Raw genomic sequence first — 72,089 nt, 5'->3', positions numbered from 1 at the left:
GTGGGAACCATATCAAAATGCACACACCTTCTAAGAAAGTTTTAGCTACATGTAATTTTATTAAATTATTAATTCTTGCTGTAAACATATTCAAATTAGGTCAAGCAGAATTAGGTTATTTTATTTTAATCATTTGACTGTCAAATTTCTTCTAATCCAAATTTCAGTGTTTACCCAATTTGCTAAATTTTAAGAATTTTTTTTCATAATTTTATACATACAATTACTGACATTGCTTCTAAAAGCACAAAATGGAAGCTTATGTCATAGCGATGTCATTCTGTATGCCAATCTGATTAAAATAAGATCCCAGTTTCTTTATATTTTATTTTATTTTGATCTAGTATTTATTTTTTGGAGTTTTGGTAATTGCGATAGGCATTGGGTCAGATCCTAGTTGGCTATGTAAATCCCGTTCAAATCTCGCGTAAATAACATCCAATCACAGCCCCCTTTTCTACAGGCTGTCGGTTGCTTACTTTTCAGTGTAGCGATACTCTACGGGCAATCTCTCTGTACATTATATTTTGCACAGTTGAATAAACATTAATATAATTTGTTTTATTTACAAAAGATTCCACAACATTTGTTTCACTTCCAACAAATGTGTACACTTCAAGATGCATCTTTGCCACCCAAGTTTATTCAGTCATCACTTCAATCAAAGACTGAGCATAATTATCTAGAATGGAAGCAAAAAATGGATTAGAACATTGTAAATAGCTATAGTAAACAATGCAAACTGATTTCAAATTGTATAACGGTAACCGGCCCACGGCATCGATACAGAATATTGGAGCAAACAAATATTTCCTGATCAATTGCATGTGTTCCAAATAAAAACTATTTTATTCCAGTCCAATCAGCTCAATTACTTTAATGAAGAATCATTGTATAATGTAGAAAATATTGATACATTTTGATGAATATTTACAGCTACTGCTTCAATACCGTAGACGATTTTGGCTCGGTCGTCAACAAAACATCACCCGTCTCAGTGATGTAGATATAAGCCAGTAGCCGGTCAAAATGCCTACTCAGGTGAAAATACCGGCTATTTTTTTCATTATAAAACAACAAATTTAGATAATAAAAAAAATTCTAAAAATATATTCTGTATACACGGAATCGTAGCGTATTTAATACTTTTAACAGTTTAAAAAAACGAATTCACGTATTCAAAGCTACGCCAGTTTTTTTGCAAAGCGACACGGGTAAATCTGTAGACGTTTGCTGAAAATGTAACGTACTTCCGGGTTTGACGTTGTTCGGGTACGCACGAAGGCTTTCGGCGTTGTTCGGATATGTTAATTACAATCACATGTGCACGACGTCATTTTTACCTCCATTCTGACCTCTGGTTTTCTATGGCTTTATTCCCTCTCTTTTTATGTTCATTCAACATGCTGTCAAACAAATCGTCTACACGGAAGGGAGCATCGTCGAACCAGCATGAACAGTCAACGATCAAGAAATTGTTAAAGTCGTTTGAATTGTGCAACTCGTGCTAACTCGTCGCCGATGACTCCAGAAATGACCAGCGATCGGCAACGTGACGATGTCGCCGTGGAAGCAAATCCACTGAGCTCAACTTCATGAATTTAATGTCGGTCCCAAGTTGAAATCCTCACAGAATGATGCCGATGGATCGAAACAAATAAATATGCGGTCAGTACAAGAAGGGAAAGACATTTTAGTGTCAGCATTCCCTGCATTGTTTGAAGACGTCGATAAGTATAACACGCACATGCATAATTTTTACTTTTGTCATGGTTCGTGCAATCAAATTTCCAAGGGCGATTCTATCACGGTAAAACGCGGGAATTCAACTACAAAATGTTCACACGAGTGGATTAATGATAAAGAACTAGTTACGATGTAACTACTGATTTATGGTGGTTATAATAATTTTCTTGTAATTACACAAAATTATAATAAAAAAAATACATCACAATGATGAATATACACAGAAAAACACACACCAAATTTCTTGTAGAATTAACATTTTATTAGCTTGAAATTGCATGAATAATGACCACGTTATTAAAAAAGTTCCAAATCATGGGAGGTGGACACACCTCACAGACCCCCCCCCCCCCAGGCTATTAGCCAGGAATTTGCAATTGCCAGTCCAAAATAATTTAACTTCATGAAAAATGTAGATGGTTTTGAATATATTTTGGTAAAGCTATCAAAGAACAATAGGAAAAAACAGAAAAATGTGAAAAAGTTGCCAGTCCGTTTGGTGGGTGGACTGGTGACTGGCTAACAGCCTGCCAACCCCACACCCCCAGTGCCACCTGCCGCGGTGTGTGCCTACGGCGCTCGCTATTTCAGCTTCAATATAAATACTTTTCTTATTAGACCTTCCACTCAAAAACAAATCTACATCACTGCCGTCTCCAGGGCGAGCTTGTGGAAAAAGATACCGGTGAAAAAAAAATCGTCACTCCTGGAATAACTACGCAAAATAATGAGCTAAACTGGAACCATTCAAGCCACAATATAAACATAAAAATAAACGATGTTGATAAACTTACCGAAAAGCCGTGTTTTTCCCGATTGAGTATCCAGTAACAACTTTGGAGTTTCATCTCCCAAGAGCTTTTTCCCCCACAATATATTCTCCTCTCTAATAGTTATCACCCGAACATGGCGTCTACGAATACCAATACCGACACTAGCACGTTTTTTTTCTTGACTTCTCTGCAAGTCCTTAAATAGGGGGTCGTTCAAAAATTGCACAGATCTAACATACTCGCATATATACATTTGAATGTACATTACAATTTCTACTTCAATTTCTTATCTACCCACTGAAAAATAAGACCCATCCCTTTTTTTAACTTCCTGCACGAAACGAGTCAAACAGAAGTTAAGTTCATCATTAGTCATAATGTCCAATTCTGGTTCGATGACACTCATATTCGCCACCAGACCAGCCCCTACTCGTCTGTTTCTTTCTTTTTTTCAAGTACTGAACAGTTCAACTGACCACTTTATTTTTTCATTGTATTTTTTGGTATTCTTTAATTTTCTCTATATTAGAGTCAACCAACAATTTGCCTACTCGGAAACTTTCATCGCCGCTAATATTTGATGTTGAAGGCCCTTTTTCTGCAACCCCATGCACTTCCGAATCTTCATCGATCAGGTGATTGCAAAGTATTAAAGTCGGACAAAAAGCTTTCGGGGGGAAAAACCATACACGTCTATGGAGGAGTCAGAATTGAATTCCATTTCTTGAAAAGTGTTTTGCGTAATAAATATCTCACCGTCAGTCTCGTCTGACATCTTGCCTGCGCCACGTTCAAAACAGAAATCAGGTGGTTTTAAATGGCACTATTCAAATTTTCGGCAGATTCCATTTCATAAGAAGGGAATTCACATGTAATTACTATCACAATATCCATACAAAAAATAAACATTTCCAACTCCCCAATAAACATATTTCATACAAAACCATTGTAATTTGCAGTACATTAGTAGTTTGATTTTTGTCCGAGAACGTGGTTTAAGATAGAGAACCACCTCCCCTCGAAGTTTCTGACTTTAGAATCACCTCGAGCCTGTGACCTTTGGTGATTCTGAGCCAGAAACTTCGAGGGGAAGGTGGTTCTCTATTACGGAAATGCTTCATCAGTACTCTTTACTGTGAAAAATGTGAAGCTTTTACTTCGAATGTTATCAGTTGAACATGTACCAATTGTTTCATTGAAATTGTAATGCAAGGTTTTGACAGATGGAAACCACCAGTCAAAACACCTTTTTCGGAACTCTGTGTCACAAGAAAAAACATTAAAATTTTAAAGCCTGGAAAAATAAATAGATTTGTATTTCTTTTGATGTAAATAATATTATAGTAATGCACTTGGCTTGAAGGAAATCAGTTCAGATTTATTATATCAATACTTAATTGTAACAATGTTCATTTTCCAACAGACAAACAAAATCTGAGGGAATGATGTGTAATGGTATCAACAAGGATTTGCAACTCTGTTCCTTGTGGTGCACGCTGTGATTTTTTTATATCTGATACCTTAGTGATCTTAGAGTTAGTATCAACAAATTCCTTTATTACATTTGTGTAAGGAATATTGCCATACAAGTTTTGGCAGATGTCTCTAAGTTTCTGTGAATAATAAAAGAAAATGTTATACTTAGTATTGTCTATAAAATTATGAGAACTTTAAAGGGTTACATATGGTATTCTATGGTGTGAACTGAAGTCACATGTCCACGATGTGTTTGTATGTTATATTACAACTGTAAATTCTTTTAGTCGCATGTAGTGTGATATTATGATAGTTCCTATGCATTTACCACAAATAATTGGTGTTATTTAGTTAATTAACTTACATCTCTTAATACTAGAGTCAGTTTACTGAACATTGAACTTGTTATTGCCAAACTGTTATGGCCTCCTAACGATGTATAGATAGAAATCATGAAGTCTGCCCCTCCCAGTCGTGAGAATTTATTTATTTATTTCATCAGAATGACCATATTTACAGAACTTAAAAAAAATATGATGATTATAGTTCTGGTGTGGAAATAGTTCAGTTCATGGCTCAGACTGCCAGGTAGAAATTGACAAAGTACTGGTAAAGGAAAGGAAAATTACTATTTACATAACGAAAAGTGATCTATAAGATTTAGATATAAACATGAAGAAAATATTATGTATAATAATAATATAATCGAACTACTGGTACTACGAATTTATATGCAGAAGAAGAAAAAATGCAGAGAAGTGGGAAGTAATCAAATAATTTAACAAAGCAAATAATGTTTCATTTCGTATTTAAATTCGTTTCTGTTGTTGATATTTTTGAGGGAGTCTGAAAGTAAATTCCAGTGTTTTACTTCAGCAAATTTAAAATTATGTTGTGAAACTAAGTTGAGCAACAGGAATTGACAAATTACCGCTAGATACTGACCTTGTGGGAAAGCAATGTGGGTAATCATTTACATACTTATTGCGGCTATGTGCATATATGTAGTGTTTAAGGTCAAAGATAAATAGCCAGGTTTGTAATTTACAATGTTTGTGAATATCAAGTATGTGTATGTGAATAAAAAGAGGAGCAGAATGTGCTTTAAAGTGCGAGAAGGTGATAAGGCGCACAACTTTTTTGTAAGAATAGAAATCAATGAAGAAAATAAATACATACATGATTACTACCTTATAAGACAGCAGGTGTTCTTTGAGTGCTTCAGACATTGACTGATCTTTTTCAGAACAGAACACCACTAGTAGGTAGGCATCCCTCCGTCTCGGGAGACGATGGGTTTGCGCCCAGTGAGTCGCTCACTCAGTCTTGTTGAGAGCAGTGGCGGGCATGACTCAGCAGCCCGATCTTGCGTGACAGACTCTGCCGCAGTTAACGCACACATAATTTGAAGGTGGATGTGTTGCTTGGTTCTGCTGCCTGTCTTTCCTTCTTGCACTTCACTCCTCCAACTGTTGCTTTCTCTTTTCCTCGCCTGACTCCCTCTCTCACTGCCTGTCTCCACCCACTGCGGTCATCCGCAAGCCATTCCCAGGAATTTGGATCGATGCCTGTCAGTTTCAAGTTACGCTTGCAGACATCCTTAAAACATAGAACTGGATGTCCTGTTGGTCGACGGCCAGAAGCCAGCTCGCCGTACATGGTATGTGGCCGTCATCCATCCTGTGTACATGACCAAGCCATCGCAAACGGCGCTGACAGAGCTTAAGATGCATACTGAGAGAGCCAGCTTTCTCCAGCACTGCGACATCCTGCCACGTGATGCCGAGAATATGTCGGAAACAACGACTGTGGAAGTTTTCCAGGCGGTTCTCTTGTCTGGCGTATGTCGTTCAGGATTTGCTGCCGTACAGTAGGCTGCTGAGCACACACGCCTGGTAGACTTTGAGTTTGGTGTTCAGAGTTAGCTGGTGGATTCCCCACACTTTCTTACTCTGTTGTGCCATCACGGCGGCAGCTTTGGCGATGCGTTTGTCAATTTCAGTGACAAGTTGCTGGTGATGGTGGAGCCCAGGGTTGGTGAAGTGGTCGGCGAGGACCTAACTGTCGATGCTGATTGTTGGTGGTAAGAAGGGGACGTCCTGGCTCATAACATATGTTTTCTTGATGCTGATTGTCAGCCCGAACTCCTTGCAGGCATAGGAGAACCTGTTAATCAGTCGCTGAAGGTCTTCCTCAGTGTGTGAACTCAGAGCTGCATCGTCTGCAAACAGCATCTCCCTGATGAGGACTGTGCGGACCTTAGTTTTTGCCTTTAGGTGAGCCAAATTGAACAGCTTGCCATCACTTCTGGTGTGCAAGTGTACTCCTTCTGTAGACTGTCCGAATGCAAAGTTTAACTGTAGAGAGAAAAATACACCGAATAAAGTTGGTGCAAGGACACAGCCTTGTTTCACGCCACCCTGTATCGGGAAGGGTTCTGAGGCTTTGCCGTCAAAGCTTACGATGCCCTTCATATTATTGTGGAAAGCGGCAGTGATACTGAGCAATTGGGGTGGACAGCCAATTTTCTTCAGCAGCTGGAACAGACCTTTCCTGCTAATGAGGTCAAATGAATGCGATGTAAAGAGGCATCTCCTGTTCACGGCATTTTTTCCTGGAGCTGACGCACCGAGAAAATCATGTCCACTGTCGACCTGTTGGCCCTAAAGCCACACTGCGACTCTGGATATATCCTTTCAGCGAAGATTTTCAGACGAGCCAGGACGACACGTGCGAAGACTTTACCCACAATACTCAGTAGAAAGATGCTCTTGTAGTTGTTAGTCACTGCGATCGCCCTTGTTTTTGTAGAGGGTGATGATCTTGGCATCGCGCAGAGTAGCGCATGAAGTGGTTCCAACAGGGCAGGCTTTCCACACTTGATAATCTCGGGTGGAATGCTGTCTTCACCTGGTGCTTTGCCACAGACCAGAGCATTGATTGCCTTGCTGAGCTCCTCCATAGTTGGTTCAGAGTACAACTCCCCCAGAACAGGCAGCCCTTCAATTGTGCCCAGCGCTTCCTGGGTGACGGAGTTTTGTCTGGAGTAAAGTTCCAGGTAATGATCTTCCCATCTGCTTGTCCCTGTCTGTGATGACTTCTCCTGTCTTTAATTTCACACCCCATGTTGGAAAAGTAAAATGATGTCCAATGACCACATTTCATAACTTCATGAAGCTATATACCTGCTTTCAATCATTCAAAGAGATATGGACAACTTCAGGATTGCAACATTGGGTTCATTGTGATTAATGTTGCATTGTTGGGGCTTATGAGCAGAGAAGTACGATACATGTATATTATGCTCACCTGTGTAATTATCAGTAATACTATAGCTAAGCCTTTGTGTACACGAAGTGGTGCTTTCACAATCGGCTTTGACAGCAGACTGGTCAACCATAGATACACAATATGTGGCCTGCATATTATCTTCAACAATATGTCCATGGAATGGAAGCACCACATCAGGAGACTTCCAATATTTTCATTAATTAACTTATCCATATTTCCAAGATGTTCTTCAATACCACAAGACAAATCACTTTTCTTCGTGAAAAAATGATAATGCATCTTGACAACGATCTGTATGAAAAAATAGGTAGATCATTTGAAAGTATATCAAGAAAAATAATTAAATGTAGCTCGAAAAAACTGCATTTTCAAAAACAAAACGTCCAGCTTTCAGTCAGCTATTCAAATCAACAGTAGAATAAAATGAACATGCACCAAAGACTGCATCAACACTTAATTTCTTTATACAATCTGATACCAATCACAATTTATTTAATTCCTCTACCAAATTTTTCCTAAAATCATTCCCAATAGATCTTTTGATGGAATATTTTAAAATTTTGCCCATATAAAAAATTATCATTAAGAGAAAGTGAATTATACAATAGAAATGAAAGAGGCGAGTAAACAGTTACACTAAGATGCATAATTGTAATTTTCAAACCCATAAGTCTGACACAAGGCAATGAAATAGGATCATCTCTAGTGACTGCACACAAATACTGCCAGCCATAATAAATGCTATTTTTTCCCACCAAATCCATACACTACAAGTGTGGTGTATATTCTTTTTGGCTAATAATTAATTCTAAATACAGCATATCCCAAGTCAAGGAGCATCACATCTTGTTTAGTTTGCACCAACGGCACCTATAAGTACCTCTAGAACTACAGAATTGCCACTGACCAAACACCGGTACCTAGGAAATCAAAACCCTTTTTTTTACAAAAAGATGACTAAAATATCCATTAAAAATAGAAATTAAACTTATTGTCACAAAACGAACAGTCTGCCTTCAAAGCAGATATAAATTTAATCTGCCCTAGAGGCAGAAGTGAAATTATAACTAGTTTGACTAATATTAAAACATGTCTGCCTTCAGAAAAAATGGTAAACTAGTATGTACACTCACTGAATGGACAATACCGAAATTCTCTATTTGAACACTTACCAGCCCACTACAATCTTGTTATACACCAGTGGTTCGGGTTTAGCTCGTAAAGTCCTATATTGATTAAACAGTCATTTCTATGACAGCAGAGCTAAAAAGTAGTCCCTGAAAAACGGTGCAACTTATTTTTTCGTTCTGTCCTTTGTCTCAATGTTCACTGTGACTAGCATCCAATGATCTCTGTAAAAGAAAATACAGTGAAACTATCGCAGCATTGTCTCATGGAATAATAAATATTTTCTACCATTTGTGTTGGGATACAATTTTTGATTGCACTGTCAATTGAAAACCTAGTAATGAATGTTCTACACATACCATAACAAACTTTGTACAACAAATAAGTCATCAGGTTACAGGTGAAAATTATCACTACCACTGATAATGTCAAGAACTCTCATTTGAAACTTATCAATTCTAAACTACTTACAATGTCACACTAATTATAACAATACAACCATCTGCACATGCGTACTTTTCTGGTGGACCCCCCTCCCATTTCAGAAAAATGTAAACAAAAAAGTCATCAGAGATGGCAGTTCTGCTGGCAGCGCTGAAGGGTGTGGGAGAATACAGAGGTGCCTTTAACAGTGTTAGAATGAAGAGAGTGTGGTGTACAGGCCTTTTTAAAGGTATCAATTGATGTTTTTTATAGAGTGAATAGCAAAGCTGTGGAGATGTATTTTATTCAACTGAATATTGTTTTTTTTAGAATGTACATGAATGGAAGCTGGCAAAGTAAGCATTTCAGTCACAGTCACCATAAGTATAGTGACCACCAAGTTATGTATGCTGCATCTAAACTTTGCAACAGTTAATGTGTACTAATGTAAACAACATGTAGTTTCTTTTCTCGTTAGACTGGCCCAGCTGTGGTGATTTTCTTTTCAGTTAACAAAATTGGAAAAATAGTTTTGCAAAAGGTGGGGTGAACGCAAAACCACCACAGACTGGTCTTATTTACAGCGAATCTGTTGCTATTATTTATTCATGATATGCAGTGACATCACTACACGGATACAGAAAAGGAGTGGGGCGTGCATGGTGCACAATGAGGTAACATTGTAGGTCTTCTGTGCAGATCGCGCTTCACTGTAACCCAGGCGAGATAAAGCTACACGCAGGCTACTTCTCTTCATTAGAATAATTTGTATGGAACATTATAAATAGTAATTTGTTTGTTATGATTGACGATCGAGAAACTTGAAGAAAAGTGAAGCCTTAAGGTACAAAGGTTAACTAGATAGATATAGTTTAAAGGTCAAATTACTCTGATTGGATAACGTTCTTGCCTGTCATTCTGCTCATTAACATAAAAACTAGTATGAAAACACACTAGTTCCTGCTTTCACCACAGAGGGCGCGGCAAAAACGTCCAGTCTTGGTGATTTCGCGGTTACAGGTGATTTAGCGTTAACACCTCCATTTCGCTATTTTTTTATTATTTAATTTTAAATTTAAAAAGAAATAAATTGCCCAGACTGTGCCAGTCTATTTCTAGTATATATTGTGTGAAGTATGACTCAAGTTTGGAGAGGTTCAATACACAAGACCTTTTATAACTCACTACTTAATTATTCATATATGCAAATCAGAACTAAATTCACATTTTGTCTTAACCAGGACTGTAAGTTCATCATGCACACAAAGTTTGCAGAGGATCAGTAGACAAGTCATTGAGTTGTCACTCACTACAAGCTTGGAACGAATCAGTGCACAAGTCTTGGAGCTCTGTCGGGAATACCAATTAACTAATAATATATGTAAATTAGAACTCAATTCACATGTCCTTTTACTAATATATTGCTTACCAAAGCACATTAAAATAATCATGAACTAGCAATTTATTATATACATACCTATTTACAATATGAATAGTTATGCATAAGTGGGACTTCTCAAATATATCAACCTTTTTAATTCATTTCTGGATATGTTTCGATTTTCTGTCGAATACATAGTCAAAAAATTACATCAACAGCTTATAATTTCATCCTAAAACTTGAAGTTGTATTATTATACCAGTGAAATAACACTGATGCCCCATAGGGCTCTGTCTACAAAAACACATTAATACATTAGATAAAGGATAATCATCTTGTGGAGAATCGCTTCTCTTTTCAATAATGAAGACTGGTTCTTTATGTGCACTGGTAACCGATGTCTTATTACATCCCATCCGAAGGAGGCCATTCTCTCTACCTTAATGCTGCGAGTCTGGCAAGTAGGCAGAATGTACTCATTTTCAACTCCTGAGTGAGCAGCTGGCCATTGAGTTGAACCCACAACCTCTCTGGTACAAGGCAGGACCGCCAACCATTAAGCCAAGCACATTCTGCCCAGATACGTACATACTGACTGTCAAACCATTCTGAATGTAGTGCCGTTTTGCCTACATCAGATTCTTTTTGCTGAAAAAGTACATGTTCACTGAACTTTTCATGCAGTATTATATTTTCAAAAAAACAATATTTAAAAGACCACCCCCTCAAATTTGTGGGGATGTAAATTTCTTAGGGATATCCCAGTTATAAGCCCAGAACCCCTAAATATTTGCAAACTTTTAACACATTCTAGAAAAGCTGGCAATGTAAATAGGATATTGGGTACAAGTTTTTGAAAAAAGGGTAACAATGTTTGTCATCAAAAATTTATAATAAAAAAATTCACCACAAATAGAAAATGTTATATGTTACCTACTACCTCAAGTATCTGTATGACAAATATCAAAGTATTCTGACCATAGTTCTGAAGAAATTGTTAAAAATGATGCTTTTGACCCATATTGCATAATTATAGGTAGATCGTCTTCTCATGAACACATTTCCAACTACAATCCCTAAGCCACCTACACACCAAAAATCAAGGTAAACGATTAAGCAATTTTAAGAAGAAGTTATCCACGCCCGTCGGACAGACAGATGCCGGAAAATTCATCATCCCATTATCTCAGGAATTCATTAAGCTAAAAATGATAATACCTTCATAATGTCAGAATACTTCAAATTCAACATTTGTACCTTAGACATGCGTTTATGACTGTCATTCAACTTGGAAGTTTTCTTCAATACACTGACATCAGCATGTTTAATTGATATACCTTTGATATAGCATAAAGTTCTTTCTAATAATGCAAAAATAAAAATAATTAATATTGGTCCACCTGATAATAAAAAATAATCATTTAATTCCTCATCTGCATGGATTTATATTTTAGAGTGTCAACCCCCTCTCCAATAAGAATGCATAAATATATTATAACAAGTTCCAAAACTAGGTCAGTGTCAAATACCCCCCCCCCCAAAAAAAAAGCAGGATGGCCCGATGTACGAGTGAATTCGATTTATGACAACAGAATCGAAGCACAGACAGTACGTGGTTTCAAAACCATTACAATTTAATTGATAAAAAATTGTTTTCAAATGACAGAACAGATGAAATTTTTCAATTTTTAGTATAAGTTGTATGTATAGATTATTAGAATCGGCAGAATTAATGCACAGGTATTTACTGCTGCTAACTTACAGTATAATTCAGTCAATTGCTTTTTTTCTCTATGAAGTTAATCTGTATACAGTATAGCACAATTAATGACTGCGCAGATGATTTTCTAATGTCCTTGAAGCCAAGTACTATATAAACTTATTATACATGTACCTTGGTAATGTTAACTAAAGCATACCTTCAAAACAAGTATGACAATAGTATGTCCTACTTTTTTCCACCTCTCTTTTGGTGTTATTAACGCAGGGTGTGAAACCATTCATTGCAGATGTTGCATTTTACACAGAATTCACTCCTGTACACTTTTCTGCAAATACATACTCTTTCATTGTCCATTATCTATGTAAATAGATATTTTGAAAATAGATGAAATATTGACTTCAATCAAATTTTAAAGGGGAAGTTTAAATCCTGAGAATTGTATTTAATGTTTATTTGAATAAGAGTGGTAGTCTTTGTTTTCTATCACATCAAGATAAATCCAATTAAAAACATTCCCATTTAAATGTTATTATTAACTATATGTTTCACTATCTTAGTTCTAGTCTGCCTGCAGAGCAGAAATAAATTGGATCTGCCCTGGAGGCAGATTAGATTATAGCCTTTCATCAACTAGACTAATATTAATATCTGTCTGCCTTCAATGCAAATATAAATTGAATCTGCCATAGAGGCAGAAATGAAATTATAGCATACACTAACTAGTTTGACTAATATTAATACCTGTCTGCCTTTAATATCAAGATTTGTTGTGCGATACAGTGCAAGCGTGGTCAGGCAATGGTCTATATCGGTTCACTGATCATAAGTGGGGATTATACGAATGGTAGAATGGCAGCAACCAAACAACATATTTACATGCATGTTGAAAATAAGTACCTACATTTCACCACTTGCTATTATAGTTATCTTCTTTTGTTCCTGTTTGTGTACAACTTCATCAGATAATATCTGTTTAGAAGTGAAAACAAATTATTGACATGAGAGGGGACATGAAGATAATGGGTGCAAGATACTGAACATGATGTATTTATGCTATATACCGTTATTGAACATTTGTGTGATTTGAGAATTTGTTTGTATATTGTAGTTTTTCTAACTTTAGCAGTTATCATTTTGTTTGTACCTGTGCCAGGTTGTTATTATAGAATTCAGTGATATTTTGTTTTGCCAGACATCAACTTCTACTTTCTGGACTTTAATTTGGACATCTGTTGTCAATACAGTGAAATTCAATCTTCTTCGATAATTATCTGTGAATTTCATTCAACTTGCTATTATTATGCGGAAAAAAAAACAGGTCGAAAACTATCATAGAAAGTTACAAAAGATTTAACAGGTCAAGGATGGCAACTTTACGTCAAAACAGATCAGATCCGAGCATAGAAAGAGACAAAATGTGACAACGAGATATAACATACGCCAGATGAGTAAGAGTATAGGTAGTGAAACTGACAGAGTCTTGAGTGTTTTGGAGAAATTCTTGAAAGAAAATGATCAGAATGTAGTTAATTTATCATCAAATGACAGAGATGAGTTGGAGGTGATATATTTACAAGACTACAGAAAGACAGAAATCTTTGCAAAATTCCCTGAAGTTTTGTTTGTTGACACAAATAGAAGCTGAATGCCTATGATTTCCATTTTAGCACTTGACTGTAATTGCAATGGCCAGGTCATTGGTCAAGCTCTGATAGCAAGAGAAACCAAGGATGTTTTGGGTAAAGTTTTTGATGTTTTCAAGAAAAACAACTCTCAACCACGACTGCTAAGATGGTTCTCATTGATAAGGACTTTATTTCTATAAAGGAGATATGGCCCATGGCATCAATATTCTATTGTTTCATGTTTTGAAGTCTTTCAAGAAAGCCATTCATATGCTAAAAGGTGTTGGACAAGAGAAGAAAGAAAGAAAACAAATGTCAACGGTTGGCTTATGCTCAGTGTCCTGAAATGTATAAAGCAATGCATGAAGAATTCATGAAAAAGTCACGTGATGAACTTATTACAACAAAAACTGGCATAGCTGCATATGCATATGGGTTCAGTATGAGCGCAAGAAATGTGCTAACCTTAGTCAACGCACAACAAACGTTGTTGAAAGCAATCACCAAACGGTTAAGAATGACCTACATGCAAATTTACCTCTGTCAGAATGCATATAGCACATTATTAATTGGAGTCAGTGTAAAACATAATCGGTTGGATCATGATGTTTTTATAATGAAGATGACGCAATCTTATGTGCAGGGTGATACAAGTGAATTATCAAAGCAAATCCATGCTATGTGTACCCCCTACGCAGCAGACAGAGTACAACAACAGCTCCAGAATTGCATTATTGTGTTACTAAAAAAGAATGATGATTACACAGTCATGGTAGCATTAACAGATTGCTAAAGAATATTCGGTGTGTATCAATGACAGTGGAGCAATATGTACTTGTACATTTAATTCACAAATGCAGCTTCCATGCCAGCATATTTTAGCTGTACATTTGTCCATTCATGGGATCTTTCTGAAATCTGGGTTGCACCTAGATGGCAAACAGAACAATGCAATGTCATTAATTCTAGAAAAACTGCTTTTGCAGTTGGCAGAATTGTCGAGAAGAAAACAGTGACCCGTTCTGAAAAGTTTACAGAAGTGCACAGAATATGTAGGGACATTGCAGCCTTGTCTGCTGATCTGCTCCACAGAGAATTTTGTGCCAGATATGAGTTGATAAGCAAATTACACAAGGCTATTAAAGAGGGAGTGAAACTCAATTGGAATACACCACAGGAAGATGACTGTAATGCGAGTGAAGATTCCTTTGATGACTTTGCTACAATGTGTGCAAATGCAACGTTGCAACCATTATTAGACAAAGAGTACTCGTTTATGAAACCACATCAAGACATCATAAAGCAAGGTTGTGGAAGAGCACATTGAACAACCTCCAGAATAACCAAAAAGCACATTGAACAACATGTTACCTCCAGAAACACCAAACATCATGTCACTTCCAGAATCACCAAAGAGCACATCGAACAACATGTCAGCTCCAGGTTCAGAAAAGAGGAAGTCCAACAATGCGTCACTTACAGTATCATCAAAGAGTGAACCCAACAACCTGTCACCTTTATTACAGAAAGATCACATCCAGCACTACAACAATCATACAGAGCTGTTATATCACATTCTACACTAAACCTGTCACAGCAAGCAGCTAGATTAGGGAGTATGACAAAAGAAAAACTGTTGAGACTGAGAAGTACACTGCATTTACCAATATCATAGAAACAACTAAGAGGTCGTCCTCGTCAAAAGAAACGAACTGCCTCCACCATGAACAATAGTAGCATTTCAGCAAACAAGGTAAAAATGTCTCCAGTGAGTGTTAGTTGAAGCAGTACCAACCAATAGACGTGCACCTGCAAAGAAATATTTAATCAAGAAAGGGTGAATAATTACGTGACGAGTATGCCTAAAAAATACATTAACAATAATATCCAACAATTCTTAGGTAAAAACAAAAGAGCATCGCTGTCGCGTTTGAACACTTTGTCACCGTTTAAGTATCTCAGATTTGAAAGTTAATTTTAAGACAAACTAATATGCAGAAAGAATAATTCATATTATATATTAATTAGAAATACTTTATTGTATTTGTAATATTTTTATTAGTTTAAAGCTAAGTAGGCTTGAGAAGTGTAAGTTGGCAAAGTGTCATTACCTCAAATAAAAGTGTTTACATATTTTTTCCAAAATTGGTCGTTGTGCCACTAATTAATTGACAACATTCTGCATCAAACTGCAGGCGCAAATTATTGACTCACTAATACAATGTATAATTAACTGCTAATTAATTCATTCATGATCATTCATTCCAATGATTAGACCAACCAGCTGATAGCATTGTTGCATTTTATTCATAATTATATGTCTTTATGTCTTGGCACATATCAGTTACTCTTCTAGAAGACTAAAATCCAAACTAGAAACTTATTTAGTTATTTGCATTGCAGATTAACATTTAAATCATGATAGCGCCAATAGGATTAAAAATAAAACAATAGCCTACTGATTTAGCAAGGATTATCTGTGAGTATTTCACATCTCTTAAATCTTTTATAGTTTAAAAATTAGAATGAAATGATTCTAAAGTGTTCCAATTCTGATTTTCCAGCAAGACAGTCTTATTGTGATGTCCTATTAGCTTCACCCCTCTGTCCCTTAAAGAAAAAATAATCGAGAATGACAACACTGTCATTAATATACATGTTTGTTGGAAATGTCATCCTAAAAAAGATTGGTGTGTACCCCTTAATTCGCTAAACATGGTATTTTGACATTGGAATTTTATTTTAACTATTTTCTCTGAAGACATTTTCTGTTTTCCTTATACTTTATATTGAGTATTATAAAACACAGTGAAAATTAGATCTATACAAAATGCCTGAAAACTGTTTCCGGCAAAAATGAATTCCAGTGTAAATAAACTGGAGTGTAGTACAATATAGTACACCACACCAAAAACATCTTGGTCCAACAATTTTATTCTAGTAACGTTTCGGGGATGATGAAATTACCCCTTTGTCAAACTGGAAAGTGTAAATAAAGTGTTTTACAGTATGATACAAAGTTCCACAAATTTGTTTTTTGGAGGGGGGAGCAGTATATATATACTTTTGGTATAAAGTAGTTGATAGTTCAATCATGTAAATAGTACAATGTATAGTGAGATAGTAGAAATTAAAATACCCACAAAGGTTGCAGATGTTAGAACTTTTAAAGCCCCGTGTGCTGGTCAAAGGGATTTTAACTTTTAATAATTGCACATTTTAGTAAGTCTTGCAGTGAGCTGGACATATGCCAACAGTAAAATTCAGCATGTATTTAGATTAAAGGGACAGTAGAAAGCATTTCTAACAGTAACTGGACCAGATGCCATGTTACTATTCTCACTGGCGGTGCACATTTTCATTATAATACATTCTGGTGCAAATACTAATATCTCTGTATTTTGATATAACACAGTATAATTTAGATTCACATAGAAAATGTTTCCAGTGAAAAAATTATAATTAAAGTATTTTATACAATACAACTGGCTATACATGTGAGAGTCATGACAACAAATTGCAAACAAAAATGATCACAAATTCTTGACCACTAATTTTATATTTCAGGGCTGATACATTACACCAAGTCTACAAATAATCCACACTTCTTACCTATTGTATGATTATGTTATGTCATCAAGATCAAATAAGTATTGTATTGGCCTCAATATTTTCATGAAGTTTCTGCTTACCTAAATAGTGACTAAACCCAGATTTGGGTAAGGCTGTGTCACGGTTTCAACTAAGAGCCAAATTCCCCTATGTTTCCCAGGTTGAACTATTACCAAATAATGTATGGGATAACATATTTTACTTTCATTTATAGTACTTGTAAATAAATCAATAATATGGCAATAAACATATAAATGAATTTACACAACTCAAATATATAAATAAATAAAGTTACATTACAAGGGTATGCTCTAAGTACAGGAATAATAGGGTCTACTTAACAAATAAATTACTTGCTGCCGGTTCGCAACACAGTTGCATATGTGGCGCCCTCTAGTGGCTCTTTCGTTTTTGGTCGAAGTTGACCTTTTACCTTTTTGAAAATCACAAGTTTTCACGCTACCGCGGCATTTGATTTGACTCGTCACTAAAGCTAAATTCATCATTCAATTCACGCTATTCCATGGTCAAGACACAAACGTAAGTGTGATCTTATTTCCCGTTACTGTAATAACGACATCCTTCAGAATTATAAATTTTTTGATGAGTGAATTCAGCGAGGTTTCTAAATGCAATTTTACATGAGACGTTGTAGGTCAGCATGATGTGGAAAATTCCGTGAAACTTTATGTATTTGTTTTTTATCGATGATTGTGCAACCAATGCCTTAATTAGCGATTTATTTGTGAATAGTTTATCTGATTTATTGTTATGTCTCAATATTCGCAACCTTAGTTTGATTATGTGCAATTCTGTTTCACTGCTTATCACGTGACCGCTATCTCAATGTGTGATGTAATTGACTTGTATCGCAACAACTACTTCTGTATTTTTATTGTTCGCTATTATTGGTCTCTAAGCCGCGAATATTACAGATGTGTGAATCGTATTTTATTGTCTAGTGCATCTCTGAGTTATATATTTACATTATAATTGTACATTATTTATACCTTTGTAATTTCTTTATTTTTATTTTATTTTTACAGTTGAAACTATTGTCATTGTCACTGCCATTATTTTATTGTAAGTCGACCTCGTATATCTACTGGATGTGATTAAAGTGATCAATCCGTTGATAGTTGTGTTTTATCCAATTAAATGTGTCGTGTTAATATTCACCCTCAACCGAACAGCAGGAGCTGTTACAATGACAAGTATATTCCAGCTGGTCCGAATGCAGAGCGACGTTCCTTCGTCTTGATATTGCGTACAGGTACGGACTTCGGGCGGCACTGACGAATTTCGCGGATCACTGGAACGACCTAAAACAGAAGACACCTAAAAACAAGCTTTAAATTCAAAAAGGAAACAAGAGGAAAATAAACGAAACTACCCACGTCGACGTCAAACCAAAAGTGAGCCAAATCCTCAGCTTTCTTATGCAAAGCATTGTGGATTCAAAAACGCCACCAACGGCCAAAACCACATTTAACCAGACACCGTATAGGGCGCTATTGAATTGAATTCAAATCAAAATACATTTCAATCTTTTTGTAATATTTTATATTTAATTCATGCCTTACATAACATCTCCGCCCATAAAAGGAAAGGTGGAAATCTAACATTTTCAGCTTTTCATATTCAACATCTCGCAATACACTAAATAAGTAATTTATTTACAATATTCGTTTTGTTTTCCAAGTACAATACTTATATATCTCTGGATAAAGCATCGGCATTTCAAACAAGAGAAAAATAAACGAAACTACCTACGTCGACGTCAAACCAAAAGTGAGCAAAATCTTCAGCTTTCTTATGCAAAGCATTGTGGATTCAAAAACGCCACCAACGGCCAAAACCACATTTAACCAGACACCGCGGAGGGCGCTATTGAATTGAATTTCTATATTTAAATTTTTTTGTAATATTTTATATTTAATTTATGCCTTACATAACAGGCTGTATGTGTGAAGCCGTGCGAGATGAATGTAGGCAATATCAACCTTCACAAACTCGTTCACTATTCTCTCATTGTCTTTATTACCTAACCATGCATGAAACATTTCAATCAATCTTTTCCCCTGCACAATAGTATCACTACATTACACAAAGCAGCATACACTGCACCACATTGGGCAATGGACCTGTGGAGAAAAAATAATTATTACACAATTATATAGACATATAAACACAAAATATTTATTTTGTTATTTAGTTATATTTACCTGACATAAATTATTGTTTTGTCAGCCTTGACTCTATATCTTTTAGTTGTTTATGCAATAGTCCATTTCAGTTTCTATTCCTTTTCCACCATTAATATACTCCAAAAATATGTTTGGTCTACAATAGTAATAATAATGATACTACAACTATATGTACTAATATGATGATGAAAATGATAATTGGACTTGTTTCTAAATTATTACCTATCAGGCACAACCGCAACAACCTCCATGGCTGTTCTTTTAAAGTGCAAATGCATTAGGATCCTATTTACAATATCATTTGTTGCTGTGGCAGTCAGTGTTAGAAATGGTCTGCCACCATACATACTTCGAATATCCACCAATTTCTTATAATGTGGTCTAAATGTTTGGCTCCTGTGAAATAAAGCAATAAAACATAATCAAATATTGATTTTAATTTGTATAAATAATTCTTGGTGATCACTATGCATATGACCTTTTCATAAGGATACAAATAACTACTCGCCATGTATCAAGAATATGTGCCTCATCTATAGCTACAAGGCAGACATTATTTCTGTATATTGGAGATCTTAATATTCCATTCCGTGAATCAATGCCCTCAGGGCAGAGAAAAACCACACTAAAAACTCCATTTTTCATATCTTAAATTTAATAATAATAATCTGTCATTTCTAACTCTGTCATCAAACTTATAGATCGCTCACCATTAAGCTCTTCAGAAATATGTGTCTTAGGTGACTCCTTATCCCAAATCAATGGAGGGATCACAAAACATGAACTTTTACCATATCCTGTAAAATGTTAATTCACACTATGTGATTTCCCCCTCTTTTTATTAGAGTAAATTATGTACATTTATATTTGATGAACGTGGCCGTTGCCATACATAATCTAAAAAGATCCGCTCAAAACGAGCCACCAGTGACTAGGTAAAATATGTCACAGTCAACTGGCATGTGTATCACGGTAAACAAACAATTAATTACCGGCAGTAAAAACTCGCGTTTGATTGCCACTGATGTACTCAATAGGAACTATTTTGATAAATGCTTTAAATAAAATCATCAAAACTCGATAGGTAGTTTTTCGGGCTTTCGTCCATAAACGGTGATTTGCCGATTCAATTTTTCATTCAGTCAATGAGCGCACCACGGTGCATATATTAGATATTAAAACATGCGATGTCATTTTTCTCGATGTAAACATAGAAAAACATATTTAAAAATATTGCTGCAAGCAGCAATGCGTCTCGTTTCTGGTTCAAATCATCTAAGTTAAATATCCCAAATGAAAACACACCAACCAAACATTGCACAGTATGTGTTGGACCAGCTAGTACATTGAAGAATATATTATGAAAAATTGTTGATGGGGAAGATTCCCAACAAAAAAAGGAAAACATTTTTAAGTTGTGTTTTCAAGTGCTGGCATACCTTTACATACTGAAAACTGCTGTAGTTATACCCCAGTCAACATTGCAATTGCTGAGATCACCCATCCAACAAAAAAATATGCAATATGGGTTTTGCAAAGTTCATGCTGTTAGGGTTTTGTTATTCTCGCGTCTTAGGGTCTTGCTATTCTCATTCAGAATGTCACTATAGTTTGAAGCTGAGCAAAATCCTAAGTTTAGTCTTTCAGTATATCTGCGCTGGGGTGATCAAAAAGCTGCTGGAAAGTAGTATGAAATTTGGGAAAGTAGCTCGACAAGACTACAAAGCCATAACAAAACTGCAGAAAAGTTGTATGAAAGTTCGAACAGGGATTTGAAAAGACTACCAACTTGTCTGCGAAGTTAGAAGAGTTGCTTTGTTAGTAAGGCAGGAAGTTGAATACAACATTTTTGAAAGCAGTTATAGAAGACTACAAAGTTGAACGATTGGGTCCAGAAGCGTGAACAACTGTATGTAAATTGTGAAAAGTTGTTGGGAGGTTGTATAAAACGTTCACAAAGTCGAATACATAAGTTAGAAAGGAAAACTGAACCAAAAATGTCAACATTGAGGATGCTTTTCAGTATAAAAATTTAGCAGAAATCGTAAATTCGGTGATCTGCGGCACATACCTGTATACTTCAGTATCCCTGGGAAAGTTAAAAAGTAAGGAATAGTGTATGTTGAAAGGTTGCATCAAAATTTGCAAAGTGATTTGAAAAGACTAAAAAATTAGTGAAACTGATTCGGAAGACAGGAAATTTGTATTGACACTTTGTTCGGGAGCAAGATGGATTGAGAAGACTGGGAGTTGTATGTAAAGTTTGAAACGTTGCTGGTATATTACAACAAATCTGTATAGAAATGCTAAAAAATTATCAGGGTGAGAGTAAGCATTGAGACAATGAGTTTATTTACGAGTTAAATAATTATTGTGTTTGAAACCTTTTACGAAGTTAGTTCCAGGTTTGAGTATATGTGGAGGTCAACAGTGTATCATTTGATTCATCTAATTAGATGGTTCTTGCAAAATAAATGAACTAGGCTAACAACTAATTTGGCATGCCTTTGTAGGCAGTGGCGATTGGTCACTGCGTACAATGATAGTAATTTGGTACATACATCTAGACAATATTGGCAGCGTTGGGATATGATCCTTTGGTAGAAATAAAAAAAAATCCTGTGGGTCATCAAATATATTACTGATCTTGTGTTACTATCACATCTCTATCACGAGATATTGTAATAATGCGAGATCCGACAAACCATTTTTAGCATATACCTCGTATTGACTGTCCCCCTTAGCGCTATAAGAAAACAGATGAGTGCAATAATGTTCTATATCACGCCAGGCTCTGTTTGACCAAATTTAAGGAAAAAAATCTTATTTTACATATACAGCAATGCGTACTCTTGATTAGATTCAATCAGTTATCGGTACATCGCATTACCAGAGTTAACATTCATATCTTGTCTGTAAAAAGATTGCCGTAAAACAAGTGTATTTCACTACAGACTGTAGCTATTACACTGATGAAAGGTACGCTATGTACGCTGAATTCACCAAATAATTCCCGCTTTCCCAGTCTGAAAACATTAAGATCATAATTTTAATTTTAACCCTCATAATTACGGTGTACTAAAATTTTATTTTTAAAACGGGGGAGTCAACACCTGCGCATGCGTCAACTGGCCATAGCGTGTCACTGTTTACGAACAAGCGTCTGCCCATGAACCTTTTAGTGTGTGTTATTATCTTCGCTTGAGACTCAATTGCCGCGCGTGCGCAGGTGACGACCCCCCGCTTTAATATAGGAGGGGATCCCATTAACTATAACAAGCTGTCGAACACGAGATGATATTTTTGGCGAAATTCTAACCACGATCAAGAGATTAATTTGAATGAGACCAAAAGTCATGTTGAAGTTATGATCAGAACACATTTCAATGGAGTTCATAGAAGGGAGCAGTTTCACTGGGGTTGTGAAACGCCATTATCGGAGCAATGTCTGTGACTACTATAGTTTCCAAGAAGTACCACACCACTATAATTTATAATGGACATCACCGACCAATCTTCTTGAAGATAAGAGTTGTCACACATACAGCGCACTGGTAAAAAAGTACAAGTGTAAAGTCATATATATGATAAATTAATCATCTATCAAATGATCTTATTCAGAGTAGCAGTACATTCCAATCTACAAGTCATACGTTGTGAATTTTACACAATTCACAAACAAGACGTTAAGAACTTTGAATAATACAACATTTATATAATATTTTAAAGCGAGGTAGCCGTCGCGCTGCGCATCTGTGTTGATAAACATTGATTTTCCCACAATCCAATGCGCACTTCAAATTGAAATCACAAGCATGAGGTTTGACCTATACTCGACTTACATAGTATACCGTCATGACTACTTCGGTACCGTCCAAACACCTACAAATTACCTAAGTAAAGCTTGGAAACATCTCAGTTTGTACTGGTTGATCTGCGCAACAGTCAAAGTCGCCATCTTCGTCTATATCAGACCCATATATCTCGCGCATGCGTGGCGCGACGCCTACCGCCCTTTAACTTTAAATATGACAATGCTATATGAAGAAAGGACTATATTCTCTTTCTGAATGTGTTATTTGTAAAAAGTGTGTGCTATGTTTTAAAATGTAACTTATAATCATGCTACACACTAAATGAATGAATGTGTATGTTTCTTTTTTGTCGCAATTAAACTGAATTATATGATTGAATAAATATGTACTCGTAGTCTCACCAGAGACAATATGTTTCAAACATACTTTTTGTTACTTAGACATTGCGTGATTCATTTGAATTTATAAACATTTCTGAATATTACAAGTTTTTGAAAATTCATAATTTCACAAACTTTTTGTTATTAATAGATGCACTTCTTAATCATCACATTGTTGCATTGACCAACCCAAAGCAGTTTCGACTAGACCTGGACATGGGCGTTATTTATACTCACTCATCAGCTGCCAACTCAAAACCGATCACGTGAATGTAAAGAATAGACGATTTTGAGACCCCTTTCTTTAGATGAAAAGTGCTTCATAATCTTACCACATTTTGAATAAATGAATGGGTTCTCTGTAAAAGTAATGCATTATATGAGTAAATAATCGTATTACACTAATCAAATGCATAGGTTTTTAATTTTGCTACTACACTATGATAAATATATGGTCTTTTGAAACATATTTTAGCAATAAATTACTATAAAATTTATAAAGTTAATATACTGTAAGGGACGACGTCAAAAGATTGATGTCGGATAAAAAACTTATTCGCTTTAGTTTGGGGGTTGGGGGGTTTTACCTCAAAAAGTTTCCATCCTACAAAAACGATTTGATTTTTTAATGAAGTCAAAAAAATCTTGGAGTATTTGTAGTTCGTTTTTTTTTTCTATCCAATCATGAACAAAAATAACAAAACATCCAAGACGAGAAAATGGTTTGGTCCTAGTGTAAATATGTGTATATATTTGTAAAGTTTGTTTACACCCACACGACAACCAACTTCTATGCCATACTACTGCCCGATTATCAATTTGTATTTAATGGTGAATGTAGTCTGACGCCATGATCAATATTTATCAATTAGGTTTCAGTGGGGGGGGGGGGGAACTAAAGGAATTAAGTTTTTTATCCTACATTAAACTTTTGATGTTGTCCCTAATTGCAGTAATGTTTGCGATAGTGGCATATTCCATGCTCGAATGAACTACACATTTTTAGAATAAGTTATTTGTAATGTCAATACACTGTTATAAATTAAATTGGTATGTGAATACAGCACCCTTGCTATTTATGGCGTAATTCAACTACGACGTCATAATCAAATGGTGTCCTTGCCTGTCCGGATCTGCCTACCATAGATGGCGTCTTAGATCCAGGAGGAAGTCTAAAAACAAACTTTTGAATCAGTCGTGTTGTGATGAGAAATATATCCATTTTAGCCAAGTCTTGACCGGGGCAAGCACGCAAACCTGTAAGTGAGGTAAAACGTCAATTATAGTATGTTCAACTCAAATCAAATAATGAACGTCATCACCAGCTACAACATTAGCAAAGGTTATAATTAATATATTTTGTTAATTTGCTCATAGAAATAATGCTTTAGATACATGTGATTTGAATGTATATGCTTATACTAAGCGAGCCTATTCTCTAATTGTGGTTTAAACATATTGACTTTGAGCGTTTGCGTGTTTTTCTTGTTAAAAAAAGAATTAACGGGTTTTATCAGTTTTCCATTGACCTCCACTACCTAAATACACATTTTGCTAAAAAAAAATCGAAAATCTACTCTGAGGGTCGAATTGCTTTTCAATGAGCTTGCGTTGTTGCTGTTCTAGTTGGCCGTTTTGCACTGTGACCTTATATCTAATATAGGGTTATGATATACTATATAAATTAGACTTCTGAAACCCACTGTCTTTTTTCATTCCTCAAATACATATGTGGACCAACTGACACTGAGATATCAAACACATGTATTATTTGTTGTAGAGCATAAATGCATACGTGATACATGGTATAAGTTTGCCATCCAAGTGTGTCAGGTTGTCGTTGCTCTGTTCACTATTCCAAAGAACAAGACAGCTTGACACCAGTTGTTAGATGCGTATGTTCAGTGGTATTGTTTTCGTTCAAAAAGTAGCAATTAGAATTATTTCATGGCTTCACATTCAATATCTGTTAAGGTTTTCAAAACATACGCTATGTTACAATGTTAAATAATCGGGAATTATTTTGGTAATTAACCCATTGGTTGGAATTGCAACTAGCTATATAAGTTCAAAAAATGATTATGCATAATAAAACCCAAACTATTTACCAATGCTAAATGGAATAACGTGGTTCTTGTTTGCGATGCCATCGCCCATGAATCTATCTGGGTTAAACTTGTATGGATTTGACCACTTCTTCTCATTCATATGATTGGCCCATATATTTGCTATCACTGTGGTACCTTTAGGTATGATGTGACCATTGATATTCGTATCCGTGTTGACTAGGCGAGGTACTCCAAGTGGAATGACATTAGCACATCGATGGATTTCAAGAATTGTTGCTTCAACGTATGGGAGATTTCCCCTATTCTGAAATGTCAGATGTTGTTCAATTCCCACCACTCCCACTATTTCTGAGTAACACTTCTCCTGGATCTCCGGGTTCATGGCTAGGTAAAGTATTCCCCACAATAATGTTCCGGATGTTGTATGTATCCCTGGTATGAACATACTTTTTGCAGCTTCAACTAGGTTTGTGATATCATCGCCATATGTATCTGGTTCAATCAGAAACGAATCTATAATATTTTCAGGTTCTTTGTCGAGCAACTGTTGTCGACGCTCGATAATCATGTCTCTGATAAATGATGACACTTCTGATTCAAGTGACAGAAAGAAGCGTTTCTTGGATGAAGGAATATACCAAAATAATGGTAGAAATGTTAATAAATTGGTATTGGTCACGGCTTTTTCAGACACCCTTGCCAAAAGTGTTCTGAAATTATCATTACAGTAATTATACCTTTTACTGAACACCACTGTACACAAAATGTTGCCAACTACATTATAGATAACATGTCTTAAAGATATTGGTTTTCCTGCACTATTAGTGATGTACTTTTCTAAGACGTCACATTCTGCCTTCACAATCTTTTCCATTCCTTCATTTTTCACAACATATTCATTTACTGACTTGATCATATGTTTACGTGTAACTTTCCAGTCGTTCCATAGAGTGGCCACACCTATAGACATAATAAAATAAAGTGAATACAAGTTGACCACAGTTTATCAACTAAACTAAACTGGAAGTGTATATCAGGAATAGAAGTACAGCATAGCAAATGGAATGTATATATGTTATATTGCGAAAATATTACTTTGACCTTTGTTCCAAAATGTTAACCAGGACCAAGTTCCTTTTCTGAACAATCAAACAAAGTATTAAAATATTTCTATTTTGATACACATCGGTAACATGTTTGCCAATTTTAAAGGCCCGATGAGTATTTAATGAACATCATTACCCCAAAATCACTATTTTCCCTAGTGTACAAAAACACGTATACATATGTCCCGAAAAGTTGTCATGTATTGTGGGTTAGATGGAACACGTGTGTTCCAAGTTTGAAGTTTTTAGCTATTCTCCTTGTAACAAAATGCTAAACACTTGTGACCTTTATCTTTCATCCAAACATGTTACACAAGTCGCACAGGGAGCATGCCCGGGGGGGTGGGGGGGGTGATACATAGCTGAGTAGGGAGGTTCCCCCTGAGTGCTCAAAAGTGTGACCATTTTTATACCTGGATGGTGGCAAAATCTATATCCATATTTATACCAAAGTACCATTTCTGTCATCACTGTTTGTTCCAAATGAACTTATCACATCTGGACATTCTCCAAAAATCTTTTCCAAAAGACTCACGCCGGCGTCTGCCATTACTAACTATGTACGCATGCGCGATCTCAGGCTCCACCGAGGAATGTGCGCCCTCTTCTATTCCGTGTTAAATATCCGTTTAAATGTTGAATGCCTTGTTTAATTTCCGGGTTGATGAATGTATGGATCTGAGGCCGGGATCTGAGGTGGAGATATTCGCTCATATACGGACCCATAAGTATACCAAATCGGGAAAATATTAACGCTATTTATACCTATCTTGACCAGAAATAAGACCAATACGTATACCTAAAATCCAAAAAACTAGACCCATTTCAGGGGCACTCCCCATTAGGCAAGTTATATGTACCCGGGGGGAGCATGTTTGGCAAGATTGAAGAGAGAACCTTTGCTTGAGCCATTAGAAAAATCTGAGCAATCATGTACTCTGGGTATAAGTGTGATCCCCTGATCATCACTGGATACAAGTTGTAACGACAGACGCTGTTTAGCAACTTTATCAACTGCTTCAAGTCGATTTGCTCGTTTGAAGACCATTTTTGTAAATGTGACATCATTTATCTAATCACTAATACCCACTCAGACTGTTATCGGGTGAAATGAAATGTACTAAATGATTATATATAATGGGTGCATGCGCACATACAAAGGTTCTATTTATTCTGATGCGTATAAAGTGAATGGTAAATACGATATTTTCATTTCACTCTTGGTGGCCTTTATAACAACCTACACACTAACATTTCTGTAATTTATTTACCAAGGGGAGAAATACAATATATGTAGTACAATTTATTGATGTAGTTTTCAATATTTATATTCAGTATTCCATCCAATGATAGCTTTTGTATGCAAATTAAAAAAAAAATATTTTATTTTTACAAATGCCCAAATAGTTTGGAATCATCTGATTTGATATTATTGCCTAGTTCTGCTGAATCAGGGAGGGGAGCAGTTAATTACAGGTTGCTAAAAAGGCGAAGGCCTTGTTTCAATGACACTGGAAAGTCAGTTAATACTACTGTTGTTGTAACAGGTGCTGCTGAAAAGGATGAAATTAACTTGCAAATGGTGGACCAGGAGCCCACAATGAACGAGAATGACTTGTGCAGAAGAGAATTTTTATTCAGGTCAATCGGAAGATGATAAGTGCAGACAAAATCTTGTAATTGAAAGCATAATTTCATTTTCAGTCAATTGTTGACTGAAAAACTCAAAATTAAAATGTTATTTCATTACAGATTAATTGTAAACTGAAAAAAGAAGTTTGATGAAACATGTTATCTGTTTACATTACAACTCCTTGCTTAACAATATTATGCTTTTTTATGTAATTTTTGTTCACAACTGCCCTACATGATATAGAATGCAAACCTCCTTGACCACTCACTGCAAAGTACTTTTACCCTATTGTATCCCTCAGAGCACAGCAAGCTAGACAATGACCCAATAACAAGGTGGTAAAAATTGTTGAAATACAATACTTTTTATGACGATCTGATCAAAAAGTATAATATAATGGAATCAAATGTTTTATTTTTTGTGGGAAGAACAATTATTGAATACATATCCTAATTTCTTCCAAACATCTCAAAGGTTACCCCTTCTAACAAATTCTTGAAAAATCATTTTTAATTTGATAAGTTGTCAATTAAGATTCATTCACAAAATGTTCCCAATGTAACCTGGTTCATTCCTTCCAACTTATAATCTAATAATCTTGTGTTTCAAATTAATCACTCTTGAAAAGTGCATGAAAATTTGTTTTCAATTTGTTGAGTTTGAGTTGAAAAAATTTCCAAAATTGCAGCTTTCATGTCAACCGGGTGTGGATCTCCCTGAACCTATTTTTGATTATATGAATGTATTTAACCCCTTCTGACAATTGAATTACGAATTACCATTATTTTACGAAATATTAATACAAAAAATACTCCCTAGCAGATTTGATGAGAATCCATCCGTAATGTTTTTGAGTATAAATGCTAAGTCATTCACAAAATTAATGTTTCGAATCTTTACCAAAATTAAACCATCTCTAACAAGAAAAACAACAATGAATTGTTTGGTACATGTATGAAGCAAACCTTTCAGACATATTAAACGTACTTGGATGCATCATTTTATGTATATAAAGAGATTATAACCACCTACTGCACACATTTTTTAAACATGTGCTCCTAACTTGAAACAAAATTAGAAATCAGACAACTGTTGTACAAAAGTAACGTAGTACATTAACATATCAATGTTTCAATCAACCAACCTTTCTGATTTGTTGCTCTGCTGATTATCCACTGCTTCGGACGGTCTGCAACTTTTGTTGATGTATGCAGAAACGCGTCTCTTATCGCATCGTAGCTATTGAGTACAACCACTAACTGTACCCCAAGCTTTACACTGAATACGTCACCGTAAGTTTGACTCCATTTGTGGAACTTCAAATGTGTGTGTTCACAACATTGCAGCACTAACCCAATCAAAGGCCATCCTTGTGGACCAGGTGGTAGATTATATCGACGATGGACAACCACTTTGTACACAAAATACAAGCATGATGCTAGTAGAATCAAAGTTTGCACCAATGACAATAAGAATGCAACAGCCATGATATACTCGCATTTGTCGTGCCAGGAAGTATACTGTAAATGGAACAAATTGTGTATAACTATATAGGACTACAGATTTGACAAACAGGTTCCACATGCGACTCACATCACACAAGTCACAGCATTGATTTATGTATGTTGAGCTACAAAGGAGGGGGATAGCTAGAAACTTCAAACTTCGCAAATATCTAACCCACATGACAGAAACAAAAGTCACAACATATATGTATGTATGTACGTATACTAGGGAAAGTCACTGTCTTTAAAGGGCCATTAGCGGCTATTTTAAGCTTTTTTTTCATAATTTAAATTAATCTACAATTTACTGAACACGAAGTCAAAAATAGTGCAAATTTACCATGTGCCAGCGAAAAATAAAAAATCATCATACTCGACCAAACAATGGCTGACTCAAGTGCGTATTTCAAGGTAAGTATAAACCATCTTATTTCGTTGCGTTTCCCTGCACAACTTTTATTGTAGTTGAATTTCCCAGACTTTTTCTCTTGCAATGTTGTTCTCAGTCGACCTTTTGCCTGTTTTTTGTCAATCCCGATCACACTGTATGGCGATCGTGTTTGTCTACCATTCTCTAAGACGGACGTATACGTATACGATCCAAAGTGTACAATTGCATTTCTCAGCGATTTATCACGAAATAAATGTGTAGGCAAAAGCTACCAGTAGTTGTTATTATTAAATGCATTGGAATGAAAGTCGTAGCAGTAGCTGACGATCGCGATGGAGAGGGGTGAAGACATGGATTTGTATATAAATTTGAAGCACAGTCCCAGGGGATATAAATTGTGTATGCCATTACACTGTTTAACATACTTGGATGAATTATAAATTATGATACTTTAGTATTAGTACCCCATGGTTTAGTACATACATTTTGTGAACAGGAAGTTTACTTGATTATGTAATAAATTATGTACTTTACGTGAAGGTCATGGTTACTATTTTGCATAAATTACATTGTCTGCCAAATCTACTATTCAGGCCCAAATCCTTCCAATCGTAGCTGTAGTACATGCAACACTGTTAGATAAGGGTAACCTCAACCAAAGAGACTCTTCACAAAATTAAATTTTGAAGCCCTACACCTAACAATGCTAATACTGTAAAATACTTTATTTTAGACGTAATTAATTTTCGCTAAAAAATATATTCTGGTTTTTTTGTATGGAGTTTATTTTCACTGATAATATTGGAGGGAAAAATATTTTCAGTGAAAATAAAAGTGGTTTACAGTATTGTCTCAAGCAATCATTAAATTTTGTTGTGCTAATAGTCAGATGCTGTAAAGAGTTACTACTGTATTTTCTACAGGCATCAAACAGTGCTCTAGACACCACAAATTAAAGTGAGCCAGTTCCACATAGAAGGGGCGTGACGGTAGAGGTTGTGTCCGGGGACAAGGTACTCAACGAAAAGGTGGACATGGTAGAGGGCAAGGCTTAACTGTCAGAAATGACATTTTTGCATGTCTGTCGTCGTTTTTGTTTGGCACAATCACTCACACTTCGACGACCTCACTGCCTACAACAAGTATGGTCCGCCATTTTTTTATAGGAGTATACTGCGCATGCTTTCGGGTATACTCCGTTTTACGGGGAAAACGCCGCTAATGGTCCTTTTTTCAATATATGTGTTAATGTCGATGTGACTTGGGTCGTGTATGTACAAATAAAAGCTGGCATAAGTACTCCATAAAAATATATGCACAATTTGTTGTCAAAAATGAGAAACCACAAATACAGCTGAACATGTTATCTACAAATATCACAATAACCCTCTAACATATGGTGGTATCCGAGCCACGGAATTACAAGGAAATCGGCAATGTGACTAATACATTCCTCTAAATGGGTTAAATAGCTGACTTACATGTGAATCTGTATATTGAAAATGCCTCTTCTTTATTGGTGTAGTAGGATGAGATATGAAGTATTCGACTAAATAATTCCCTATATTTCTATAGCATATACCAGTAGAAAACAGAAAATGCTGGTATTCCTGGGTCACAGATTAACACATCTGCCCGATACAATGCACTAGGCAAATATTTAAGTAGCATAATTTTTTTTGGTCAAATTCTTGGTACATTTTAAAAATCCATGTCAATTCATATATTTAATGTCTAAATCGAAGGTGTAAAAAATATAAAGATAACCCTTCCTTGACGCACACTTCTCGAACTTGGGATTTTGGGGAAAAAAACAATGCAATTCTTGTTGGAAAGAGTTATTCTTTGTTAAATTAAAAGGGATTTTAGATTCAGGGTAATTTAATTTAGACACTAATTTTAACCATTGTGTGAAATAAAAAAAAATATTGTATTGTAAACTCACTTATGTCTACATGCATGTGTTAGATTCATAAAGAAATAAAGAAAAAAAATGTCTAATGCTTTGATATATGAAATGAGGGAAAGTATCTTGCAGACTTTCCCTGGGTAGTAAATGTTTTTAAGACTTATGCAACTGGGGAAAAAGTTTCTATCAAACTGACAACCTAAAAATGTCAACATTGACTTTTTATGCACAAAATGATAATGTGTTCACCAATGATGCATATATGCTGTGATATTTGACATCAATTGTAAGCGAATAGTACTTTTAGAAAACAGGGCCCCTTGATGTGTGAATGAAAAGCACACGTTTAGATACTTTGCAACAACTTTGCATATGTTTATATATGCATATGTTTTGCATATGTTTTGCATATACAACTTTGCATATGTTTTTATGCATATGCATATATATTTTGCATATGTTTATTTTTAGTCTGCAGAATTTGGGATACATGCATCCTGTCGACCCCAGTGACATACCGGTATGTCTGTTGCATGGTGAATGTGAAATACCTTTGAACGCGCTGAACCCATTGTTCTTGGCCGTTAAAATAAATGTGACATCATTGACTAGACTGGCGCAGTCGGGCGATTAATTTGTTTTTGTAGTTTAAATAAACTAAAAAATTGGAAATGGAAGTGTTAGCGCGAAATCACCCCGACTGGTTTATTCTGCAGGAAATCCATTGCTATTAAATGTTCATGAGTGCACATATTATAATGAGGTGGGCGCGGAAATACGTGCATAATGAGGTCAACATGGTAAAGGTCACACTGCAGACCCAACATGGCGGCACGTTGAAATTCGAGTTTGTCGTAGTCGTCGTTTCTAAATCATCACAATGTGTAAAAAAGTAACTCGTACTAGTCGTAGAATAAAAAAAAAATCGGCTGCTACAATCAGCCGACGTCTTCTCGGTCAGAGGTCAGTTGAAGAGACGTTGTGATTGGCTTAGATGATTGTCAATTAGAACACTCATTAACATAATTACCCGTTGAAAAATCGACGGGTTCCTGCAGTGTCGATAGAGGGCCATGCAGAATAAACCAGTCGTGACTGGGTGACTGGTTTTTATTTTATTTAAACTACAAAAACAAATTAATCGCCCCGACTGTGCCAGTCTAATCATTGACATGAGTCTCCTATTTTAAATTGGTAGAGCTTGGATAAAATCTGGTTTATTCCACTGCCATATTTGGCATCATCTATACAGTGTCCACTATTTCGAGATGAAATGTATTCAACAAAATTATTGGTTATTGTTTTCATGTCCATAATTCAGTTGTAGTATTGAATTTTAGAAAGAGGTTTAGTCAGAAAGGTGAACTTAAATAATTTTCATATAGTAGATAATTTGGGTGTTTACAGTGAATATACGTGTATGCCTGGCATACTGTACAATTCAGTAATACCTTGTGCGCACAGAACAAATAAATTTATATTTTGATAGTGATTTAATCTTTCTTTGTTGATCCTTATCATTTCCAAGCGTTGGGAGGTAACATGTGTTCCTTCCTAACATTGGACCGTGACAGTTACTGGTATATTTCCTTCCTTGTACTGCCTCAGATGTGGTAATATACTTCCAACAAACGACCCCAATCCCTTGACACGCTGAAGGGAGAAGACTAATATGATAAGCAAGATACTAGACACGTGTATTATTAGACCTGTATTGAAAATAATCTCCTAGCTCCTGAATACAAAGTAGCCCCCCCCCCCCCCGTATTTTACGTAACCGTTGGTCAATAGACTGGCACAGTCTAAGCGATTTATTTCTTTTTAAATTTAAAATTAAATAACAAAAAATAGTGAAATAGAGGTGTTAACGCGAAATCACCCAGACTGGACGTTTTTGCCGCGTCCTCTGTGGTGAAAGCAGGAACTAGTGTGTTTTCATACTAGTTTTTATGTTAATGAGCAGAATGACAGGCAAGAACGTTATCCAATCAGAGTAATTTGACCTTTAAACTATATCTAGTTAACCTTTGTACCTGAAGACAGGGAGTTGGACAAACTTACAAATTTTAATAAATTATTAAATAAAAAAGTGTTATATAACTTTTCTTTTACCCCCCCCCCCCTCCTGGTATCGATTTCAAGTAATCACTGATCTTTGTTTATACCACTCTTTCCTTTATCACAATCTTTGTTACGCGCTATGTTATATGCAAATTTTAACGCGCGATGTAGACACACCCTATTATAGTAAAATATCCCAAGGGTTGAAACGCGCCAGGACTGTGGCATGAGCACAACCGTAAAGCGGGTGGGCATTTAATTTATTCATGAGATGCATTAATAAACAAGAAATGCTGCGCGCGAAATTTAAATCCGGCGAGTGTAATTTCCGACGCGACGCAACTTCAATGAATCAGTGACTCTTCTGTAAAATGGTTTCTACTTGATAATACATATAATTTTCTACGGTAGTCTAAATAAAAGCGTCGCGTCGTAACATAAGATTATCCAGGATAACATTTAACCTTTAAAAACCCGATATGATTCATGGGAAAATTGTTTACTTCTGATCATGTGACACAACTATATACGAGTCATTCTTTACGGTTGTGCTCCTGTCATGTCGCTCGATCGCAATGAGTTTTAATTTGACAAATATTCAAGTGCAAATGCAATTGTGTCACTTTCTAATGCCATCCATGTCATTACAGATGCCGCATATGTAAAGAAAACGAACTTTGAAAGGTTCGAATTCGTGATTTCATGCCACAGTCCTGGCGCGTTTCAACCCTTGGGATATTTTACTATAATATAGGGTGTGTCTACATCGCGCGTTAAAATTTGCATATAACATTAGCGCGTAACAACGATTGTGGTAAAGGAAAGAGTGGTATAAACAAAGATCAGTGATTACTTGAAATCGATACCAGGTAGGGGGGTAAAGAAAAGTTATGTGATGTCACTGCATATCATGAATAAATAATAGCAACAGATTCGCTGCAAATAAGACCAGTCTGTAGTGGTTTTGCGTTCACCCCACCTTTCGCAAAAGTATTTCTTTTTTCTTTTTTTTAACTGAAAAAAAATCACCACAGCTGGGCCAGTCTACTGGTGAACTAAGACACTCCATGTAATTTTATATAAAGATACTAATGAAACTACTGAAGATTAAAAAAAAACTGAAAGAAAGTTTCCTCTACAGGGTAATGTTATATAGCTTCGTAAACACCTAGAATGAAATGTTCACATGCTGTTGATTGATAACTATGTATACGTATATTCAGATTCAGATACTTTTACTCGCAATTTCCCATAATACGTATAGCTTGCATTGAATACCTAACTCTCCATAAAACACGATACAAATCGAGATTTATTTGAATGTTCAGCAAAGAAAGTGTTATTATTAACATCTATATTGTCTGTTGCCAAAGAGGGCTCTAAAATACTTTGACGTCATCTTTTTAGCTCCGCCGTCGACTTTGTCCGTTGTCTTTGTACGACTTTGAATGATTGTCCGTAGTCTGTGTCAACTTTTTACTTTTTCGACTTCTTCTTGGAAACTACGAGTCTGAATGCTTTGATACTTGGTGTATATGTACCTTGGGTAGAACTCTCTTAGATTTGTTCATTTAATGATGATATCTTCAATTCTCTAATTTTGGTAAATATTTTTGTCATTTTTGGTAAAAAGTGATATTTTCGTCCGATTGCTTTGATATTACATATATAGGTACTACATGTAGACCTCTCTCAGATTTGTTCATTTCGTGAGGATATCTTTAATTCTCTAGTTTTGTTGAATATTTTTGGTAAAAAGTGATATTTTCGAATTCTTGTTGAAAACTGCAAGTCCGATTGCTTTGATACTATACATATTGTTCATTTAATTGAAATGTGTAATGCTAACAGCGGGGCTATCTCAGCCGACAGGCTGCTTGTTTTGAGATATGGTATAAATTAAGACATTATTCATCAAGCTATCTGACAAACCAAAACTAATTGAAAACGACGATACAATAGTAGTCAAAATAGTGGCTGGCAGAAGCAAAATGTTGAAATGCCATGAGATATCTGTTCTTACTATGTCTTTAATTTCTGATGACCAGACTTCTATTTTAAGATTTACAACCAAATAATGTGATCACCATTTCGTCAGACAACAGAATTGTGCTAAATTTGAGATTCCTAACACTTTTTAACAACTCTTACTGTCTTAGCATAGAATTCTTTATGTCTAAGGCTGCATGCAAATAACTATCACCATCACGTTTGACCTAAAATGTATTAACCCTAGATTGAACTGGAATAAAATTAAATACCCGACATAATTAATGCACTAATTGTGAATACACTAAGAGAAAGGTCCTCGGGGATAGTGGCCACGAGGCGATCATTATCGCAATCAGCAATAATACACCATATACTCACAATTTTCTTCATTTCTTCAAAGCCTGTTTAATTTCATCAATTTGCGTATTTACAATGAATGGTAAAGAAGCTTATTCAAATCGTGAACAGTTGTAAAGATCGCACCTATCTGGATATTTGGCACAACATATTTTCTTTCCTCAGACAATGGAAAAGTTCGACATCTTTTCTGATGAGTTTCAAAATTATTCTATAATTAATTAAACTCACTAATGAATTCACTAGAACGACAATGAACAATAACTGAAGCTAATCTGCACTAACTAGTCTTATGATCAGTAACAACTTTTTTCCAGGTTAAGTCAAAGTTAAATATGCTGATGGTGGTGTGTGACTATCAGTGAAGTATTCGGGCAGAAGCTGGTGTACGAGTGTTGAAAAGACTTGACACTTCTTCTTCCATGTTGTACCGTCATCAAATTGATAGAATGAATTTCCAATTGTCTTGATGATACGATATGATTTGGAAAGAACTGGTTTTAGCTTATTACCACAAATTGGACGTTTCACTCTAACCAAATCTCCAACATTGAAGATAGAAGGTTTTGCGTGTGGAGTAGCTCTATAGTATTGTAGTATTAATAAGTTGTGTTGGTTGGTTTTTAGACAATCCTTCAAGACTTGATTCAGTCTTTCCACAGCACTGTGTGGGTTGTATTGTTTTGTGGTTGTGTTTGGTGGCAAGAGATTTTATGCAGGTTTCAAACCCAAAAGAAAATTGGGGTTGTTGTCGGTAGTAATGGTTTCTAGAAGACACCAGTGAATAAAACAACTCTTCTGGAATCTATACAATTGCTGTCAATGTGAGTGACCAATACCCAATAAGTTGAGCTATTAAAACTTCACTGAATATATCGATTTGGATTGACTGCCATGGTTTAGTTCTTGACTGTAGTTGTGGTTGAATTGGTGTTGTTGACTTGCCACTCATAGCAAAAAAACTTTCCAATCTGCTTGTCCATTACTGATCACAATACAGTATCAAAGGTGCGTTGTTTCATTCAAACCATACCAAGGTTTCCTTTGTGTGCCATTCATGGTACATGTCCCTGGAAACTTTCAAGTATAATTGTACGTGACCCATGAGCAACCGAGGACACAGTCTACTTTATACCTTGAGCTGTGATGAAGCATGCTTTGGCTACCTCTTTTTGTATGTATTCTGCAACTTACTGAAGTACAGGATCTTTTTGCATTCACATTTCAATTCACAGGATGTACCAAGATTTATTAATCTTGATCTGCCTGTGCAGTTTGCTGAGATGCATTTTCTGGTACCAGTCAGATTAGCATATTACTTGGCATTTGTTGAAATAAGAAATCTGCCCATGAATGAATTCGAAGAGGTCCGTGTCCATAACCAGATGTTGCGAGTAGGGTGTCTGTGTGTAGCGTATATTTCCTTCCATATAGTAAGATACGCCAGTGTTCAGAAGTATACATACAAGTTAGTGAGTGCCTCACGCTCACTGGTTGAATATTTTCGGTCTGTTGAGGACAAAATTCTTGAAGCAAATGCGACTAGTTTCTCCACGCTATTGACTATTTGTGATAACACAGCTCTTATCACATACTCGGGTACATTGTAGTGTTGAATGTTTCTGCATCAGGATCAAAGTGAACGAGGATTGGATGTGGAGAAATCTAAAGTTTTTTATATGCATTGTATTGATCAAGGGACCATTCCCAGGGTTTATGCATAAACATTTTCAAACAATGGCTTAGTAGTGTCAGCGCAATGTGGAACAAACTTCAAATACAAATTTGTAGTACCGAAGAATGACTCACATTGGTTGGCTCATGGAGATTGATTGATAAGTATTTCAATGTTCTATTGTACAGGTAAAAAACACCTGCAACTGAACTGCATGACAACCTCGATCTCTTTCCTGGAAAATTGACATTACTTTTAATGCAGAGGTAAGTTGTTCACTGTCAGCTTTGTCAGGACATCCTCTCGTCGTTTTTCATGCTCCACCATGGACATCATCGATCAGATCGACAATCTTGTCACAGGAGAACAGACGACAGAATGAATGACGAATTTGCATGATAACGTACTTTTCAATTTAATTTATTCATAATTCGCTATTTGTTATATAAATCAGCTTTTATTGACATCGATAATGTATCAAGATTAGTAATTTCACTGCTCACCATTACAAGATTTTAGTCTGAGATGTACTACTCCCATCCATGGGACTGACTTCTGACAATATTCTTCGTCAGATGTGTACCTGTGTTTTGCGTTACGACTTTCAACTACTCTTCTGCTGACTGGAGAGTCTATTTAGCCAGTGAAGTCAACCACTCTACTGCCAGCAAAGTCCAATAGCCTGCATGGACAATTACCAAACCAGCAGCTAACACAACTACCCAACTACCACAAAGGACAACCATTCTACCACTTGCAAATTACCGGGCCTTGTTGCTGTCTCGACATTTCTCTACATTCAAAGTGAAGTTCTGCTCTAGCTTTGTCATGATATCCTCTAGTCATGTGTCATGCTCGGCCATGTCTCCACCACGTATTACGAAAACATTGTCCTCTGCACTAAGAGTATTCTAAATAATATATATGGCATACATTTATATTTTCGTGTGTGATGAACGCTGCTTTTTCACCAGTGGTATTTGTAGATAACTATGATATGGTTGACCCATCAAATTTATGCCTTCACCACTACAGTAAAGTTAATGATAACTTTTTATACCATACACACCTGCTTTTCCAGTAGCTAGTACAAACGAATATGTGGTACTCTGAAATCACTGTCTCCATGCTTAAGCTGCATATATGTGGTTTTCCTGGAATCTATCATGGCTCCCTCACAAAATGTTCGAGCTTATTAAGTTTATTTTTAATAATTCATTTGAATAAGTCGCTTCCTTGCTCAAATACAAACATACTTACTTTTGAGAATTATATAATTAACTAACTTCTGCTGGAGGTCATGTAACTTTTCCCAATGATGAAATTAACCCCGAGTAGGTTAACTGACCATGGGTGGCTCTAAAATTAAATTAAAAAATCAGCGATAGTGGTGACAGATCAGTGTTCAAAGAGACTTAAAGAGATCTATAGTATGTTATGCATTTCATGAGCTCGCATTGTCTGTCTAACTTGCATAATTACGCTCACCCAATCCCACGCACATACTACATTCTGCAATTGTATTTATGCTGAATCATTAAAATACATATAACATGTAGAGATTGATTTCATAGTGTTTGTATTAAATTAATATGGCTTGTGGACAAAAGGTTGAATGTTTGCCAGATGAGGGCGTGGTGATTTGCCATTTTTGTGTTTTATCAATTGAGTATGGAAATATTTAAGTTAAAATATATTGAAATTTGGTTGAGCATATATATTGTGCAGGTTTTGAATAGCTGCTAAGTTATAAGTTGGGAACTGCGTTACGTATGGCATATAAATTACCTCCAAGCTAGGGAGTAGATACGTCGTGCAAGGGTCTGAACCATGATCGACCTAAGGGGTCCGATTTGACTACGTAAAACAGAGAATTGCAGAGCTTGAAAGGAGTTGCAGAGCATGAGACGAGCTGCAGTGTATAAACGGAGTTCTCGCACGTGGTTGCTGCCCTTGCTGTGCGCCGGACCCGTTTTGCCGTTGAGATAACGTGGTTGTGTTCTTCTTTGTGGAGTCTTATGACCGGCTGACGAGCGAATTCAAGAATTCGGAAGAGACTTATTATTTGCTAATGAAAACGTCGTTTCTCGTCGAACTGTGAGTACAATACACCTCGTCAAGACCACAGACTCTCGCCGAATTATTAACCCAACGAACTGGCACTGATTTAGAGACATGCTCATAGTTGAATATATTTTTGTAGTGATTATTATTATAGAAAACGTCCACCTGTCATATTAAACTACTAGATATTATTTGTAATGTTAATATTTATTCACCCTGGCCCAGGCTCGCTGTTATTACTATCACTACTGATTGGACTAGTACAATAAATCTAGTTTCGTAGCATTTTATTGTGTCATTCTTCCATTACCGGAAGTGGGGGCTCGTACCATACGTTAGTTTCAGGGGCTTGGTTCTAATTAGACCTTGTCCCGGGGATGTAACAACAGTTTGCTCTGAGACTATTCTGACTTGAATGGTACAGATGTTCAATTAAACCTTGGACTTGCTCTGAGTTCTGCAACAAAATACATATTACTATGTAATAATGTTTTTTAACACCACAATTTGTGAACTTGCACCACAATTATTTCACTGAAGTCGTACAGGGAATTACCAGATATCTTATGTTGTCCTGAAACAAGTGTCATACCAGTCATGCCAGACCACCACTGTATGCTGCATAGTGAAGTGGAGACTTGTCCTGAAACAATTGTCATGCCAGACCACTACTGTATGCTTCTTAGTGAAGTGGAGACTTGTCCTGAAACAAGTGTAATACCAGACCACCACTGTATGCTGCATAGTGAAGTGGAATATTATTGTCCTGGAACAAGTGAATTCATGTTGCCATGTTCTCGTCTTGGAACAGAGTGGTTAAATTAGAAATTCTCCATTAGGGGTTATTGATGAGCTGATTTGCCTATGAACATTTTTACTGCTGCATGATTAGCCTTGCCGGTTTGAGCACTTCTAAAACATTGCTTAATTTTTTATTATACCATCTTGGAAGGCTTGAACTTGTCCTTTGTGATGTAACTCAATCTGTACCAAATCCAGGTTTGCAGTTTCAAGTTCATTTAAAAAGTCAACAAAAGTTGCAATATCAGTCTGAAATTTCTGGATAGAAACGAACCCCTTCTTCACCCCTTCTGTTGCTCGACCCGGCCAAGCTTTGGTGAGATGCTCAAAGTGAGCAAGTACAATGATATACAAGCTATTGGTGGCCTTGCAAATATCCAACGACTACCTTTGAGGTTTGTTGGCTTTGGGTCATGCTCTTTCATAGCTTCGGCTACAGACGGCAAATCCCTCAGGGCTTTAAGTGGGTAGTGATATGCTTGTGTACTTTGTGGTCATCCGCCATAATTTTCCCACAATTCCTATGGCGACTACTCAACCTTAAGTTTTTGCATCACATTTATGTGATATTAGCCTTGTACATTCACCCATGGAATTTCGGTACAATTTGGCCACCTTTATGTGGTTTATATTTAAAATGTTCAAAATTACAGTATTTAACATCCGAATAAACCAGAGCAAATATGGTTCTATAATCAAGTCTGAGAATCACCTCAAAGCACAACGTTTATTGGGAATGGAGAATCTTGATATTCAAAACCGTTAAATTATTGTGGTTGAGACATTACCATGGACAACTATATAATTTGTGTACTAATTGGAATGCATCAAATAATAATCTTAAGTGTCAAAGTCAATTCAATACACATCATGCCCATGTCAAAATTATTATTCGTGAAGACAAAATGGCCACCAATGAGCACAATACAATTGATTACTGCTGTATATATAGGGCGGGTTTAATTTTTTTTTACATTTAAATGCTCTACATTAAAAGCCAGTAAACATTCAAATTTGACAATAGAATATATTTATTCTTTCACAGTCCAGTGAATATCCTTGCAACAAAAATAACGCTGAAATTCAACCAAGTGAATACTTTCTCATCTACAGTACCTGGAATCATCATATATTTCAATTAATAACTAATCATGTCTGTATTATCTAGTATACCAATGACACAATTGAGTAGAAAATTATTACACATAAATGCCAATTTGACTTCACTTCTGAGACGTATTAGATCTGCTACATTGATGGGTTTTTTTTCTTCAAAAATACCAGTAATGTTTTTTTCATTAATGCGTCTATGAAACATCTTGGTGCAAACCTGCAGTTATAGATAATAAAACAGGGAAAATATAGCTACAGCATGAACTAACTGACAAGTCGTCAAGTCAATAAAAAAGCCCCCACATAAACTTTCAAGAAATAGATGTACAAAGTATATTGTGTATGAAGTTCGACTTGATTATTAAATTGTCTATCAACATATGTTATGTATTATATGTCCCTACATGTGAATTTTGAATGAGATTGGTCAATGCATTTCAAAGTTAAGCATTTTTTCTTATAAAAAATGACAGTTGTGAAATTAAACGTTGGCCTCCATTTTGAAAATAATAACACACACATAAAAACAATACAATTGCCATGAGTGGGCCAGTCTGTGATGGTAACAATGCTAACTGATACAGGACATGTAAAAGGAAAATGTATGCAAGAAACAGAAAAAATGACAATTGTATCCATCTTGGTTTTATTTGATATCAAAAAAGGAGCATATAAAGGCGAGCAACTTGTTTTTTCTTTTCTTTTTGTATTTAAAGCATTTTTATTGAGTCAATTTACATAAACACATAACACATAGTTACATGTATGTGTACCAAAAAATTACATTGCACAACAAACAAGTACAAAGTCTCCACAAAAATATTACAATTTTTTCAGGTAGTCATGTTGATATGCTAGGTCGTTGCTACAATTTTCATAAATTTTCCCCATTTTTTTAAATGTTTTCCCAATTTACCTTTTCTGTTTGCAATCAAGTACTCAGTTTTCTGTACCTTCTGCACGAAGTCTTTAAATTCCTCAAATTTTGGCTTTTTACCCCGACATCTGCAAATATAAATAAACCTCCTGGCTACCAAAAGCAAAAAGTTTAACAGGAGGGGGAGAAGACTATCACCAAACAAGAAGCATTCTGGGTCGTTTACCCGAGGGAAACTCAGTTTTGTCCCCCATATCATATAAGGTATCCCAAAATAATTTTACTACTGGACATGATGAAGCAGATTTTCGTCAGGCCCCTTACAGAACGTACAGGCTCCTGATTCAATTTTTGGTGGGGTCATTTTACAAAGAACAGAGTTGGTTACCAGGATATTGTGGCTGATTTTCCATTGAAATTCCCTGAAACTTGTTTTTCTTAGACATCTTTCTGAATTGATCAGGAAGGATGTGGCAACCTTTACAATCCCTATTTCCCTTGCTTACATTATGTTAGGCTGCAGAACTAAAACAATATTTCCACATTTGATTCATCACTGTTTTATTCATCCACAAAATTACCTTACAAAATCGGTTGTATAAACATAAAAACACCTTTGCCAGTGCTTTATGTGCACATCCCTTTTTTATTTATTATGCCTTCTTTTATGTTGTAATATACAATTATATGTTGAAAACGAGAATAGTAGGATATGTCGTCAGTGGTTTACTGGGGTCAGAGGATAAACAGCAGTCTTATTGGCATTGCAATATAATTTTGCTGCGTGATCTTTGGAAAATGGATGATATGCATTGACAAGTTCATCAAGCTGTTCCTGCTTTAGTGAAGGCTGATGATGAAATGAAACTGTTGTTCTGCATGAACAGAGCGGAGTTGGCGACATTCAAAACTGTTGAATTGACTATATTGCAACAGCAGCAGCATTGATCATGTTCACAGAAGAGATGATAATCTTGATTATATCGGAAGACCATGTGACCCACTCAAAATGCTAAAAATTAGCTTTATCAACTGTGAAGACTGGAAGAGCGAATATGTTGTTGAAATGTTTCCTGGTATTATCAGTGTCTAAGTTTTTTCACAACATTACCATATCACAAATGGAACACGTAGTCTGTGGAGGTGACGAAATCTCTGATACTTTAATTAATAAATAAATAAATAAAAGATTCTGCGACACACATAATGAACATTCTAGGGACAACCCTGCCCCAGCATTGCCACCCATAACAAAATTCTTTGCTGCAACATACAAGTTTTTCAGAGTACTGAGTTTAAATTGTTTTCAATTATAAATATTCTGAAATTAATAGCCATCATGTGAACCTTTTTTGCGTTTTGTATCTTTGAAGTTATTAATATAATTTATTTCACATCTTGTGGAACTGGCGTTTTGTATCTATGTGTGGTGTGTTCAACAAAGACAGAAATGTTTAAGAGTCAACATCAATAAGTTTTCAAAGATTAGGTTATACTATAATTAGTTAATTAATCTCATTAAGTAAATACATACACACTAACAGCAGGGATGACTTGACATAAAATGTAAATTGGGAATATATGCCAGATACACAGTTTCATTATCTATGGCTTCTGGTGGAGTTATTATTCCAGTAATGTTTGGTGCAACGATTTTGACCTGACTTTTCAACATTATTGCTACTACTGTGACCATTATCTGGTTGCCCCACGTACCGGGATTTTGCATATCATTCCAAGCTCTTGTCCATATATGTAAAAAACTGCATTCGCGATTTCCTGTATATACAGTTAAAAGTGCCTATTATCTAGTTTTATGTTGAACAAGACAATTGTTGACATTTGCATGACTTGGTCAGTGAATACAGTTAAAATGAGTACAATGCTACTTGCACATGGACATTCTTGAAATCACTTTTTTCGGCCCATTACATTTGGGAAATATTTTACAATCAGATTCATTACCTTTATCTTTTGAACTGACCATGAAGTTATTTGGCGTAGTTAGATTTTGTAGCTACAATATTGACTTCACATGTTAGCTCTCTATATCCACACATCGACACACATGAACAAACTGAGAAATACACAGTAAAATTAGTCTCAGCAATGTGTATTTCTCAATTTATCGAGTATAAAATTATTGGAAGGAATTGGGAAATTTATTCACCACTGGCAGAACCCCGAGGAAGTGACTGTTATGACTTTCTCACTTGCGTAACTATGACTTTCTCATCTGCATTCACAAATCATTCAGCTTAGAGCGTTCTCGGAGAGCATCGACGTGGCACGCGTAGAACTCCCAAAAGCGTGGAACGCGCCGCAGCGATCCTAGATGCGACATTTCAGTAGCTGCTTTGCTGTACATATTTCCTTCACATCCAGTGCCATAATCCAGAGCGCTGACCATTTTCCTTCCTGGTTTGCCTTCTGTCTCACGTTTTCCTTCACGTAAAATGGACGAGCTATATCTACTTCTGGGGTCTTGCCAATTCTCGTTTCAATAGCCATAATGTAGTAGCAAAGGCCAACGATGTGACATGGACATACTGGTGGCAGAGGACACAATTTCTTCGCATGCACTTTATAAGTATTACTGTAAGTATGCTGGTAAGTGACCTCTGTTTCATGTCTTGTGTTACTAGTGGTGCTGTCAATGTTCTCAATAAGATCAAGTTCTGGAATATTAACCAGTGGTTTACTCTCCAGTAGCTCTTTAATTTTTTATTTCATGCAGTAATTTGAACAGCAACCCTGACTCTTCAAAACTCATAGATGTAGTAACTCCGTAGTACTATGTTTCTTACCCAATTCACAATAGCAGGATATATTGATTGGACAGCATCAGTCACCAATGGGGGGTCTTGTTTTTTTCTTTTATCTTTAACTCAGAAAAATGGTAGACACAAATTCCCCATAGTACACTCTAAGGTACCTAAATAATGTTGAAAGTTGTATCATACGACATAAACTGTGGAAGTGCCAGGTTGTTTTACTGATAGTTCCAAAATAATGCTGGTGTCATTATACAGCTCACTATGTGTCACTTTCAAAAGTTAATACGTACGGATGAAAATTTTCCGAATTAATTGATGAAATTAAATGAAGGATGCATTGATACGATTTCCTATTCAATGTATAGCATTGCTCCACCACTTGCTGTCTCATCTTCAATACTTCGGATAACACTTTTCTGAACTGAAATTCAGTATCATGTTTTATTCTGTTTTGACAACTTTGATAGTCTTTCATCGCCTAAATAATGTTTTGGTTCTCTGTTGTTACTTGCATTTAGACAATGTGTTCTTATGTTGACTATTGGGATCCTTAATGTAAAGGTAACGAATAAGGATGAGAGTTTCCCTGGTTTCTTGTTATCTGCCTATGAAACCCAGCGATATTGGTTATTGCGATTCTTCTTTCGGGCTTTATATACATAAACATCTCCACCTTCAGTTTTTATAGGAGGCACACTCATTAATATGTATGAAGTGGGCGGTCATTTTCAGAAAACACCAACATCATTTGAATCCATATTCCGTATAGTAAATATTTGTTAAAGACAAAAGAAGTACAGCAACGGTCAATAACAAAGGTCAAGCTAGCGAGTTAGTTTGGGTGAGATTTTTATTTCATAGCGCTTTAGTGAGGTTCGTTATAGTTTGATTTACAACATTGACAAAAACAGCAACGGGACTGTCGGTCACACATGTTTTCATAATTTATGGAATGAGTGATTGAAATAATTAATCTTGGGATTTATCTAAATAACTAACTTGTTCACATATTTAAATGATACCAATCGTGTTTAATATTAATTGATAACAAAAATAGACTAAACGTGACAATGACAATAGGGTCAACACTAAAGCTCGCCAAACAATGTGAATTGTATGTGACTTGCAAATACATTTTTCATAACAATTGAACTTTTATTAGTTTCATGGTAAAATAATATTCAAAGCAAAGCTATGTAAGAAGAATTAGACACTTTGTTCCTAGCTCAGCTATGTTTAATAGTTTAGTATTACCACACTGCAGTTACTACAGTATCGAGCGGGATTATCAGGGTCAGGATGGAAAACACAGACAAAGTGGCACTTGCTTCTTTGGTAAAAGCGAGGGCTGTCAAAAGTGCTGTGGTAAGGCAGAGTAGATGGGGTACATTACGTGGTATAGGTATCAAAAGCTGACGTTGCTGAAATTTAATGGTTTTCGACCACCGTACCTGGAGAATTAACCCCCGGGGATGGAGCAGGATGTCATCCTGTGATAAGTACTTTCCATGAGTGAACTCACCATAGACAAAAGGTTGGATAACCTAAAAAGACACACACGCATACTGCCAAATTAGTTCATCAACCGGCATGGATAAATTCAATAGGCTACGAGTTAGCGCTTATAAATTGAGCTAATTAGCCGGTTATCTGCGAGTGGATTAGAAAAACCTGATTCTAAATGGATTAAACATATTTATATACTGCCTAACTGAAGCTAAGAGGATGCGAGAAAAAAACAAAATAGCGACACAACTGGTACAGGTTGATAGCCCATGGAGAAGCAGACACGAAGGTAAGAATTCCAGTTTGAATGATAATCGCATTTGGTATTTAGTCAAAAGGTAGCTGCCTGAAGCTGTGCCACATGCAGGTCTGAAGCTGATACTGTAATTGCCACTTGCCGATCTGATGAGATAAACAATCAGAGAGATGTGCATGCAGATCCGAGTATATAGTTTATCAAAATGTGACAAACAATCGGCTCATGGAGCCGGGAGATAGCATCTGGTATACAGTTTGTATCTCTGGATTATGTAGTGCTCTGAATATTTGAGGCATCCATGGCCATGAATGTCTCTGGAACTGGATGATACCAGAAAATCGATGCTTAAAATACTAGAGAAAATGAAGCCACCACTGAATATCACCCTGAAACTCGCGATTGAGTTTCCATTTATGGTTGCTGTCTTTAATATTGCTAACCGCATCCAGGACCCTATGAAGGTAAGTTCTACCTCCATGGACTACCTGTGATGCGCAGTTTAGCTTGCCTGCTTCCTGCTGCAGTTGCTGCTTAGTTGCTTTTCCTAGTTAGAAAACTCCTGCAAATTTTGGAGAAATTTAAATTTAAAATGTTTATGCTTATGAAAATAACACAAAGATTGTCACAACAATACACCTGGCAGTTCTGTAATAATGACGTTTATTCCTTTCAACGTTTCGCCCTAGAATTAGAGTTTCTTCAGGAAGACTGTTGTAAAACAAATAGATACAGACAGTGTGTAAATGATTGTGATTCAAAATGGTACAGTAAAAATAACATGATTACAATGTATTTACAAAAATAATAATAATGTTTATGCTTAGATACAAAAATAATAATAATGTTTATGCTTAGATAGAGCTACGGTACCCACCCTGCTGTCTATTTCAATGCTCTCACCAAGTTGCTCAAGTAAATATAAAAGAGCATTAAGGGGTAATTGACAAGTATAACAATCTTCAGAAATAACTAGAAAATCATCAAGATACACTACGATAAAATTAAAACCTATAGGACATCATCCGTTTCACAGCCTGTGTGATTGCATTAAAAATATATGAGGAGCATTTAGCACCAAAAGGTAATCTGTATCATACATGCAAGTAAAATTATTATGGTTACAAATTGCAATTTAAGACCAGTTGTTGACTCTCACATTTCGGTTTCAAGTGGTGTTGCTTCAACTGCCATCGTTCTTGTCATCTTTGCACTGCAGTATATTTTGACTATGTGTACGTCGTAACTATCAAGCATTGGTGCCAGTAATCTTTATCCTGCCTTGGCATTGGCTTTAAATTGTGTATACCAATAAACAAGCTGGTTGCTATATAGCTGGTAGTGAGGAGAAAGATTACATTGCCTAATCTGCCACTCAAGGTTACATATGCATAATAAAAAAAAAACATTTACATTTACATAATGTAAAATTATAACAGTAAACGCTCATAGGGCATCTTGTGCGCAGTTGTAAAGCATCATTGTTTGGTATTTTGGGGACAGTCGTGTATCAACATGGATAATTCGCATAGAAAATTGGGCCCTACATTTACCAAGTTCTTATTAAAACATCGAATTGTGAGTGTGAAACATGCAAGGCGGGAAAGTAAAGCTCTAAATACAAATATTGGAAATATCACTTTGGAAGATGAGGTTGGAAGGTTCTAAAGGGGATTACAGGTTAAATAAAGTTATCTGGAAAGTTTCAAAAACGGGAAAACATTTTTGAGAAGATGAAATATGTATGATACTTCTCAAGGTTGTTGGCGAAAAATACAAAGTTGTAAACAAGGCAGGAAAGTTGAGATAAGGTTTGCAAGTATAACTATAAAGGTACACGTGTTGCTTTGGAAGGTAGGTACGTTGTATTTGTAAGGCAGGAAAAGTGATAAAAAAGAGGAAAGTTGCGGGAATGTTGCATTGGAGTTCGAGAAAACTACAATGTTTAAAAAAAATACTTTGAAAGGCAGGTATTCTTTGTGAAGTTCCAGAATGTGAGTTGAGGCAAAATACAAAATTATCTGTTCAAGGTAGCTTTGGAAGTCATGAACTTTGTATGACCAGTGTAAAACAACTTTGGGAAAAGCATGTAATGTCCTTTGAGAGGACTACACAAATGTATGCAAAGTTATTCGAGAATACTGCAAAGCCGCGTACAGATGATAAAAAGTTGTATTAAAACATGCAAAGTGATTTGTGAAGACTACGAAAATGTCAAAAAAGGTTTAGAAGGCGAATAGTTTGTAGTAAAGTGGGATTTGTAAGAAAGTTCAAAACAATGAAGGTCGCAGAGTGATTTGCTAGGACTACAAAGTTTGAAAGGTGAAAACGTCTAAATAGTCATTGCAGGAAATTTTGTGTACAAGTTTGCAGTGTTATTAGACACCTACAATTTGTCTACACGTGTCACTGTCAGTACTTGAAGGCGGGAACCTTGTGAAATTTGATTTGAGGTAAATTACAAGTTATCGGCTTTCAAATGAGTCTCTTGGAAAAGTGTGTAGTGTGTAACATTTGCAAATATCATAAAGAAATAGTTATTTTGAAGGTAGAGAAGTTATATGGTTCGCAAAATGATTTGGGAAAACCACACATTTGTGTGCACTGTTAGGAAATAGTTTTGAAGCAAAATCGTTGTATGGATAGTGTAAAAAAAAATTGTGGACAAGTGGGATAAAAGTTACGAATCGGAACGTTGTTCAAACAAACGATTGTTACAAAAGGTTCGCAAAGTGGTTTGAGAAGACGAATTTGTGTATAAATGATAAAAAAATAACTTTTAAAGGCAGAAATTTTATGCAAATGTATGGAGTTTCGCGAGTGATTTGGGGTAAAATATAGGCAAGATGTTATGTAAGTTGTTTTTAAAAGACAAGCAAGACGTTTACAAATATGAGAATAAATTATCTCGGCATTTGAATATGTTGTGTGAATATTTGGAAACTGATTTGAGAATTCTACAAAGTTTGCAATGTGGTTACATACAAATGTTAGAAGATGGTTCAAATTTGCATTCAAAAGTTACTGTGGACGGCGAAAGAGCTGTATGCACGTTTGGGGAACTGATTTGAGATTAAAGTAAAAAAATATATTTAGAATCTTTGTGGTATAAAATGTTGCAAGTTGGTTCTGAAAGACTACATAATCGTTTATAAAGATTGGGAAAAGTTACTTTTGAAAGCGGGAAATATGTAGGAAAGTTCGCAAAGGAGAGCACTAGCAACAATCATGGTTGAAGAAAGCAATAGAAGGATAGAAACGCTCACAGTAAAAGATTTAGGTTGACAAAGCAAGAATAGTTATGTAAAAGAAAGTAATATTATATGAAATGTGGATAAAAATGTTTAGCAATAGTGGACTGGTAACTTTTCTGAAACCTTTAAGGCAGGGAAAATGTTCAAATATGGGGCGCAGTACCTGATCTATATTTTCCATTTCGGCATGCGTCTCAATGTTGGTACAATGTGATATTATTATCGTTTGTTCATAGTTTTTAAAAAAATTACAAAAAAGTATATTACTTTATAATATCAAATGTATTTCAGACGAAATAATACCTGGGCTTTGGTCAGACCGCTCGGCAATAATACGTCAATCAACATCATGGCCAAGCCTAGTGACGATTCAACTCATCCCATGTGAGAGACGATGATTGCGGGAAATTAATTAGTGAAGGATAAAACTAATGAAAATGGAAGGAATTAAGGATAAAGAATTATGAGATGTGATAGAATATAAGCAATACGAGGGGCGTTCAATAAGTAATGCCCCTGACCCACTTCCAGTTGTCTGATCTAGATGAAATTTGCATGTGTAATGATTTACATCTCTATGGGTTATGTTGCAATTTATGGTTTCTGATTTACAGGTGTTTGAACTGAGTCAGGTGTGAAATGGAGCCAGTTGATAGTCGCGCAGTGATCCGGTTTTTGTATTTGAAAGGACGTACACCAAAGGAGACTTTTGATGGTTATGATGCCCCATCATATGACCTTGTAAAACGCTGGCATCGTTAATTCAAACCTGGTCGGAAGTCTGTGGAAACAGCTCCCAGACCTGGTCGTCCCTCTTCTGCCATTGATGAGGCATCTGTCCGTCAAGTTGAGGCAGCCATTTTGAAAGATCGACGCATTACTGTTCGCCAAATAGCCCAAGAGGTCAAGATTAGTACAGGGTATGTAAAAGCTATCATTCATGACCATATGCATAAGGTGTCTGCCAGATGGATTCCCAGGTTGCTCACACCTTTCCAGAAGCAAGAACGTGTCGAGTGCTCGAGGATGAATTTGGAGATGTGCCAAGAAGATGAGTCAAAGTTTTTCAAAAGACTGATTACACATGATGAAACTTGGGTCCATCACTATGATCCAGAGACCAAAGCTCAGTCAATGCAGTGGAAGCACTTGGACTCACCACTCCAAAGTAAGCAAGGGTGCAGCCCTTCTGGGACCAGGACGGAGTAGTGATGACAGACTTCCTGGCAAAGGGTACCACAATTACAGGAGCCTATTACGCTTCACTTTTGATGAAATTAAGAGAAGCTATCAAAATCAAGAGGCGGGGTAAGATCAGCAAAGGTATCCTCCTCCTGCAGGACAACGCTCCGGTCCACAACTCACATGTCGCCAGATCAGAAGCACAGGCGTGTGGCTATGAAATCATCCCCCATCCCCCTTACTCTCCTGACATTGCGCCCTCTGACTTTCATCTTTCCCCAGCCATGAAGTTGTTCTTGAAAGGAAAGCGTTTCCCAGATGATGCAGCCTTGATTTCTGAAGTTATGACGTGGTTGGCGAACCAACCTGGGGTGTTCTAAAAAACGCTGTCCAGAGCTGCATCAAACGATGGGAGAAATGCATAACTTTGGGTGGTTCCTATGTAGAGAAAAACAAATAACTGTGCAAAGTTTCATTAATCTCCTGCTATGGGAAATGGGTCAGGGGCATTAGTTATTGAACGCCCCTCGTACTTATTCAAACCTGAAGAAATTAAATGGTTAGTTTGGGGAGAACAAACAAAAGACATATCATAAAACTAAAAACTAGTGAATTTCGGTGAGACAAGTCAACCTCAGAAAATGTTGAATAAAATCAAATTCTATTATTCAAATCTCTATGAAAATGGGATATAATTTCGTGTACAGTCACTAAATTATGACTTGGATAAGTTTTCAGTAGTGTTATAGAAAAGGTGGACTATGACTAATTACACTTAAAATGTTAGCGACTCATTTCCCGCATGAAAGTTGTTCCCGAGTTTATAGGTCCAGTGCAAGCAGCATTTGTTGAAGGACGTAATATTAATTATTATGTGAGACTTGTAGATATATGGGGTGCATCTTACTAGGAATAGATTTTGAGAAGGTATTTGGTATGGTTGACTGGATGTATCTCTTCAATATTTTGAAGAACTTTAAATGTAACGTGGTTCAGTATTAAGTCAAAAAGGATATTTTCAAGGTTGGGCATATGAATAAAATAATGCGGAAAAGCTCGCAAAGTTGTTCAAAAAGACTACAAAGTCGTATACAAATATTACACAAAATATTAGGAAAGGCGGGATCGTATACATCGTGTAAAAAGTTGCTGGAAAGTTAGTTCGCAAACTGAATTGTGACTACGAAGTTTTGTGGAAAGATAAAATAAGAACGTGTGAAAGGTGACTACAAAGTTGTATACAGTAATTGAAAATAGATTAAAAGTGTTAGAAAATGTTAATTTTGAAGACGGCAGTGTTGTATTGAGGTTCATATGATTTGAAACGGCTATATAGTTTTAAAGGCGAGACAGTATAAATTGTGTACAAATGTGCGAGAAAATGTCTGAAGATTTTCGAAGTTGTTGAAGAAAACTTCAAAATCTAATACAAATGTTAAAAAAATTACTTTTAAAGACGGGAAAGTTGTATAAATATTCACAAATTGACATTGAAAGCTTACATAGTTGTCTGCAAGAACAGGTAAGTTTTAAAGCGAAAATGTTTACATAGCGTGCAAAGTTATGGAAAAAGAATATGAAGGCTTTCAAAGCATCTCAGAAAGGTATATTCTGAAGGCAGGAACATATAAATAGGAACTTTCGGAATAGTTGTATGAAAGTCTGCAAAGTGGTGTGCAATGACTACAAAATCAAACCTACAAATGTAGGTGTTATACATGTGTTAGAAAGTTGTATAAAGGTTCGACACTTTATTTGAAAAAAAAACTACAAATTTGTCTACAATGTTTGGAAAATAGGTTTGGTAGGTAGGAAAATTGTGGGAGAGACGTGTGGAAATTCGTAAAGTGGTTCACAAAGACTACAAATTCCTGAACAACAGAGGTCAAGACTGTAAGCAGGGTGGGTCAATCTAGAAAAGAGAAGGTATGCCTGAAGACACATGTAGAAAATAAATATTTAAAGTAAATCAAACTATGAACATTGCTTTGAAAGACAGGAAAGTTTACAAAGTCGGTTGGTTGTGTGATTCTAAATTCTTTTGCCGATTTTTCAAACAACACTGATCATTTAAAGTAACCTTCATGACCTTGTTGTAATCATATCAAACCGTTTTACAAAGCTTGATAGAACATACTTTTGGAAGCAACCCTTGTCACATTGGGAAAATACTTTATAGTTGATTCAAACTGCTTTCCATACTTTGAGTCGCTTTCCGTCTTCCAATGAAATATTTCTAGTTTTGTTGGCAGTTGTTTGAGTTGTTTTCATGAACTTTGAATATATACTACTTTTTTTTTATAAACAATCATATCAACCAACTTTGCAAACTTTCAATTGCAAACAAAAACGGGAGACATTCGATTACATATGATTTTATTGCAAACAATGTGGAACGAGTATTCTATTTGGCGTTCTGATTAAAAGTTGTATATGAAAATAATGCAATCATAGATCATGATTGGTTAGCAAAGTATAAACATTATATACAATCTGATATTACTAGTAGAAAAACACAGAAAATGGACAAGGAAAAATATGTTAAAGCGGGGGAGTCGTCATCTGCGCATGCGCAAGATGGCCATAGCGTGTCATTGTTTACAAACAAGCGTCTATCCATGAGCCTTTGCATTGTTAGCGTGTGTTGCTATCGTCGCTTTGTGACGACCCTCCCGCTTTAAGATTATTCAACATGACTATGGATCGGAATGCATACAGCAGCGAAGTCTTGTAAATGTTTCACTTTACTTTTTTTTTAATGTTAAATTAAAGCTTAGGCCATTAAAAAGTAACGACAACTACACTACAACTACAACTACACAAGAAATGGACTATCTATAACAGCACTCCCGCCAGCAAAACTTCCCTCATTGGACGATACTGTCTTAGTTCTTAAAATATGGCCGCATGTAGAATTGAAGGGTACATTTTCACCATTACTGAAAAATAAAAACAACGTGAGTTAACAATCCATTTGTTGCGGGCGCTACCCTTAATTCTTTACTCAGAATGATAATAGCTGTAATTTCGTAGTCTTCACGAACTTTATTTTTGCTGTCTATACCATCCAGGTAAACTACAGTACAAAAGTACATATAAAACTTGAGCAACGTCGTAATGAACATGCACATTTTGAATCATCAAATACAAATCCATAAAATACAAAGAATCAAACACAATTGTAATGTCGGCACCAATAGATATTAATCATTTCTATCGCTACTAGAAAATACATTTAAATTAAGTATTCACCTAGATTTCGGGGCAAACTGATGGAGCCCGGTCTTTAAATGGCTGCCATATTTACGTTGACGGCATTTCTACTCCAGTGCATAACAAACAAACAATTGCAATAGAGGGCGCTGTAGAGGAATTCCTAGATTTACCGTACGACGGTAGCAACACTCCTCTCTGCAAATGGGTAATTTATCGTACATTTGCACTCATGCCAAACTTTCTAATATCTATATCAAACTATGTCTATAATAATAATTGCTCTTGAAATTCAAGTAAGAGTTCACAAAATAACATCAACAATAAAGGTAACAATTTAACTGTACTCAATGTTATTCATAGTCCCAATTAGTCTTCATCAACAGCAAGGAGCAGTACAAGCTTGTGGATTGGTCTGTCCACTATGGAACTGGCAGTAGTAAGCTGTACTTTGCGTACCAAACCATCTTTCCCAGGATACACTGCTGTCACTCTGCCAAGACGCCAGAAGTTACGTGGTACATTATCTTCCTTGATAATGACTATGTCACCCAATTTCAGATTGTACTGTGATGTGGTCCACTTTGGCCTTTGCTGTAGCGTATGCAGAAATTCTTTTCTCCATCGGTTCCAAAATTCATTGGTTAAGTGCTGTACTCTTCTCCATCTACGTGTTGAGTACATATCAGCCTTCTGGAAGTTGCCTGGTGGGGGAAGAAGTATTCTGGTCTTCATCGTTAACAAATGGTTTGGTGTCAGAGGTTCTGGAGAATCGGATTCACTCAGCTGATTGAGAGTAATTGGTCTTGAATTTACGATGTTCTGCACTTCGGCCATAAATGTGCGAAAGGACTCATCATCCAGCTGTGGACCTGCCTGATAGATGAGGGGTTCCAGAACACTTCGAACAGTCCTTATTTGTCTCTCCCAAATTCCTCCCATGTGACTACTGCTGGGAACATTGAATTTAAACTCAATCCAATCACACCTCTGACCTATCAAGAAATCAGCCATTTTCTTCTGATCAATCTCTTTCAGGCCCTTAATCATTTCATTGTGTGTTCCAACGATGTTAGTGCCACAATCTGCTCTCAGCTGCCTAATAGGTCCACGGATGCTAACAAATCTTCTCACCGCATTGATGAAAGAATTGGTATCTAGAGAGTTGACAGTCTCCAGATGAATTGCCTTGGATGCCATGCACACAAAAACTACACCATATCTCTTCAACTGGCTCCTCCTCTCCTTGATTAAGAATGGTCCAAAAAGATCTACACCTGAATATGTGAATGGTGGGGCTTCCTTTATGCGGTCACTTGGAAGGTCTCCCATTTTCTGAGTTTGGGGTGCTCTTCTGAACTTCCTACATGTGACACACTGATTGATCAATTTAGACACTGTATATGAGCCACTGATGATCCAATATCCATGCTGTCGGATGTAGTTGTGAGTACAGCCTCTTCCCATATGATTGATTTGTTCATGGAAGTGTCGCACTATTAGTGTTGTTATGTGAATATTCTTGGGTAAGATGACTGGATGTTTAATTTCAAAAAGCTGGCAGGATTTCTGTATTCTACCTCCAACTCTCAGCAAACCCTGGTCATCTATGAATGGATTCAGTTTATATATAGTGCTGGATTTTCTGAACTGTATATTTCGTGCCTTTAGTTGGTTTCTAGATTGTGGGTTACCCACTAGCTTCATTTCCTTCAGTATCTGTATTTCTTTCTGAAAGGCTCTACTTTGGACCTCTCGTATTATGGCATTTCACCTTCTGCGAGATCCTGTACAGTTAAGGGTGTATTAGTTTCTGACATGACATCTGTGAGATCTAACTTTCTATTTATGGTTTTGGTGGCTCTCAACATTTTTGCCTTAAGACGTAGACAATTAGCGGCTGCTCGTTTAGATGCGTTCCATGATGAGTACTGATCAAAGCGGTTGATCAATTGACCATCTGAACAAGCTGTGAGTGAATTAGTCTTCAATACCGTGGAAGTTCTCTTCATTTCTCTCCTCATCTCTTCTTCTGTGTCACTGGTACACTCATATCGAAATTCTGTTGCAGATAGGGACTTATCATTCCATAGAAAATCTGGTCCAGTTAACCAGTTAGAATCTTCGATAAGTTGCCTGGCAGTTATCCCTCTGCTAGCGTCATCACTTGGGTTTGAGGCAGTGTTAACATACTTCCATGCATCTGGAGAAGTCAACTCTCGTATCTGCTGGACCCTGTTGGCGACATAGGTGTGAAAACGTTTGGATTCATTATTTATGTATCCAAGAACAACTTTACTATCTACCCAAAAATACTCTTTCACATCTTTAAACTGTAGTGCTGTGGTGATGTAGTGACTCATTCTTGCAGATAAAACTGCTGCTGTCAGCTCAAGGCGAGGGATGGTGATTTGTTTGTTGAGTGGTGTGACTCTGGCCTTTCCTATGACGAAAGAACAGTATACTTCATCATCCTGGTTGATTTGTCTCAAATATGTGCTCTGTCCATAACCTGTTTCACTGGCATCAGAGAAGTAATGAAGCTCTATTCTCTTGACTTCACCAAAGTTGTTAGGTTTATAGCAACGGTTTACCTTCAAACTCTGTAACTCAAGAATGTCAGTTCTCCACTGTATCCATTTCATTCTGAGGTCTTCAGTGATGGGATCATCCCAATCAACATTATTTCTACATAATTCTTGCAAGATGATCTTTCCAGTTAGGATTACTGGGGCTGCAAAACCTAAAGGATCATACACTGAGCAGATGGTAGCAAGAATACCTCTGCGAGTAAGTGGTAAGTCGCGCAATAATATTCTAAATTGGAAAAAGTCACCCTCCACGACCCATGTCACTCCTAATGCTCTTTCTACAGGTAAGAGGTCTGTTTGAAGGTTTACTTCCATCAAACTCGACGCACGAGCTTCAGGAGGTATTGCATCCAGCACTTCTCTCTTGTTTGAGATCCACTTGTGCAGTTTCAACCCAGCTTTAGCACAAATATCAATACTATTGTTAACAAGGGTGATGGCTTTGCTTACATCTGAAACTGACTTTAACCCATCGTCTACATAAAAGTCATCTCTGATAAAACTAGCTGCTTCTTCACCAAATTCCTCCTCTCCATCATCTGCTGCTCTCTTCAGACCAAAGTTGGCACATCCTGGTGAACTGGCTGCACCAAATAAGTGTACAGTCATTCTGTACTCAGACAATTCCTTGTCCAAGTCACCATCTTTCCACCATAAGAAGCGTAACAGATCCCTATCATTTGGAGTGACATGAAACTGGTGGAACATACCCTGGATGTCCGCCATCACTGCCACCTCTTCTTTTCTGAAGCGACTTAAGACCCCAACTAGACCATTGGTAAGATCAGGTCCTTGGAGGAGACAGTCATTAAGAGATATGCCCTCATATCTTGCAGAGCAATCAAAAACCACACGGATCTTATCAGGTTTTTTGGGGTGATACACACCTGTATGTGGTACATAATTCACCCTGCCATCTACATTCTGTTGATCTTCAGGAACTTCTTCAGCACAGTTGGTTAGGATATCTTCCATAAATGTGAAGTAATCTTTCTTGTATTTCTGATTTCTTTGCAATCGTCTTTTGAGTTGTAATGTTCTTTTTACAGCTAATGGTTTGTTGTTTGGAAGTCGAAGATTATTGTACTTCAGTGGAAGGGGCATCTCATAGTGACCATCCTCTCTCTTGATGATATTGTCAGAGAGGCACCTGATGAACTTATGATCATTAACTGACAGAGAATCTTGTTTGTGTTTATGTTCAATAAAGTCCTGTTCAAACATCTGTTGAACCTGTTGTGTACTCACTATTTCCTTTGAGGTTGACTGAACTACCAATCTGTTAACTAATTTCGGCTTATTTGCAGGCATGGCTGTAAGCTGACTCGCTGCATTTGTTTCTGTGGTCACAATGCGGTTTGACACAACATTGTTTTCTGAATTTGAACAAATTGTTCCAACTATTCCCCATCCTAGTAGAGACCTTTGGCCATATGGATGATCTTCATCGCCAGCTATGATATCTCTAGGTCTTACAGCCGATGGAACATTGTTACCTATTAATATTCCAACCTTAACTTGAGGCATGATTGGAGGTATCTTATCAGCAATTCTTTGTAGATGGTTCCACTTCATTGCCACCTCTGAACTTGGGATTTGGTGTCTCTCTGCTGGAACATGGTCTCTGGTGTAGGATGTTGGCACTGGTATTACAACTTTTCTGTCGTAACTAAGAATCTCTAAATCCCTTATCCTCTTAGCTGAAACAACTGCACCATTCATTTGCATTGTTGACAGTGTCAGTTCAGTATCATGCCCTATGATTCTAAGTTGTTTCTGAAGTTCTTTTGAGATGAAACAGGTATTGCTCTGTGGATCTAGAACACAATATTGTAAGATTTCTCTGTTGGGATTAACTTTGCTTCGTACCCATACAGGTACAATCATGGAGTTGTCAGTTGTCTGTCCTTCTCTGTTACATACAGAAATGCAATGACTTACACTGGTAGTACGGTTTTCATCATAGTGGAGAGCTGTCAAATGTTTTTTTGAACATTTCTTACAATCAACTCTGGATGTACATGCTCTCCCATTGTGTTCTTTAGTCATCCCACAAGCATAGCACAGACCTTCTGTCTTGAAGAATTGCTTCCGTTCTCTTCTGTGAAGATTCATCAGTTTGTCACAGTCATCAATATGGTGCTGTTCTTTGCAAAAAGGGCACTTCAGATCTTCATTACCACTGATTACATTTGTGGTAAATGTTCTAGCTTTCACTTGGTTCCCTCCCCTGCTGGTGTTTTTGCTTTCTCTATTGAAAACAGAAGATTCCTTCCAGTCTTTCACTTCAGGTTCAAAAGCAGGTATGTTTGCTTCTTTTGCCTTTTCTTTCACAAATAATGCAAACCGCTCAAAGGTTGGAAAACATCCACTGCTAACACTGGCATGTGTAATACGTCTCCATTGGTTTTCTATATAAGTTGGAATTTTAGCTACCAGCTTTGCATTTTCTTGTGGGTAATCCAAGACACCAAGATCATGTATTGTTCGCTTTGCTGCAACAACTTCATTTAACATATCAGAAAATCTTCGGAGTCCAATGGAGTCACGTGGTTGGATCCTTGGTGATGATGCAAGCTTATCTATGAATGCCTTGGCAATCACTGTATTGTTACCATACCTGTCCTTCAACTCAGCTTTGGCTTGTACAAATGCCTCTTCAGTTTGGAGCAAGAGGTAACTATTAACCATTGCTTTGGGCTCACCAGACAGATGTTGGCTCAACAAATTTAATCTTTCAACCACTGAGGGGGCCTTTGACTCAATCAGAGACTTGAAAGAGGACTCCCATGAGGGAAACTGGAGTGGGTTTCCACTGAAAATTTCTAATTTGACTTGAGGAAGCCTAAATGAGTCCACCAACTGTTTCATAGCATCAGTGACTTCATTCGCAAGTGGGTTTGGAACACTGCTCACCTTGGCCCTGGCATCCTTGTTTTCTACTTTCTTGTTTACCTTTGCTTCCATTTTTGGTGACAAAATTAATGCACAGTTCTGATCGTGTACTGAAGGAACATGGCTGTAATCAACACTGCTGGCTGTACAACTAGTAGTTTGCATAGCCCTTTGTGCTTCTGTATTATTTGATTGTGAGTGTTGTTCATCCATCTCTGGTTGTGAATTTAAAAATCTGTACATATCTTCATCCTTATTGGCTGGCAGTATGCCACTCAAATTCTGACTTCCTTCATCAGATCTGTCTACTTCATATATCACTTCTTGCTGTGCCTGATTTTCAGCAAGTTTCTTATGTAACTTTAATTCTTCAATCCTCCTTCTATGTTCTAGCTCCTCTCTTTCTAGCTGTTTTTCCTTTTGTGCAAACGCTAGCTGTACTCTCAATGCAGCTTCCTGTTTCTTAAGTTCCAGTTTCATTGACCTGACACTGGAAGTTGTACGGTTGCAATGGCTACTAATTTTAGTTTTCTGTGAACTTGATTTGATTGATTCAGGGTTTAGCATTTCCATATCAATACGATGTTGAATTTCTACTTTGATGTCATCCTCAAATTTATGCCATTCCAAAATATCTTGTTGTTTCTGTTTTGTGAATGCAGCAATTTCTTCCTGCTTTTCCAACAATTCAGCAAGTTCATCATAAAGTTCACTTATGTCTTGCCATGCTATCTGTGCAACTAACAGCTTTTGTTTAAGTGCTCGGGTATCTTCAAATCCTTTTTGCATAATGGCATTTCTTTTGGCTTTACTAAGTTCAGATTTCTTTGCTTTCAAATCTCTTCTAAGAATGTTGAATCTGAGCTCCTTACCTTTCAGTGTTAAAGTCCGCGTTCGCGTCCCATTGACACTTGCTGCTTGATCTCTGTCTTCATCGACTGGAGATTGACCTTCAAGCTGAACTTCTGTGTCCTCGGACATTTCTAGTTTACTGTTGCGGGCGCTACCCTTAATTCTTTACTCAGAATGATAATAGCTGTAATTTCGTAGTCTTCACGAACTTTATTTTTGCTGTCTATACCATCCAGGTAAACTACAGTACAAAAGTACATATAAAACTTGAGCAACGTCGTAATGAACATGCACATTTTGAATCATCAAATACAAATCCATAAAATACAAAGAATCAAACACAATTGTAATGTCGGCACCAATAGATATTAATCATTTCTATCGCTACTAGAAAATACATTTAAATTAAGTATTCACCTAGATTTCGGGGCAAACTGATGGAGCCCGGTCTTTAAATGGCTGCCATATTTACGTTGACGGCATTTCTACTCCAGTGCATAACAAACAAACAATTGCAATAGAGGGCGCTGTAGAGGAATTCCTAGATTTACCATACGACGGTAGCAACACCATTTATTTAGTGATTGGATAATTTACTCTTTTAGTATCAGTTAGAATATTTTTTAGTCACAAGCCATAACAAATGTTTCGTGATATTGTAATACAACTATTCATTTTTATAGCATGATATTCAAACTCTGATCAGACTTTTCTACCAAAGTAATACGATGTGACTATGTGTTAATATGAGGTTATTACGAGAATACCCCAAAGTATGCAGTACAGCGGGAGTATCGACCGACACGCAGCGGAGATCGATGCGACGGCGTACTGTCTGAGTGCATACTTTGGGGTATCCTCGTAAATAACGTAATTATTATACATCTTTGCCTTCCAAGAATACATATGGGAATGCTGAAATCCAAAAAGTTTAGAACAGAATCAGCGAACTCCTTTGCATGGAGTCCGGTCAATCTCTGGTGGCAGCCATGTTTGTTTTTATTATTAGAGGGCGCTTACATGCGTAATCATTCCATATTTGGAATTCGCATTTGCTTATATGGTAAGATCGAAATACCCCCGAAATTACGGCACGCTGAAACTTATGGCGTTACGGTGACAGATATATAATAATGTTTAATACTTCAATTCACATCACACATTTCTTACCTGATAATTGCACCAAATATTCCAATTTCGCTGACCATTTTTCGGATTTCAACGTCCTTCTCACTTTGCACTGTATAGTTAGTAACTACAAGTGGTTCAATTTTGTCCATCAAGATGTATCCAGCTCGGCTTTTGTCTTCACCGATCTGTTCCAGCTTGGTCTTAATGTCCTCGCCAAATAAGTTATTACCTATTCATAGAAGATAAGAAGATATATTTGCAATTGCATGTCAATGGTGTATTAAGCATATATCTAACACATTTCCCATTAGCTAGTGACTACATAAACCTGTCCAAATCCACAGTTAAACGAAAGGTTACAAATCCAATAACACAAAACAGATGCCTGACATACCATCAACAAGTCGCTCACAATACATAGTCAAATTAGTAAGATAACAAGCGACCTTGCAGTTGGTAGGGCTCCACTGTAATTGACATGTGCAGGGGGCAGTGGCAGTTACTAGATGGATGGGAAAAGTGGAATCTATGATAGTTGTCGCAATGGTCACTGGAAGGGCATATCCCATAAGAGGAAACGTATTTGTGTATGTAATGCATGGACATGTATAATTGACGATGTGGGTGTACAGGAAATTGAAGCTGAAAGATGAAGTTGTCACTATTACCAGAATATATTTTTGCATTATTTGGTTACTGAATTACAGACGATGTGACTGAATTAAGAATGACATTGTTATTGGGAATTAGAGAATTTCAAAAAAGTGAATGGAAATTCATCCGTGTAGAACATCCCCTCTGAGACGACCTTGACCTTTCCTTGGAAAATTTCGACTAAGGGGTGACCTCCTGACCTGGGCCCTTGAGATGACCCTGACTCAGCCTTGAATATTCTGGGGAAGTGTTTTAGCCCCACCCACCCTCACTGCTCAGTATCACATATCACATATATCTCAGTATATAAAAGAAGCAAAACGTATAAACGTATGAGCTCGAGCATTTCTGGAAAACATTGGCCCATCTATTTCATTTTCAAAGACAATATGTACTGAGAAATTCTAGCTTCCAACTGATAAAGTTGTCTGCTGGAGTCCATGCATTATACATAGCCCATATATAACATATGGGAGATTTAAGAAATAAATATAACAAAAAAAAACTTCCACAAAAATGGAGATATCTTTACCAAATGAACAAACTTGAGTGAGAACTAGTCCATGTGTCTACATTATGAATTTCAAAGCAATGCGGCAGGTGGTTTCGGAGAAGAAGTTGAAAAATGAGCAAAAAATGTTTCAAAATGCCCTAAAAATAGACACTTGCGTATGGTGCCACGAAAACAATAAGTCTGAGTGTAATCCATGTCAACAACATTCATGCCTGATTTCAAAGCAATCTGACAAGCGGTTTTAGAAAAAAATCATTTTCTAACCATAAATGCAAAAATAATTCTAAAAAATAGAGGTTTACATGTGATGTCATGAAATGAACAAATCTGACAGAGCACCATCTCAGAGAGGTGTGGTATGAATAGGCTGACGGTTTTGGAAAAGTAGTCGTTTGAAGTTGACGGACAATGTACGACGGACGAACGACGATAGGTATGGTCTTCGATGAAAGCGGAGTTAAACATACACGAATCCATGGTATACATGAAGTGATGGCATGCGTTTCAAAATGAGTGAGCACATTCTGCTCCACATGTCACAATCGCCATATATCAGTCATAATCATTTTCTGAAAAAAATTGGAGAGCATCATCATGTAATTGGTGGGATAAAGTCACATGACGTCGTCACCATAGTTGCCTTAGTTATTATAAATTAACATAAAGTAATATTTAAGTGCATTGAATATGTTTACCTCCACCTTCTCGTTGTGGTTTCAATACATATATGTTTGGGTTCTTGAGAGCAGTTTCTGACCCTTCATCATTCTGAAATAATATAGAAATAATAAACAGTGGGGCATGGCGTGGCGAGACGCATTTGCTGAGGTGTGACTTCAAATTTCATGTTTCATCATGTTCATATAAGGTGGCTGTAATTTCGATTCCTATTTACAGCGATCTCACAAAGTGTGAGGTAATAATTACTATTTTAATCATATAAAAGATTAGAAGCACTGACTCGTCATTAATCGAAAATCACTAATCGTATACGGGTTTACACATATACATAGGTCATATAGTACGATAAAATCTGTACCAATGACCTGTATGATTGACAGCTGATGAAGGTCAAAATGTGAATATATATTGCTTGTATTTGTTTTTTTACAATTCCTAAAACATAATTATTGCATCTTTTTATTGACGAGGCATTTTATATCATTATATCTCATAGCTCAATCAGCTTTGCGCATTTGGCGGTCAAAGACGTCGTATTATGCTTCTTTGCTTGCGTAGGCGTTAATATAGATTTTGAAAAAATGATGATTCACCGTTAATGTTTATTGGTGCCAGATAGTCGTCCGTAGCCAGTTGATAATTACTAAAATCTTAAATGTGACAGTAATTTTGGAAGGGTTTATGGAATATAAATCCATACGAACCATTGGAAAGTGTGCTTCAACCGCAACTTGTAAATTGAGAACATTCTGGATGTAGTCATTCGAAACTTGGGCAGGAGAGATCTTTAAATGCCGTCTTTTACAAAACAAATTTTATTCGGTATAATAATACAAATATTGGCCCCAGCCTCGGTCGAAATACAGATTTGTCTCTTTGGATCGACAAATCTGCATATGGCCTTGGCCCATATGAATATGCTTCGAAATATAAAGTTTGGAGCTTCGTGAAATATTTCAAATATTTGTGATTGTTACGTAACTCTTATCTCCGTGAAACATATAATTTACTTCACTTATTTCCAATAGTAGGGATAGATTGCTAGAATATTATGCATATGTAAGATACTAATATATCAAGTTTTAATTATATACACCAATAGTTTTGTTTCTCAATACGTATAAATATCAAGCATATATTGTTGGTGGTTGACAGTGTGGAAATGGGTGATATGATGAAAATGTCATTTTCTTTTACAATATCAAGTGTACAAAAAACTAGCAATAGCTGGGGATAAGGAATATGTTTATCTTACCATGTCGAGTGTATAAAGTCCAGCAAATGTGTTTCTAATTCGCTTAACGGTGACCTCTCCATCTGGGAAATATTTTTGAAATCTCTCAACGGCGCCAGCTCTAGGTAATTCCTGTTGAATCTTCTTGGAACCCGCTAAGTGATAACTTATGGGTGGACATTTGATAGTCTGGGATTTCTCAACCATGAGACGTGCTTCCCACTCCTATGATAAGAACAAATCACAGCACAATTCGAACAATTGTCAGTTTTCATTAATTTTGGTAAATATATAACAATACGTTAGTATTAGACTCAGTATATGTGATTCTGTTTTGATTGACGCTATCATCTGCGACAATCCCGGAAACAATCTAAACATGAAATTAAGGTACATGTGCCATACCTTTTCTGTTGGGTAGTGTTCAGGTGAATACCCATACCTATAATACACTATTGCTATTTCGTAGTTATCTCTGTTGAATTGAAAACAAACAAACAAAGTGGATTTAATAATACATCTGACAATCATATGATTAGGTAATCCCATTACAATATTGGTTGTCATAGAAATGCAGGGAATTTACGAACATATATAAAAACGAAACGTACGAAAACTGACAACCACTGCAAAAGCGCCTCAGTACTTGTACGCAACAAGCGTCAACGCCCTAAGATAAAGACGATTCCAAAAAGCGTCCAATGAATGCGGACTTAAAGTGACCAAATGGACATGCGTAAACCGAAATATATATATGGTGTGACAGTTGATGTAATAATCGCAGGTATAGTCGACGTTATAGTAGTGTCACAAAAGTATTATATTACGCATTGGATCAGGCGGTGATTTGCTGATCACATTGGAATGTGCACGCCACTTTGGCAACTCAAATTTACTTAAACCAGTGCTCACAAGATAAGTTTATTGTCTTCTATTTTAGCTCTTTCAACGACGTCTTTGAACAATCTTCTTATAATCGGAATAGATTTATCGAGATTTCGAATTTCATATTCCAACCATCTTTGGTCCATGATATTCCACGACAGTTCTTCAATGAGAAACAAGATGGCGGCTCTGAAGATAAATCAACAAAATAAATAAAGCATATATAATATAACATATATTTCGTATCGCCTAGAATACACCACTACAGAAAACTTATCATATAAACAGTTAGGCAGTGTTATTAGCTGTGACGATCAAATAAACGCTCGTTCCCTGTACAAAATACCTGTAAATCAAACGATTTACATGATGTAGAGGCGCCAAAGACAACGGGAAAGCGCATAGATGATGGATCACAACAAATGGAAAATTAACATTAGACATACATTACACAGTATATAAGGGATTTTTTGTGGTATTTTGAGTGGTAGAATTAGGGCAGCATCGACAAATCATAACTGAAGCACAGACCAATTCCCTATGAGTGTCATAAAGCTGGACCCATATTTAAAGTACTGGAAAATTTAAGAATATGAATTATTAGAATTAACGCATTACAAATAAATCCTGTTCATTCCTCTAAAATAGATAATTGGGTAGACGATATACCATGTGGCCATGTATGCGTTATTCGCGCACCCTTAGTCTAGTCTCTGAGGGTGCCTTCTTAAAACTGGCCAAACAGGGCGGTTAGTCTAGTGGGTACTGAATTTACCTGCAAAGTCATGTTTGATATTAGATATCTACAGGTACTGTTCGTCTTTTGTACAATAGAAGTGCATCGTTAATACCAGCTTGTACATGATATTGTGTGTATGATGTCATGCAAATATAAGTACAAACTTACTTGTTGTTGCCATACAGTTTCCAAGCTTCGACAAAACCTTCAGCCATTTTACCCACGGCTTTACTTTCTGGTAAACTACTTGCAATTTCCGATTTTCCGAGATTTTCCAGATTAAACCTAAAACAACAAAATAATTAGGGTATTTAATTGTGACATTTAAAGCAGTCTGGTGGCGATTACATCCCCATGCTAGTGTGGGTTTGGGGGTTCTTATCCCCTCAGTGGGCACGAATTGTGGTAGCCAATGGGTTTGCTATTGTTCATAATTAATTAATAATTAATAATTCGCCTTCATAATTGCCATGTAACATTGGCTAGAATACTTAGCACTGAGTGACACACACCTATGAAGACGAGTACACTGGGTTCCAAGTCCTGCCAAACCACTGGCAATGGTATTTACTTCAACTTGTTTCAGTTGTATTTTGTCTGTTGATATGTCCCTTCCACCAGAGCAATCAAACATATAGTCACATCGTAGCATTCCTAACATAATGGGCTGCATTGAAAGAACATAAGAAACCAACTGTATGTGAAAAGTAGAGTACATTGCTGTAAAGATCACTTGCATGTGTCACACATCATTGAATGCAGTGAATTAACGTAATTTATGATTAGAATGAATTTATCAGAATAATTTCCTATGCGGCATACCTGACATGGTATATTATTGATATAAACCTCTTCGTAAATGTCAAACAGTTTCTTCTGGAACTCATCATGTTGCATTGAACTGTAAATAAACAAACAAACAAACAAGTTAATATTGTGTGTATAGCATTGCCGCAACCATTGTGTTTTTATACAGTCAAATGAAAACAAAACATCTTCATGTATATGTCTAGAAAAGGAACGTAATTCGTTGTATTTCACATTCAATGTTGACACATAGCATATTGTCACAAAGCTAAAATACATTCCAAATCATTTGTGGGTTCCTGTTAACACACAAATGATAAAATCTATACTTATTTCAATTTGACTTACTAAATTAGAATTACACTTGTTTGGAGATGTTTCATACATTCTTGAAATTTTATTACTGGGCAAGCTGTGACTTTATTACCCAAGCTGTGACCTATATTCGCACTCTATGGAAAAACTGGGAAAGTGTCAACGGCTCTTTTTTGTGAAGAAATGTCTGTCTGCTGATATAAGGCGACAACTGGTTACTAAGCAAAAGGGGAGACACCTATCTGGCTGCCAGGAAGAGACACCTCTCTGACTGCCAAGAGCCTACACCCACAGTTTTGTGATTTCCCGTAGTGATTTTAGTAGGGAAAAACTAGCTTGGTGAGATTATATACTAAAAACCTTCAAGCAACCTTCAAATATTGGTGTGTTTCCTGTCTCTGTACATGATTCTATTTGAATGGGTGTACATCAACGATCACTGTACCTCCGCTGCTAAGTGAGTTTCCCCGACTCGAAGAATCCCACTCCCGATAACCCGACCACACAGCGAACAATACACACCCGACTCCTTACTCCTTTACAATTGTGACAATATTTTCAGTTTTTAACGCTCTGTTTATGTTCACAGTATTACTCGTTTCATACGAAATATAATTCCGATGTACCATGATTACGGAAGCTTTTCAGGAGGTTTTTTTTTTCGAAAATCATGAAACCCCTCAATATATATATATATATATATATATATATATATACTTCATAAATGGTAGAATTGCCACTCAACGTGCATTTACCAGTGTATCATTAAAACCGACATTTATTTTATGTCAGGTATTCATGATGGAAGTGTCCGAAATGTATCAAAGGTAACATGTGAATACGAATGTTTACATTTATATGAATACAGCTGTGGCGGTTACAGTCTACACTTATAAAATCGAGAGACGTCGATTGATTTACAGGAATAGTCGTATAAGTATAATTGCTGAGGGGGTGTACAGTTGGTATCAGTAAGACGATGATCTATTATTTCTTTCCCTCTTCAGTACATTGCCGTTTTAATAAATCGTCACATATCAAGTATAACAACACACGTGATAAAAAAGTTGAGAGCACAGATTATTACACGTGAATGTATACGAAGCGCTTCTGTGGTGTCATGACGTAGGTGGGTGAAAACTATGACACTTATTTGTGTAGAAGTGAAATCATTATCATGCATTGTTGGGCGATTACGAATCATGCAATTTACGCCATGGGAACACTTCGTCGTAGAGGGCGGAACTTATATGAATGGTGTATTTACCTGGATAGCACTGACTTGAGAAATTGGTAGTCACGACTGATACCATGCATCAATAAATGGAAGTCATTTTGTACATCCACGGATTGATAAAATAATTTCTTTGGCACAGGAGATGGCACTAGGGTATGTGGCGTGAAACATACAACATCTGATGAGAGAGGTGTCTCTCGTCTTCTCATTACTATTCCATGTACATTAGCAAAGTCTTTACTCTGAGCGACTACGTCATCTAGGAGTGATTTCTCCAATGGCAATGAGATACACGGCTCCATCATATTGACTGGCGTGACCATGCAAAACAGCGGGGAGTGGTATCAATCTGAGCAATAAAATGATATTTCGTAATTACATTGTGACATTACAGAGGCATTAGGATAATATGTGAGGGGCGTTGGTTGTAATTTTAATGACAGCTCAGTAGAACGACAGACCATTGTTGCCACATGGAGAAACAAATAGTTGCTAAGTCGCAAATGCAAAAAATCACTTCGAAACCAAACAACGTTTAACCAGAGGTCTAATTATCCAAACACATATTTTCAATTACTAAAGTTACAATATCTGCTCATGTATATGTAATTGAAGTAGGACGGTATATTAACATGCCGCATTACGCAATCAAAAACTAGTGTTTTATCTGGCAGCGACGGCGTAGTCTGACTGCATACTTTGGGATATCCTCGTAATAACCTTATTATTATACATCTTTTCCTTCCAAGGATACATCATGGGAATGCCGAAATCCAAAAAGTTTAGAACAGATTTAGCGAACTTGTCTGGGGTCAGGGCAAACTCTGGGGGTTGTTTTTATTATTAGAGGGCGCTTACGCGCGTAATCGTTCCATATTTGGAATTCTCATTCCTAATATGGTAGGATGCAAATACCAAGTGCAATACCGTAACAAGCAGCGTGTCGGCTGAGATAGCTCCGCTATTATCAATGCACATTTCAATTAAGCAACTGGAGATATCATTAGAAAATGAACAATATTTATAGTATCAAAGCAATCGGACTTGGTGTTTTCAACAAGAATTCGAAAATATCACTTTTCACCAAAAATGACAAAATTAGATAATCGAAGATATCATCACGAACTGAAAAGAATCTGAGTGAGGTCCACATGTAGTACCTATATATGTAATATCAAAGCAATCAGACTTGTGGTTTTTAACAAGAAATTATAAATATCTTTTTTTACCAAAAATTTCAAAAATATTCATCAAAATTGGAGAATTGAAGATATCACCATGAAATGAACAGATCTAAGAGAGGTCTACCCAATGTACATATACACCAAGTATCAAACCATTCAGGCTTGTAGTTTTCAAGAATAAGTCGAAAAAGTTGACACGGATGCCGACGGACAATCACTCATATGATAAGCTCCGCTCGACAAAGTCGACAGTGGAGCTAAAAATACGATACACCATTCTTAAAATGAAAATGGAATCATTCAATAAATATGGAATAAATAATTAAATTGAAACAATAGATGCTTTCAAAAAACTAGATATGCAGACTGACTCAAGCTGAACTCACAATGTGTATATGGGTAATAGCTGCAATCTTGTTCTACAAATTGACATATGTCAAGAAGGTGTTTTTATGATCTGGTCAAACTCATAACATTATGCGTTTACTGAATAGATCAGCTAAATCATTCGTCAGTGTGAGCCGTGAACAGACTCAAGTAACTTGTTGAAAACTTTGATATAAAGATTTGTTGTGAGGATTATTATCAATAATAATTCCTGGCTAGTAGGAACTCCTTTCAAGGTTATCTATATCGGTCAAGTTCATAGTCATCATACATGTCAAGAACCGAATGAATATGTTATAGTGTTTATTTTTATTGATACCGTATCCATGTTAAGATATTATTATTAAGTTTGTCACGCGGTAACACTATACTATACTTTAAACCAAACTAATATACCTATTTTTTTTCATTTTTAAAATGGCTTTCAGACAAAATTGACAAAAGAGCCAAACAACCTCAAACGATCCACAAACGAACCAAAACAGATTCAGTAAATAACGAATGAACTATGAATGAACTATACCTCTATTACTATACTATTTCCAACGTTGAGAGCGCTATTCACTAAAAGTGGTTGCTAATCACGTTATTCTCATCATGAAGCGCGTCCGCGTTGACGCGCGGCCGTCCCTGGGAGTGTGGCGATTTGTAGTGACACTGGT

The 72,089-nt window shown here is 36.4% G+C and overlaps 5 protein-coding genes across 5 annotated transcripts; all 5 read right to left on the bottom strand.

The window, feature by feature from the left end:
- Positions 1–6,052: 6,052 nt before the first annotated feature.
- LOC144352798 (uncharacterized) lies at positions 6,053–6,469 on the bottom strand. Its single transcript, XM_078009671.1, has one exon. The coding sequence runs from the start codon at positions 6,467–6,469 to the stop codon at positions 6,053–6,055; it is 417 nt and encodes a 138-aa protein (XP_077865797.1).
- A 16,487-nt stretch (positions 6,470–22,956) lies between these two features.
- On the bottom strand, positions 22,957–31,843 carry LOC100378498 (cytochrome P450 2J4-like). The gene is made up of 4 exons (XM_002730387.4): positions 31,766–31,843; positions 29,533–29,908; positions 25,689–26,609; positions 22,957–24,837 (listed from the first exon to the last, which is right to left on the bottom strand). Exons 2-4 carry the CDS (start codon positions 29,873–29,875, stop codon positions 24,653–24,655), a joined length of 1,449 nt encoding a protein of 482 aa, XP_002730433.3. The 5' UTR covers positions 29,876–29,908; positions 31,766–31,843; the 3' UTR covers positions 22,957–24,652.
- Positions 31,844–54,528: 22,685 nt separating this feature from the next.
- Positions 54,529–70,158, bottom strand: LOC100378646 (glutathione synthetase-like). The gene is made up of 10 exons (XM_002730388.4): positions 69,887–70,158; positions 68,320–68,398; positions 68,010–68,164; positions 67,666–67,782; positions 66,786–66,947; positions 66,279–66,348; positions 65,895–66,098; positions 64,654–64,726; positions 62,830–63,019; positions 54,529–55,047 (listed from the first exon to the last, which is right to left on the bottom strand). Exons 1-10 carry the CDS (start codon positions 70,156–70,158, stop codon positions 54,924–54,926), a joined length of 1,446 nt encoding a protein of 481 aa, XP_002730434.2. The 3' UTR covers positions 54,529–54,923.
- Positions 55,134–57,056, bottom strand: LOC146741852 (uncharacterized). The gene is made up of 2 exons (XM_085500147.1): positions 55,361–57,056; positions 55,134–55,184 (listed from the first exon to the last, which is right to left on the bottom strand). The coding sequence occupies exon 1, from the start codon at positions 57,026–57,028 to the stop codon at positions 55,691–55,693; it is 1,338 nt and encodes a 445-aa protein (XP_085356273.1). The 5' UTR covers positions 57,029–57,056; the 3' UTR covers positions 55,134–55,184; positions 55,361–55,690.
- On the bottom strand, positions 57,082–62,191 carry LOC144355962 (uncharacterized). The gene is made up of 2 exons (XM_085499892.1): positions 62,077–62,191; positions 57,082–61,900 (listed from the first exon to the last, which is right to left on the bottom strand). Exon 2 carries the CDS (start codon positions 61,786–61,788, stop codon positions 57,082–57,084), a length of 4,707 nt encoding a protein of 1,568 aa, XP_085356018.1. The 5' UTR covers positions 61,789–61,900; positions 62,077–62,191.
- Positions 70,159–72,089: the final 1,931 nt, after the last annotated feature.

The sequence above is a fragment of the Saccoglossus kowalevskii genome, chromosome 6 (assembly GCF_978046115.1).
Source record: "Saccoglossus kowalevskii chromosome 6, keSacKowa6.1, whole genome shotgun sequence".
In the NCBI taxonomy this organism is placed as follows: Eukaryota; Metazoa; Hemichordata; class Enteropneusta; family Harrimaniidae; genus Saccoglossus; species Saccoglossus kowalevskii.
Note: the sequence above shows the minus strand (reverse complement) of the source record. Positions and strands in the feature narration are given on the sequence as shown.

Bases quoted from the DNA above. Each gene is read 5' to 3' on its own strand.
- LOC144352798 (XM_078009671.1), bottom strand. From the start codon at position 6,469: ATGAAGGGCATCGTAAGCTTTGACGGCAAAGCCTCAGAACCCTTCCCG.
- LOC100378498 (XM_002730387.4), bottom strand. From the start codon at position 29,875: ATGGCTGTTGCATTCTTATTGTCATTGGTGCAAACTTTGATTCTACTA. The intron at 26,610-29,532 runs GTTGGTTGATTG...TTATGTCTATAG, and splicing joins CAGAGCAACAAATCAGAAAG to GTGTGGCCACTCTATGGAAC. The intron at 24,838-25,688 runs GTAAATAGTTTG...CCTCACTTACAG, and splicing joins CGTTATTCCATTTAGCATTG to GTTTGCGTGCTTGCCCCGGT.
- LOC146741852 (XM_085500147.1), bottom strand. From the start codon at position 57,028: ATGAAGCTAGTGGGTAACCCACAATCTAGAAACCAACTAAAGGCACGA.
- LOC144355962 (XM_085499892.1), bottom strand. From the start codon at position 61,788: ATGTCCGAGGACACAGAAGTTCAGCTTGAAGGTCAATCTCCAGTCGAT.
- LOC100378646 (XM_002730388.4), bottom strand. From the start codon at position 70,158: ATGGAGCCGTGTATCTCATTGCCATTGGAGAAATCACTCCTAGATGAC. The intron at 68,399-69,886 runs GTAAATACACCA...GTTTATTTACAG, and splicing joins CTCAAGTCAGTGCTATCCAG to TTCAATGCAACATGATGAGT. The intron at 55,048-62,829 runs GTAAGAAATGTG...TTTATTTTTCAG, and splicing joins ATATTTGGTGCAATTATCAG to TAATGGTGAAAATGTACCCT.